At 31.7% G+C, this 72,089-nt stretch overlaps 1 protein-coding gene across 1 annotated transcript; it reads right to left on the bottom strand.

The window, feature by feature from the left end:
* Window positions 1-39,026: 39,026 nt before the first annotated feature.
* On the bottom strand, window positions 39,027-66,169 carry LOC123696776 (spondin-2). The gene is made up of 8 exons (XM_045643141.1): window positions 65,961-66,169; window positions 53,785-54,029; window positions 44,539-44,738; window positions 43,011-43,115; window positions 42,577-42,756; window positions 42,117-42,334; window positions 41,520-41,701; window positions 39,027-40,992 (listed from the first exon to the last, which is right to left on the bottom strand). Exons 2-8 carry the CDS (start codon window positions 53,969-53,971, stop codon window positions 40,781-40,783), a joined length of 1,284 nt encoding a protein of 427 aa, XP_045499097.1. The 5' UTR covers window positions 53,972-54,029; window positions 65,961-66,169; the 3' UTR covers window positions 39,027-40,780.
* Between the last annotated feature and the right edge of the window lie 5,920 nt (window positions 66,170-72,089).

Here is a 72,089-nt window from a genome sequence, read left to right as displayed (position 1 = left end):
ACAGGTCTATAAGTTATCAGCAAAACCAATCCATTTGTACGATGCCTACAAGCGTTTTCAAATTCCATTTCACGGATTCGTAAAGAAAAATAAACACTTTCGTATTTGTTTTATCCTCCCTCCCAAATCCCACTAAAAGATAAAACCCTATTTTGATAAAGCCGGAGACACGGCTTGCTTCTAAACTGAATTATAATAAAAATATTTTACTTTAGCGATATTGTGTTCTCTTCGCCAAATGTGTATTAGATTCTTTATGGAAAATTAGAATTCCACAAACCGTGAACAACAAAAGGGCTTTCCACAAAGGTATTTTCGAATACGCTGTATTATTATGAAATGAACCCACTGTAATATTAATGGAAATATATTTCTAGAAAGGTATAACGCTATATGAAATCTTTGTAAAGGTAAATAGGGATTGTGCGAGGGGTACGCTGTAGCGGTTTATTAGAACTCGGTAAGATATTTTAACGTTCTTTTCCATTTATTGAGAAAAATCATCCTGAATAAGTATTCGTAAAAATATACGAATCTTTATGCGCTTTAACCATTGTACTAATCCGAGTCTATTTAGGCTTTTTGTCTTATCATTGAGAGGATAAACACACAAAGCGTTACTTAAACAATATATATATACATATAAAAATAACCAACCAGCTACATTTCTAAGAAAGACAGAGCTGTTGTACCTTAGAATTTAATTTAAGGACAAAGCGTTACTTACTGTTGGGAAACGCTGCCTTAATCTAATACATTTAAATTAAAAATTATTTTACTAGGGTCTTGAGACACGCTGTTATTACTTGCAGTATTTAGCAAGAACAATATTATTCCCCATAGAACCTCCTTAAAAAGAAAATCAATAAAAGAAAACTTCGTAACTTACTGAAGTTTTTATAAACTTTGACTGTATCTTAAGTCGGCCGTTTTAGTTCACAACTCAAATATCCTGTGTAACGTCTGTTTCTCTTGAACTTACCTTGCTTCAGATTTTATGGCCTTACTAGCTGTGCCCCGCGTTTTTACCTGCATTGCTCCGCTCCTGTTGGTCTTAGCGTGATGTTATATACTATATAGCCTATAGCCTTCCTCGATAAATGGGCTATCTAACACCGAAATAATTTTTCAAATTGGATCACTAGTTCCTGAGATGAGCGCGTTCAAACAAACAAACTCATCAGCTTTATAATATTAGTATAGATTAAATAAACTCTACAATTTTAAAGACTCAAAGGTATATTTTAAAGGTAAAGGTAAAGGTAAGTATATTTTAATTATAAAGGCTTTAGTATATTATATGCTTAGAGTTTTATAGTGGTTAGGGTTGCGATTTTAGGGGTAGGATTAACGGCTTTCATTTTGTAGTACTGTAAACCGCATGTGTACTTAATTTCACGGTATGTTCACAGCACCGCTAGCTTATACTATATGCACTATGCTGAGCAAAATTAGACATTTTTGTGGTATACTTTCAATTCAAACATAATAAAGCTAACACTTTATAAAAATAAGAAAACGTTTTGTGATTCTCAGTCATTATCTTTACTAATAATATAAAACTTCCTTCATAATTTAAGCTAACTGAATGATGTAGACGTTTTATTTGCCCTTAAACTTTATATTAATAAAAGTTTTAACGTTAATGTTTACGGAAACGTAAAAATTTTCAGTAACAAGAAGTAAATAAAGTCCAGATGCTTGATATTTATAAAGGTCCAAGAGTTTCAAAAAGTGCTGGTTTGTACGCTTGTAAAGAAACATTGGGAGTCGTAAAGAGCTGGTAAATGTTACAAAATTTGTTACATAATTGTATAATATATTATTTTCGCAAAACTGTATACTATATTAGAATTTAAAGGGCTACTTATAAAGTATTAGTAAAATATAAGACAAACCTAAGCTCAGTAATAAATATCAGGCAAATAAAATGCCATTTGTGTACCTAATTCTTTATTTATGTTTATGTACCTCTTTATTTGCTTAGAAACATGTTCTTAAAACTCTAGTATAAAATGAATTTGCCAAAAATAAAATGATTAAATTCATTGAAGTATCGCTTAGAAAACTATGATATAATAAAAATAGTTTCCAAACCAGTTCACTGCTAAAATTCAACGATACATTCACTCTCCATCGACAATAAATAATATATTCCAGAACGGTAAAGTTCATAAAGTGCAGAAAGCATTTTTCTATGTTGCTGTTGCAGACCTTTGTGTCATAATGCAGTCTACTTTACAATAAATTGGAAAGGAAACAAACATTAAGTGTGTTGTTAGGAAACTTGTGTCTAATAATAACGTATAAGTTTACTTTTACAAATTTGTTTATTGACTAAATATGGATATTATAGGATTAGTCTGGAATATTAGGATATAAAAGCTATAAGGGATATAAAAGGGATATAAAACTTGAACTAGAAAAGCTCATTTGAGCTTTTATTTCTGCAGATTTTTAATATAACTAAGTTTTCTATGTACTTTTCAGTTTTTTCTCAAAAAAATTCAGTAATTTTTGTTGGTTTTTTAATATATTTCGGTCGCTTAATCGAATGAATGATAAACCTTTTGCTCAGGCGAGAAGCAGAAAGACATGACTATATAGAGCTAAAAGACTAAGATACAAGCGAATATAATATATTTATTTTTAAAGGGTAATAGCAAGGAATATCCACCCCCGTGTAACTCGATGCGATATCTCGGCGAATAATTGCGTTTCCCCTCATCAAGGTAGGCGATAAGGTTGCAGGCGTCATGCGATATAGCCTTAATCTTGTGCGGTTGGTGTTTCTTACTTCATTACTGCGTCTTTGTTGTGCTTCCTCCCTTTAAAAATAATGCTTTTTCCTTATAATTGACCATTTATAATGCTGTCATGAGTTTCCAAATTGGTTGTCTTTTTTACTTGCAAGCGTGTGTTTGTCTGATTTGGCATCGTAGCTCCAAAACGGAGAGCAGTTTTTACTATCGCAACTCTTTTCTGTATGTCCAGATAGTTCTGTATTTGGTGGAGATGATATATGTTGTCATATATTTATTGCGTTGGTGCAGCAAGTTTTCAGACATTCTTGTAAGTCTCGTAAATTATAAAGATTTATATTTTAAGGTGTTCATGAGACGCTAGCGTAATTAAATATAAAAAACTCCTCACCCACTTATCTTCATTTAAGCATTCCACTTGAATTGTTGGGACCGATAAATTCAATTTGAACCAAATATTTGTGCTTAAAAGTATCTCTATTATTTATACTTATTTATTTTCACAATTATTTTCTCGTAAAGGAGTCACCCTCAATTGGTGTGTTAATTCATAGAAAAATATTTTAATGAAAATGAGATAGGTTAATTAACTTGAATATCCTGGATCCATGATATAGATGATCCAAATACTATATGCGAATAAATTTTAATGAGTTAAGGATGTAAAAATACAATTTTAATTTTTATAAGCGATCACTGTAAAATTTTTACTGCTTCTACTCATAAAATCAACAAACGAAACTCAATATTTTTATCTAAATAAATTTACGAGATTATCAGGAAGCAATCTCAACAAAAGGTCGCCAAAGTTAAAAAGCAATGAGCAAAAAGTCAATAAATCTTCCCATCGCGTTTGCTTTACCCATAATATAACATTATGGTAGCGTCTACGGATTCCTGTGACCGCATCGGAAGACCCAATATAAATTCCGGGCCACGTGAGGTGCTTTCTAAGGAATTACAATCATATTACAAGGACAACATACAATGGGGGGATGGAAACTACTTAAAGTCAGATGAAAGTGTGAGGTAAAATATTAGATGAGGTTCAACCTACTTATAAAATTATACGTTTGGAATGTGTGTGTGCAATGCGCAATGTTTTTAAGTACAAAACTATTTTTATTTTTGTCGCGTTATAGTGCAATGAAATTATAAAATTTGTGTATACTATAGATTTCAACAACCGTAATGATAATATAGCTAAATATCGTACGCTTCATACATTAGGTAAAATGCATTAAGTACTAGTTTTCCGCCGTGGCTTTATTTGTATATTACTGAGCGACTGCCGTGCACAATCTTTACACAAGGTTTTATTCTGAAATTCATCGAAATACGACTGATTCATTCGTTAAAAATCACCAAATACAAATATTATTATTACTTATAGTATTTAGTATACGTTTAAAAATTTAATTATGAAACAGAATAATTCAAACTTAGTAACATTATAATTGTTGTACTTTTTTGTTTATTTATTTATTAATTAATTTGCCTCTACCTTCGTCAAAATTAGGTGAAAGGGCACATGGGTTATAATAACCAAATGTTACCTAATAGTTTTTCTTTTCATTAAAGTCCTATCCTGTCTAATTAAACAAATCTCACTAGAACATAATTTTATATCTAGTGAACTTGCAAATATGTCTCTACCAGTCTACCTATATATTTTACAACTGTGTTGGTTTTATATATTATGTTATCCAATTTAATATAAAATTGTCCCCTTAAATTCTCGCTTACGATTTTGTGCAATCCACATAAAAAGGACGATTTCCTTTACATAATTCGTTTATACAACAAATTCAGAGTTGTCATTGACCTCGAATTGTAACCACGCCATTAGTAATAAATCAGAAGTAACAAGATATGCTTAGTCATACGGAATCTTCTGCCGTCTGCGTTTCATAGCCTGATGAAAGGAATATTGCCGACAAATGCCAAACAGGGCTCGCATGTACCCTATTCTTGACTTCACTCGTCTTTTTAGCGAAATTTCAAATGATATGTGTCACGCGTTCCAATTGAATACGTTTTGATGTGCAGAGATATTGAAATGAAACATGTATGTGGGATTATGAACATTTCAAAATGTTACTTTTGTGACGGTAAGCTGATAAAAGCATGGAAAATGAATACCTTATATTAATGGTGGTTTCTTAATAAAAATATAATTTTATGGTGTGAACTTAGCTGGTGTATTTGACGGCTATTTTAATGTACATAGATAAATTTTGTTTTAATTTTCTCACACTTAACAAAATAAAAATAGTTTGGTTTATCGAGCGCTTTGTGAATATGTCCCTTTCTCAAAGATTAAGATGGAATCCGGTGCGTTTTACTCTTGTACGTTAAAATTACATCCGCGATTATCACGGGAACCCGCCATTAAAACTTTTATAGCGCCCATTACGTGAAAAATATTTAGAATTAGTCAAAGTTTTTGCTCACCGCGCAATGATACAATTTAAAACGGGGCACACATTCTAACTTAAGTGATGCTGTCAAGTGATGTTGTTTATTCATTTTTTGTATTAAATTTATTGCCTCTATTTTATCAAATTGTGTGTAACACAACGTACTAACATACGAATTTGGCAACGTTAATGTCATTAGGGACTGAAAAAAATAATAAAAATTGACTATAGATTTACTTAAAAAACACATACAAGTTTTAAATTACATCGTTTCAATAAACGTTCAGTATATCCAAGTATAACATTACTTATAACCTAAATAAAAATGGTTGGTATAACTTTTGATAAATGTCCGTTAAAATCCAAGGTTCCACTTATTCCACATAAAGTTTTTTGAACTCTCGATATTTATATGACCTTATTCTTCTTGTATGATAGTGATCGAAATGAGAATCCAGGGAGATGACGTAAAAATGGAGTAATTTCCTATTGATCACCTTACACGTAGACACTTTAGATTGCCTTTAGCTACGTGCAAACTAGATAAAACTTTGATGTAACGATTACCTTAAAGAGGATTTATATATATGAAAGATTTGAAATGAAATGAAATGAAATGAAATACGTTTACTATGGATACATAAAGATACAAAATAAAAAAAAACAAAAAAAAAAAAACTTAAATCTAACTTAAATATATGTATGCCATAAAAGGCCTGCCACTCAGTGCAAAACACTGATTTTCAGTGGTTGCCTTATAGGATGCCTTGCTGACAGTGGATGTATTTTTTGCTCAAAACTGCATAAGGTTATTAAAAATAAAATCGAAATATATATCTATTTTAATATTATAATGTAATTATACTTGAAAATAATTATACTTAGGGAATAAATAATATATTTTACGACATTGTTGGATAAATACTTAGATAATAAATAAACAAATAGGAACATTATTGGGGATGCTAAATTTTTTCTTGTAGGCGTTTTTGAAAATCGAGAAGATATGACTTTAATTTTTTTTTAAAAGAAGATAGGCTTTGTAGTGAACGAATAGGCGGCGGTAAGTCGTTCCAACATTTTGAGGCTCGATACCTAAAACTCCCTCTAAATGTAGTTGTTCTATGTAGGGGAATTTCCAACAAAGAACATGCGTGTCTAGTCTGGTAGGTTGTATTATTTTCCGCCAACCATTTCAATTTATTGTACAAATATACAGGTACTCTATATTTTATAACATTAAATAGAAGCGTAGCCAGGTGTAAGTGGGTACGATATTCCATTTTAAGTGTGTTGTGTTTGATCAAGTACGGTGTAACATGATCACGATAGGGAATATTGTAGCAATAGCGGGCACACGCATTTTGCACTCGTTGCACTATTTTTTTCGTTGATGCCAGCAACCTAGGACCCACAACCACATCCGCGTAATTAAACTTCGACAAGATAAGCGACTCACAAAGTAATTTCCTGACATTAACACTCAAGGACTGTCTAATCCGATAAAGCAGTTTCAGTCGGTAAAAACAGTTTTTTGAAATATTTAAGATGTGCTTGTGAAATCGCAAGCCTTCATCAAACACTACACCAAGATTACGCGCTTCAGTCACTCTTTCTATTGGTTCTCCGTTTAAAAATATGGTAGGTTGTTGGGTCAATATTGTATTGATTTGATGAGTTGAGCCTATGATCATATATTTGGTTTTGCTAGAATTGAGAGAAAGACAATTAGATTCCGACCAAGCTGATATACGTCTCAAATCATCATGTAGCCTTTCCAGAGCGATATCCATCTCACTCGCCTTGAACGAGAGGTATAATTGGATGTCGTCCGCATACATATGATATTTGCAATGCCTTATGCATTGCGTTACGTCGGCTGTATACAAAATAAACAAAAGAGGACCAAGAATAGAACCTTGCGGTACTCCTCTGGAAACTTCCGCCCATGCAGACGAACATGCACTTTGACTACTTTGCGCTTTTAACTCGACCATTTGTGAGCGGTGGGAAAGATAACTTTTAAACCACTGTAAAGAGTCATCATCAAAACCGTAGTATGAAAGCTTGCAGAGAAGCAAGTCTATATTGATACAATCGAAAGCTCTGGAGTAGTCTAAGAGGATTAACAGACTCCCCTCCCCTCGATCCTGTGCCTCAAGCATATTATCAACCACATCCAACAGAGCTGTTATGGTACTGTTTTGTTTCCTAAAGCCCGATTGCCTAGTTGGTAATAAATCATTTAAATCTAAGTAGCGCCTGACTTGCTCACATACAACTTTCTCAAGAATCTTTGATAGACATGGCAAAATACTAATTGGTCTTAGATCTTTAAGACAATTTGGATTGTTAGTTTTGGGCAATGGTTTAATGAGCGCTTTACGCCAGGTGGAAGGGAAGGTGCCAGTCTTAAGTGAAGTGTTTATGATATTCGTAATTGTTTCCAGAGTAAAGGGCAACGATAATAATTTTAACATGTCTAGTGAGATTCCGTCGTAACCAATAGCATTAGAATGCAATGATCTAAAATGCTTAAACACGTCGTCTTTAGAGACAGCCGCAAAAGAAAACTGTGAAGTCCCTTTTTTATTGTTTAAAAAGAAATCTAAGTCCTCTTGAGACGCGCATGATCTACCAGGAATATCTAAAAAATGACGATTTATATCATCCGGCTTTCTAAGATGCTCCGGCAACGCATTGTCAGTACTTCTACTGATATTAACATTTTTTTTTATATTATTCCAGAGCATACGCGGGTTATTTAGATTCGTGTTTACAAACATTTCAAAATAACATTTTTTTTCGCGCTCAATCGCATTCACAACCTCTTTCTTTAACTCCAAATAATATAATTTATGACTATCCTTTTTAGAATACTTTGCTCTAGTATATGCATCATTCCTACGTCTCATCAGTAACCTGATATTGTATGTGACCCAAGGGTAGTTCTGATTTTTTACAAGAAAGTGCTTAATGGGAGCTAGACAGTCAAAAATTGATAAAATGATTGAATTAAAATTCGAAACAAAATTATTAATATCCTGGTGGTCTATTATAGCATCCCAGTTAATGCTTGACATAGAGGTTTCGAATAGTTTCATGTTAATATCTTTAATTGGTCTGTATTGTATTTTTAGAGGGATACACTTATCTTTAGCTATGTAAAGTTCGCACGAAACAAACGCATGGTGACTTAAATCATTTATATGGTTCACTGATATCCGTTGCACATTTATGTCCGTACATATAAGGTCAATAATAGTTTCGCTAAGGTCTGTGAAATGTGTGGGTTCATTTATAATTTGCGTTAAGCTCGTCATTGTTAAAAATTCTAGCAATTTGCGATAACCGATGGTACTCTTGTCTGCAAAATTAATATTAAAATCTCCCATGACTATGGTGTTATCAGCCCATGAAAAACTAGCGACCGACTCATAAATTGCGTTAACGAAAGTATCGACATTCAACCATGGCGGGCGGTAAGCTGTGCCGATTACTATTTTTTATTTAGGGTCGGAAAATGTATGAAGAACACGTAGAAATCGATACGGATATAAAAAAGCTTGGGCTTTTGTTAGTTTTAATTCCTAATCCTTTTACTTTTTGTATATATCAAAAAATTAAGGTATATTTTATATTTATCGCTTCTGTAATATCTGGAAAAGTAAATTTTGAAGTGTTAACATATTTAAAAAATAATTTATTATTATTTAAATATTAATTTTTTACATAAGCTCTTTTATACTTAACCAGAATCATAATATACCAGAAAAGCGTTTCAAATTGTCTATTTACATACAGTTAAACTCTACATCCCATGTTAAACAAGCCAAACAAAGCGTTAAAGGTCTATACATTACTAGTTAAATATTCTCACTTCACATGCAAACAAGCAATCTTATCTGAACAGCACTCAGAGCACAATGTTATCAGCATTGTGAGATTTGTAAGTTAGGGCTGACTTCCCCTTCACTCTAATCCCTTGGTCCCTGTCCTAGAGGTATTATAAACAAAGTTTCAGCTTTCAAGAGTTCAGCAGATAGCAAGGTTATCGAATTTGTTTGTTAACTCGTAATAATTATTATTGTTCGGTGCAATGACCACCGAACACCCTAGTCAGCAATACTAGGTATCGCGGGCGGCGTTTAACATAAATTTAAGTCAGTCCACAATCAACAGTCCACAAAATAACATATAACCGTCGCGACGCGTAACATTAACATTAACAGTAACATTAAACATATAATAATTAACATATAATATAACAATTAACAATAACAGTAACAATTAAGTAACAAGTGAAAGTGTAATAGCAGAGATTTTAGCAATAAATCAATTAGTGTACTTTTTAGTTTGATTTTATAATAAATCCCTCCAACACTAGCCACGCAGCCCACCACTGGGTCTATCGCCCTACAATTATTATTGCTATAAATAATACTTGCCAAAAAAGTTTTTATCAAAGGATTACAATCGATTTACAATATTCACGATTTTTTTAATTCGAAGAAGAAACTTTGTAAAAGCACTTAATATTCTATATGCCTCTTAGAAAGGCTATGTAAATTATACAAAAATAATTTATATAAATCGAGTGAAATAAGGTGATGAAAAACTTTGCTATATTTGTATTATACGTATTTACGAATTTAACAAATTGCATTCATAACTTCAGTAATCGTTAAATTTACATATTTCCGAGAGATATCCGTGCTAAAAATATAAGCGTGTCAAACTCCTTCACACTTGAGGTAATCTCCGGAGCATTTCCGAGTTAAATGAGAACATCGTCTAATACCTGTACTTTGTATTAGGGAAAAATCGCGTCTTGAGAGTAATGACGCGAAATATCAAGACTTCACGCACCGTCTCTTCTCTGCTGTGATTTATTTGCCATGAATGTATATAGCGTTATCAAAGGGACTATATGGGAAGCGATTCTACCATTCTTGCTTTAAGCTTATACGAATATGGGTAATTTTAATCATTGTTAATTCAGACGTAGTGCTAAGTGTTATTTGGTTATTTTAAGATGTCTTGTTTGTTTAGTTTCTTCAATTAATGTATTTAAAAGCTTCTTTAGAGCGGATATCGCCTTGATATCCTGAAATATCATTGAAACACATATTATCCAAGCAACATAAATTTCAAATAGTTACATAATCATATAAAACTGCTATTGAAGTACACTAAACACAACTTCATTAATTTACGTTACTTCAAAATAACTCAAGAACACTTTATTAATGTCAATATATATTTTATTACATTTCAGATTAATGGAACTGCCTAGAAGCACATACAAGCAAAGTAAATAAACATTTCCATACCCTACACAAGTGATATATCGAAGATAACTTTTCCGAAGAGGGTAAATATGGACATTGAATGAAGAGCTATTAGCGTGAGTACAAAGACTTCTTCGATCACTGCAGCTCTATACAATCTTGTTACGAGTCAATATTTTACGTGGGTGCAATGGACCATTCATAGATTGACTCCACTTGATACTTTCATTACTTTCTTTGTGATTTACTTGTTAAATTTCTACTTATTAGCAATTGCACAATGACTTTATGATTATGTGTAGTAAATTGTTGAAAAGAGTACTCTATAGTACGATAACTTAAATACTATTTGTGTTCTCATAAATATAAATTAAAGAAAAAAGAAATCAAATAGTTATTATCATTACTATTCACACTGTAAGGACCGTTTCTATAAGAGTCGTAAGTTTTTATAGATACGTTTTATTTTTACTGTATACAACATATTTGGCATGCCGTTCTTATTCAGTTCATTCAAGTAAGCAATCTCATTCTGTTCGTAATTAAAAGATTATCATTTACTTTCAGCATGGTTATATTATTATCCTGAATGTCATAAATGTAATTTTATTTCGTTCCTAATATTTCTATCTGTCAAAAAGAAATTAAATTTAACAAATCGTTATTTATTTTTAAGACAGACTTGAGGAGCAAAGTGGCACATATCAACTCAAGGTAGGTAACAGACTTGGTGACAAGTTTCATATTATTTCACAAAGACTCTATTTTTTCTGCTTTCGATATTGTACCAAACATTTTAGATAGGGATATCATATGAATACGATATTCATAAATTCTTCTATCAATATCTTTTTTCGCTGAGTTTTTCTTATAATTGAAAATATCACTTTATTATTTATTCATACATAATGCAGAAGATTTTTATTTATACCTATAAACATTTATACTTAAACATAAGCGACGTATGCATTTTTCTTTCTCCATGTTTTACATTTTATGGCGGGAAACGTTATAAAAATGGCCGTAATAAAAAGCATAACAGAGCTGATCATGCAAATAGAGGGAAGGATTTGTTGATGCAAAAAGCTAGCTATAGGTGCTTTTGGTTTGCATATAAATTATGCGTAATTTATACAAGACTTGGTATTGTTTCATGTTTATAGAGTAATGCAGATATTATAAGATAAGTATACATAATGTTAATTATAAAAGGTAGTAATTATATGACGCGGAAAAGCTGATCTGCTAGTACTAGATACTAAAATCTCCTCAAGACCTCAAGAGTCAAGACCAAACCATCCGAATTAACACCAATAAATTCATAAATATCGTTCGAAAATCCCTTCGGTCCAGTGATTATAGACCCTATGACACAACATTTATACAATAGAGTAGGTAATAGACGTACCTACATACTGAATTGTAAATTTGGGCAGTAAATATTATGTCGCAAAGCAATATTAAGTAAAAACACTAAATTGGAGCAACACAAAGAGCTTGAAGGGGAATTTTATTATTTATATGGCTGTGAAATTTGGAAGCCTGGTCTTAAAGAAACGGGTGCTTTCATATTGAGACTGTTTTATTATATTATTTTAAGGTTTTATGGAGAGCAGTAATTTTCAGTTTTGGGCAACAAAAACAAAACATAAAAAAGTAATTAGTAGTAGTAGTAGTAGTACATATTAACTGAAAACTATTTATAGTAGTTTTCTTTATATTCAGTCTTGGCAAAAATATCTATTTAGTTGATAATAAACTAGCAAACAAAGATCAACAAATTGTTCCGAATATTAATAAACCAATTGTGAATCCCAGAAATGTACATTCTGATGATATCAGTAGATACTCTCTATTTATATATTTTACGGGTAATTATTGTGGTCATTTAAATATTTACGTTCAGGGTGAACGTATCCCTGTAGCAACATCTTAGTGATCCATACTAAAAGAGCTCTTAAAGTTATGGCTGCGTAAAGAAATTGGCTCAATTTCCACAATTGATCAGTTTGTTATGACTTCTCAACTGCTCTGGAGACATCTACATTTTAATTGGAAGGAATTTAACAACTGCTTTCGGCGAATTGTAGATGCTCCGTAACTGAGACGTATTAAGTAAATAATTTGATTTCTTTCTTAACAATTTCGTAGCTAAGTTTGTTAGGAAAATCTTTTAGGAGGAAAATTGTTATTTGTTGTTGTTTTTTTGTATTTTATGATCATAGAAATTAACAGACAATTCATTTTAAAGTTGAGAGACATTAGGTAGGGTTGGTACTTACGAATAATATATACATAATGTGGTTAGTTGAATATTGTTTTTTTTTTCAATTAATTAAAATTGCGTCAACATATTTTGTTTAAAAAATGTTAACAATGCTTACCTATCGGTCAATATAAGAGTCTACATAAAATACAAGAAAGTAATATAATCATGCTTTATGAATGGTTTAAATTGTCTAAAATGCCACTCGTAATGGTAAAATTGAAGCCCTGTATCGCTCGCTAAATTCGCAGACGCGGGCCAATTTCCGCAGATCGTTGCTTTAGTTCCGGATCGTTGTGTATGCCGCAAACTGAACTTAGCTAATTTTTGAATTTAAGTTTCTGATATAAATCATTAAATATTGATAGAAGTCAAGCATATCTTTCTAATACTTTGATGATTGAAGTAAAACTATTTCAGCAATGTGAAAAAGGTTTACGTACATAAATTGCATGTGTTAATGAATAACTGATCATACTGTAAGCGTTAAGTTTTCTGTGGTAAATTTATTGCTAAAAGCTATTCTTAAGCTTTATATAGGATTGAAGATTAGCTTGTATGTCAGTTCGTTTTGCGCTTACAAATACCCGCTGCTACGTTTAAGACTACAATAAATTTGAATGTATTTCATATATACAGCACTCCTTCAATTATAAACTCGATAATTTCCACACGGGACGCCACTTACACAAGGACAAAAAACACCTAAAAAAACTTTGATAAACACCTAAAAAAACTTTGATAAACACCCAAAATTCCTTCAGCTTCTAACTTAATCCACAGCATCATACCCGCAAGAAATTGGAGCCGACTTCCATCCGTTCCCGACCTCTTTCTAACGGACACGCTGACTGCTCTTTTTGACGTCACGAATATTCACCGTTCATATCATTAGCTAGCGGGGTTCAGCTTCAAAAGACTCAGTGCTTGAGACGTCCCGGTTTAAAGCTACTTCGTCCTATTAAAACCTTTCATGGTTATTCGCGTATTTTTCTTGGTTTAAACTTAGATTAGCGTATAGGAAGTATATGAATATTTTATGTATTTTTTTAAACCTATAAAATTGAAGGAAACTTTGTAGAATTAGCTTAGACTTTAATTTAAGCTAAAATTATAATGATACCTACATAGATAATATTAAGAAAATGTTAATAATATTCTATGTTATATTGGGATGGCTCTGTATTTATTATGCCCTAATACTTGCTATAAATTATTTACAACTAGCTTACCGCCCGCGGCTTCGCCCGCTTTGTCTAAAACCTAATAAATTGTATACTAAAACCTTCCTCTTGAATCACTCTATCTATTAAGAAAAACGAACGCATCAATTTACGCATACAAAGGGACATAGGGACATAGGGACAGAGAAAGCAACTTTGTTTTATACTATGTAGTGAAGTGTACTACTATTATTTGGCTTTAATGGAAAATTCCAAAACGCGAACGTACGCAAACGTTTCTGTTTGTTTGTTGTCTGTGTATATTGGAAAAATCTTATAGTTATATGTGCTTTATCAAATATAAACAGCTTTTAAAATGTGAAAGAGTTTGTAAGACAACAATAAACACAATTATAGTTTAATGGCCAGATTGTCAATTATATTTTATAGTCTAACCTAGCCTATTCACTCACATTATATCTTTATTATACAGACTGGCATAAATAGTACCTTGAATAACTGACGACGATCGTTTTAATGCATTCATTTAAACGATGAAACGATTGTTTTTATAATAACCAACATTTGGTTATTATAAAAACAATTTAAAATTACTTTCATAAATATCCGTATTCAGTTAGTCTTCTTTAACTTTTCTTGTTCTAAATATAGGTACCACATAATACTAAACATAATACCCACGAACAAATCACAAAGATACAATTTAACTAAGCCGTGTATCTCTTTTAACGAAGACAAAACAAGAGCTTAGAGCTTTACTTTACAGCAGTTTACCAACTGTTTATAAAAGCAAACAAATGGTGTTTGCAGTCGTTGAATGTGTAAGGCAATGGTCACTGCTAGTTGAAAGAAACTAGGTCAACCCTCTTACCATCGAAGGGACTATTTCTATGTAAGTTTATGTCAGTACAACGAACCTTAAAAAACATCCACCCGTATTACCTTTGGATGCAAACAGAATGGTCACGTGCTGAAAATTCTATGTTAAGCTGCGTTCGTGCTCTGTTTATTCATAGCTGTGGACACAGGTACGCGCCCTTTTGATACCCTTGCTATGAATTTTGAAAGTTTCTTTAGGAAACACAACTCATATAGTGACAATTTCAACTGTACTCCATTTGTTCGTGATAAGGAAGGATTTGAAATTCAAAAAAGTTCGATTGTCGCTATATTATAGACTTTTTAGCTTTCTTTTCAAGAAATATCGTCTAAAAACCTTAATTTTCATAATATAAAATTATTATCTTATATGAATTCGATAAAGAGCTCTTTTTCTATAAGAAATACCTCAGTCTGTTAAACAGCTATTAAGGTTCGCAAACAATAAAGCAAGATGGTAGAGACAGGTGGTCTCATTGTGAGTAAAACAATTTTATGTATTCAGTGCAGTCAGTTGCAATGTGCAGGCTTTAGGAGTCTTGAGGTTCTTAGAGAGAAGTGAGTAATGTAGCTTTATGAATTATTTATGTATTTATGTCTGAGTTTTAACGTCGTAAATGCTTGAACAAATTTTCGAGTCAATTTTGTTACACGGACAGGACAGATTTATTCAAAGAAAAGTATGTGTATTTCATGAGCGAAAGTTATAAGCACAATAATACTTATTATGTATTTATAAACTTCATCTACATGTATAAAACGAATACCTACAAATTTATAAATAGCGTCAGTTTTTCAGACACTAAAAGTAGAGAACGAATTGTTGAAATTTTCCTTAATTTTTGGTAAACTTGTCTTAAAATACACACAACTTTTTGAAGTACTGTTAAGAATAAATAATTTAATTTACTAAATATAACTTGTTACGGTCAAATAATTCAGTTGGAAATGGAGCGAAATATTATTAAAAGCTCAACACACCCTTCCTAATCAAACATGCTCTGGCGATCGCAAATAAAACGGTATAATTTTGGCGAAGGCCACTTCCATTACACCCTTTTTGGGTGCTACATATTTAACTAAATAAATGGCGAAGACCTATATAAAACTATATCGTATCGTATTTGTGCGAATTTAGCATGGCCACAACACTTGTATTGCTGTGAATTTAAAATCCAATAAGAATCAGCTGTACCTTGAAGATATGTCTTCTTTCGTTTTTGGTATTTTATATTATAATCTTAGTTATTACTTACTTTATAAGCATGGTAAATTGACAAACACATTAAAATACATAGGTGATAGTTGTAGGATGATCGATCGTCCTGAAACTATTTGTACTGTGTAACTGTATTTGAGAGAGCTTTGAAGGTATCACCGCAGAAACAAGTAAACGAAGGCGAGTTTTGATAGTATTTTACCGATTATTCGTTGTAGTTATCGATTTATTAAAGTGTGTAGTAGGTAGATACATAACATAGCTCCAAAATTATGATATTCATAAAACATTTTTGCTGAAACTCATACAGAAATCTTACATTACAAAATATTATAAGAACCGTACAAATATTTTACGATTCCCAACCACTTTACAGCCGTAAAACGTCAGGAAAGATGACAGAAGCTAAAACAAGTAACATGACGCGCTTATTAAACACGATAAGACGAGTCAAGTTCGCAACAAACGACCTTCGGGGAAGAAAACAAAGGCACAAATCGCGCTAAACGGGCTCAAAAAAGACAATCCAAGTTTGGAGAGGGTAAAGTTTTTTAATATTCCTACCGCTCGTAATCCGAGGCTCTTCGAATTTTTATCTCACGCGCTGTAACCTTTGGCGCTTTTTAGTAAACATTTTTTAATTAAAACTAAAATGTAAAGGAAATTAAAAGCGAAGAAATTATGGATTAGTTTGATGAGTAGATTTATTAAAACTAAATGATTATTTTAAGAAGTATGCTCATTTAAATACAACATATAAAACATATTAACAGCGTTTCGTTTATTCATCTTAAAATTTTGCAACAAAGTAAAATATTTTTTTAGTTTCGTCGAGTGGCAAATGCCAATAAAATTGTAAATTGTAAAGTTTTAAAATTCCAGTGAATTTTACTGTTATCGATTTCTGATTCCCGCATTTGTATAAAATTGTTGACGACTTGCGTTGAAAAGTTTTTAAACGCGATTATGCAGAGAAACAAAGTTTTTCTGTAAATTTAACTTGGCTTTACTGCATTTTAATGAGGTCGCATCTCATCAATAAACGTCTAAAAAACAAAAGCTGATATTATTAAAGTATTTCAAACTCCATTAAGTGTTTAGAAAACTTGGGAATGTATTAAAAATAACACAGATTTAAATCAATAATAAACCAGCTCAGCAATTAAACGCAGCCAAAAAGACTACATACAAAATTATATTACTTTTAAAGGCCTTTAAAACGACACGGAGGTAAACTTAATGTGAAGTGTCACCGCGGGAATGAAACCGATAAAATTAAAAAGAAACCATAAAGCGTCGACATTTGCGAGCACCTAGACGTACACATTACTATATTTTAAAACTTAGTGCTCAAAAAGGCTTTTCGAATGGCTCTTTTGACGAGGGTGCTCGGGACGCGCGACTCGAGCGCTTTCCGCAAAAAACCTCATAATTCCTCTCATTACGATGGGTGCAGGTTATACGGGAATAATCTCTGGAGAGGATTACTTGTTACTTTTCACGGTTGTATGAATGCGTCTGACGAGTTATATACTAGAGCTAGGTGTGCTTTACTTTCCTGACTTCGTCGAGTTGAGAAAGCCGGTTGGAACGTTTCAAGGGTAGCGAAACATGGAGTAGAATTTAGAATAGAGGAATAATTTTGAAATTAACAAAAAATTTACAATATTTGTTGTTGTCTTGATGGTATACCTAGTCAATAAAAACCCAGGTGCACGTTTTATAAGAAAACTTTATTAAGATGAAAACTATACGTGTTACACGAGCAATGTCCGCAGAGAAGAGGAAGTACAAAACAAAATGTTGCCATTACATAAAAAGTGACCACAGATTATTGAAGGCGCAAATTAATTATTACAACAATATTAAATCCTTCCAATCGTTTCTTTTTCACGCAGTAATCATCGTTGGCATGAAATAATTTAGCTTTGATCTCATTCAGTTTATAATGAGTTATAAACAGATTAATCAATTAACACAAACTTGTTTACAAGAGTTTCAGCAGAATGAAAACTTCCACACATATTACACATTAGCCAAAATATTCCCTCTAATTAATCGCTCGTCTAGTCATTAATCACTTATCTAGCAAGTAATGAATAGCCAATGATCAAAGTTATCGAGTAAGCAAACAAAGGGTTGCGGTGGGGAGATGTAGCCAGGAATATAAATAAAACCTCCTGAGTACAGATCATATTATAAACTAGATGGAGCAAAGGAGCCTAATGGAATCTATAACATGTAGGTCATAATGTAATGAAAGAAAGAAATGAACATTTATCAAGAAATAAATAAATATTTGTCAGAACAAAAAAAATATAATTAAAACATGTGACAGTTAAAACAAAAGAATCTAACGAAGACAAAAAAACGATATAAAATGAAGACAATACTTTAATAATATTATATTCAGCAGATTCACTTAACAAATATATTCAGATAATTATTGATTTCCGTAGTAAAAGACTCTATATTCATCGCATATTAGCTTATTCAGATATAAATTAGTCTCACCATGTAGTGAGAGCTTTGCACTTATTATGAGACACTAGGCCTATTTGCCACATCTAGTTCACCAATCATCTATGATTCTGGTAAACGTTTACGCGTGAGTACTCTCCCTTCAATGTTGACGCTCTTAAATATATTTCGTGGAAAATTTTAAGACAGACGGCACTGAAACTATTGACTTTGTTAATGGAATTATAAGATTGAATGCATTTTCCCAAATTGAGTCTTTATTGAGTTTGGATTTTGTCTATAATATTGTGTAATGTGTAGAACAGTAAGGGAAAGGAAAAAAGTTAATTTAATATGTAAAGTCCCTTTTTGTAAGATAATGTTACAAAGCAAGTCATAAATAACATTTATATCGGAAATGGCTTTCACAATAAATAATAACTTTAATATATTCGGAAGAATCAATATTTCATACGCTAGATTAACTGCATAACTACTTACTACGACAATTTTTGTTTGATAAATTAATATTGTTTTATTAACCGGTTCATAAAAATCATTTTCATTTTAGTCAAAGGCGTGACCTTAAAGAGCATTCAAACTGGCAAGTGGCACTGCCTTCGCTCACAATAAAAAGCCTCCCCGGGCGGTTGTCCGATTTTCCGATGAAAAATGACTGAGCACTGATTGAGGACCGGGAAAAACATTTGTTCATTAACCGCTTCACTTAACTCGAACATCTAAGGCTATATTTACAGAATACAAATTGATTTACTTGATTTTTGTTTTGTTTAGTGAGGCGCGTAATAGTGCCGTCAAAATATCTTTTACGCTTCGCTGCGCAAGGTTATCAAAAATTATCAGATATACCTTAGCCTTAACCTTACTTAGAGAATTATTTTATACTAGGTTTCCGCCCGCGGCTACGCCCGCGCAGTCAAATAAAAACCAGCATAGTTCCCATTCCCGTGGGATTTCCGGGATTGCGTCATTTTCCCGGGATAAAAAGTAGCCTATGTCCTTTCTCGGGTACCAAAATATGTAAATAGGTTCAGTAGTGTAGGCGTAATTGAGTAACAGACAGACAGACAGAGTTACTTTCGCATTTATAATATTAGTATGGATTATACAATCTGTTGCCCGCAGCTTCGTCCACTTGGTCAATAAACATTCATGCTACAAACATTCATCCTCTATTTTTTCCCTGGATAGAATTTATTAAAATCCTTTTTAGTGGCTGTCTACACAATAGTGTCTATGAGTATCATCCTCATATGCCTCATACTTATCGGTCCAGTAGAGTAGGTAATTTGAGCTGTGTCTTAATAGATAAGTTGTCAAGATTAAAAAGTTGTATTGCAAAGAATCGATGCCATCGTATTACAAACGTGAGCTGTATAACAATGCTAACTGCATATGATTCTCGAGTTATTTGTTTTCCATAATATCTTAATCCAACTAAACGATGTTCTCTGTATACACTCCCTATACGATGATCTACAAACGATCCGAAATGGGATATAGATGGAATTGTATTAGTTTAGGAATAAGACGAGTAGGGGATATGGTTTGTGTATCCAAAAGACGATAACATGTTGTACTGACTGCTAACGAATATGTACGTAGAATAATTTTAGATATTTTAAAGTCATTATATTATTTTATAATCTATACATAGTAAATGCGACACATTTGAACAGAACATTGAGAAACAATTTTACATAAAACTGTTCAAATGTAGTTACATAACTTAATATGTTTATAAAGTAATGCCTACAATTAGGTTAAACCAATAGGGGCGATTTAGATACATGCAATGCGGTAATTTACAACCGTAAATTATTTATTTCTTCCAATTTATACAAATCAATGGGAAAGAAAATGAGAAGAATCTCAGTATAAACGATATCCTCCCCCTATAATCGTTTAACAATTACAAAGTGAATAAGCAAAAGTTGCTTACAAACGCGTGCCTACCAAATTGCATACGTCATCAACAAAGGGAAGGAATCACTCACGTCAACCGATTCAATCAACTTACTCATCGAGGGGCTCTTGACTAAAAGTAATTACATTTGCTTACACATTTGAGTACACTTCACAAAATGCAGACGGCTCATCTAATTTTCTACCCTCTCAAAACTCCGCTGTAGCCAGCATTCTAACGGGACAGATTTGTTTATTTAAACATGCAAAGTACATTTTATTTTCATACTTTTGTAGCAACGAAAAGGTATTTATTTTAAAAACATTCACATATGTTCACCTGTTCGTAATAAACAAATAATATATTCAGTTTTTCTATATTTCTAGTGCTCTTGTGCCGTTTTGTTGTATTTACATGGGTTTTATCCTGCCAATTAACTAAAATTTCAGAATTGCTGATCATTATTGAAATCTTGTTGAATCTAATAAACTAATTTATAGACTTTTAAGTGAGTAAAGTGTGTTGAATATGCATTATAACGAGGCAGAACAAGATGTTTAATCATGGTCATAACTTATAAATAGGAAAGGCAAAAAATACATTTTCATATTTACAATATTTCCACTCTATTATAAATAACAATGTTTTATATTTCATGGATGCAGAAATGTTAATTGCTCTTATTACGATTCTTTTATTTGACCCGGCAGAAAAGATTCCGCAAATGGTAATAAAAATAATAAATATATTTATATACGAGTGAAAGATAAGAATAATAAATAGCCTGAAATACAATGTGTTCTGAATATTAAACGACCCACCGAGCATTCTTTAATATGAATTAGCTTCTCAATTCTTTTGCTGACATTATTAAACGAATACTAATGACCATTTTTGTAACCCAACTTATATTAATTTCTATATTAATAAACATCATACTAATTGTATAGACTATTTATTATGAAAATTAGTGTAGAAATGGGTTTATTGTTTTTTTTTATTTACTTAAAAAAAGGAACATGCCTACAGAATAATATGAATTAATCGATATTATCATTCTAGGATTTCCAGATGTCTCAAATACATTACAATAATACTCTGGCTATAAAGTTTACGGCACTTTATTCAAAGATATTTTATAATTAGATTACATTGAAAGCGGCGACACTCATAAATTATTCTGGTTGGGTAAGACTTATCAGCCATCTTATTCATATGCAGAGCGAATAAAGGCGGCGCAGTAAACAAATTAAATTACACATTTCAGCGCCGTTTATTATCTTTTCGCGTCTCATGTGACATTTGCTTAATCTTAATCAAAATCTATTCGTGACTCATTCAGACTCGTAAAATAATGGGTGCGGTGTTATTTCTCACGCACTTTATTTGCGACGTTAATGTTTATTAAACGTTTATTGGGGTAGCCTTTTTATCTGAAGCGATACCTAAGTTTTGTTAGTTCTGTGAATGAATGTATGTAATAATGTTGTATTATTGTTTGTCAATATTATCGTATCTTTATTTTGTATGTCGACGGCGCTGGCACGCGGTAAATCTCTAAAGAGATTATGTTTGCGCCAGTTAAATTTAATTTATAATGAATTGTATTATTTTATTGTATAAATAAATAAAATAAATAGTTAACAATTGATATATTGTGGAATACTCAATCCATATTTTCAATTGAATATATTTAAAATTCTAGTCACAGTGTAAAATTTGGTAAACTTTTCAAAATATCGTTTATTCAAAAATCGCCTACGTAACATACATTTTCACTTTCATAGACGAAACGATTATTATTAATTATACCTATCATATAACAACAATCGAGCGTTTTATTTTAGTTGAGATATAGAAATAATTATGTCGGATACAGTTAAAAATAATTATTGTATGGATGGGTTTTTGCAATTATTTATGGTTTTATCCAACCATGTTTATAAAACATTGCTTTTCATCCTTTTTATCTTAATCATTTGAAGATGGAGCCACAGCTCGCGAAACAGCGAAAGCTAGTGTTGATTAAGGAAACGGGAAAATTGTTTTAGGGTAAAATAATATTTAGTCAGGAGGTAGTTAATTATGTTCAGTTACTGTGAAAATGATATAACGCGCATCTTACAACACTTGTGCCGGATTATTATTCAAAATAAGAGAGATGAGCTAACTAATTAAGTTTTAGAGTATCATTATATGTAAGGATAGACATGAATAAATAACTATAACAGTTTAATAGTACTGCTCTTTCCTGTAACAGTTTAATAGTTAAAATAGCGTTGTGTTTATATTCAAGTATAGAGTAATAAACAGTTAGCTTTTGTTTAGCTCCTTACTTAAATCATCTCAAACTATATAAATCTTTGTTAATATACAATGCATATTGAAGTCTGCTATGTATCGTATCTGAGCGATTACACGTAGAGGTTGTAATATAATATCATGTCAGACTTTTTGCCTTAATTAGGTACTATGGACCAATTGTTCAATACCGATGAATTTATAAGAATATTCCGCAAGGGTCAACAAATTTAACATCGAAATGGTAAATCGACTGCATAAATAGACATGCACTTAGCTGATTGCGGTCTCCAGTGTCAGCTTCTAACTATATTTACAAAAACAAGTTAATTTTGTAAAAGCATACACTAGGGACTGGCAATACAGCTGGCCGAGGGTAAGAAATTGTTCGTATGTTAAGGTTGCATTGTATTTTTACTTAATTAATTAAGTATCAGCAAATATAAATTATTACTAGCTGGCTGGTAAAAAAAATATTGAAACTAAAAGTGAGTGTGGAAAAGTTGAGTTATCTGTTACTACGAACCATATTTACTTTTTTTACAATACAATTTAATTGTAAATATCGCTTAAAATAATACTTTAGGATATAACAAAATACAGCTTATAAATGTACGGAACAACAGTAATTCGTAATTCCGAAGTTGTTTATCGTCTGTTTAGAATTTGAATTTCCTCAAAATATCTTATTACCAGAAGTTTGGTATTGTTCACGAATGTTTTGGATAGATATTTGAGACTTTATCAAGTTAAGTATTTTATTCGTGATTTTGATAAGTTTTTAGATAAGGGAATTAAATAATTTTTCATTATAATTTATTTATCACTTTAAAATGTTGTGAATTTATTCATAAAATTATTCAAATAACTTCGTAATTGCTTCAAATAGGTATCTTTTATCACAACCATAAACTTTTAATCGTATCTCGACAAAATTTATTTGCTATTTATAAAAAAAAAATACGCTGCGTAATGAGAACGTTGCGTCGTTTCTTGAAGCTACATATTTTCAAAAGCATGTAAATATGCTTGTGACTAATTAGGGAATATCATTCTACAGTTTTGTCTGCATACTATCAGGGCATGATCGTATGTGATTGGCTCAATTAAACCGATTCAGGCTCTTCCATGACCTTTCATGCCTTCATCAATGCCTTCATTGATTGGACATAGACGGCAAATTGCAAGGAACTTCTAGTTAACACTAATAAACACGCGGTTTGATTGTAGTCTCCCTGTTAAGTGAATTTATTAAGATTAATTGAATAGCTTCATAGCGTTGAGTCTATATTATATTGACCTAAATCCTTTCTACTTCTTTTTAAAAATCAAACAAGCTACATAAGAAACTCTTACAAAATAGACGTACCATATAAATATCTATACTAATAATGTAAAGCTGAAGTTTTATATGATTGTTTGAACACAATCATTGGAAATACTGGAGCGAGTTTTAGTAAATTATTTTATAATATTTCAATATTAGATAATATTATGAACGTGATCGCTGAGTACCTACTTGAAGGCGATATGTATATTGTATTATATCTATTGTATCACGTGCGAGCTTAGGGCCGACGCCAGTTGAAAATAAAGACCAAAGATTATGTTATAATCTATTTAATTTTGACTCAATCTCAGGCACAAACTCTCTCTCTAACTACATACCATTATATTCTAAATTTTATGTAAGTTTGAATATAATTGACCCTTTTCCTTTCAAGGAAAAACGAAGAACTTTTATAAAACGCGTTATACCTAAAAGGATGTTTGTCAAAGCAGAAATATTTATTTGAAAGGAAAAATTATAAAGAGCTCCTGGTACAAGTTTATTCGAAATCCACTTTTAGGTATTTCTTTGAAATATTCGAATCGAGTAAGTTTTAGTTGTTTCTAACAAAAGTAGACTTATTTTGTAGCTGAAATTGAAAAATTTTAAAGATTCTTGTAGGGTGTACAAGATCTGATTTGGTTTATTTGAAACTTTATCCACGGATTATTTTCAAAACTAAAGATAATTTTATATTTTTATCACATTTGGCTTAAAAAGTTATATCTGAATTTAACAATACCTCCAACATGTTCGTCCTACGATGTAATTAAGTCAATTAACGCCAAATCCTCACAATAAATACAATTTAAACGACTTCGTACCCACAAAAGCCGAATTAAATAAGCCCACACCTTTCAAATGTACATAAAAATCCCAAGACGTGTCACGTGTCTCCGACTGTATGGGGCTAATTAGATCCTCTGAGGGGAGGCTTATTTGTTCCGTACGAAAGCTCCTCTAATGAGGTATGTGTATAGTTGAGCAATGTTTCAAACGAGTCTTTCGAGATGTTATTCGTAGTGATACAGCACGATTATTCTTATTTATTTTGTGTAGGTGTGTTGAAGTTTTGTTTGGTAAGGGGATTCAAGTACTTGGGGTTTGATTTTAAGGTTATGAACTGCTTTTTAGGGAACAAATTTGCGGATGTTTCATAGAAAATAATAATTCATCAGAGGAATTTTAAAATAATAAACACTTTATGTTTTAATTAACTGCTCGCCTCACTTTGAATAGGTGAAATTAGCCAGAAAGTTAATTAAGACGAAAATATTATTTTCTAATTCTGTATGATTGTTTAAAATCCACCGAGAAGCAAGAAGAAGCAAAGAGAAAGTCTTGTAGGTAGACTTTTTCTTATACACGTATACACAATAACCACGTTTTAATTGAGTTAACCATTCGTTAAATATAAAGTAATTCGGGGTTTACCAGCAAGTATTACGAAGCTAAAGAAAATCACAGGTACACTTGGAACTGTCAAAGACGACTTACCGCAATCGAGCATGAAGGACTTGGCAACTCTGCTAAGGGTTCTTACGTTTCTAACGTGCAAATTATGGGCACATGTTTAGACTATAAGGGCCCTTGAGCGGGGTCAGGTTTTTGAAAGGGTCTCAGTAATTAGATTCAAAGCTGGAGCATCTTAATTAAGTTCTGGATCTTCGGCTTGGGACATTTGATATTGAAGTGCTTTGGAATTGTTTTGTTGACTTTGATGTGTTTAACAGCAATGTTTGTACGAAGGATGAGGATTAATGTGTTGTACGAAATGTAAATGTTGGAATTAAATTAAGATTTGTGATAATCCCTTTTTTTCACATTGAGTAATATATTTTCATTTTCCAAATAAGAGTTTAATCCAAAAGTTTGAAGTATCAAAATATTTCATAGTACCTGTTATAAAAGAAGATAAGAAATAAATAATTGATTTAGCATAAAACAGTAAAACATAAAACAGTAGTTTGAGGAAAATTACTATATTTGTTATTTACCATTACTTCAATATTTACTGATTTCTATGTATGCTTAAACTAAAATTCCTTGTATCGCTTTAATTTGAAATTTAATAACTGTATATAAACAGAGACTTGGAATGTTCAACCTGTCGGGGGGCTCTCACAATTTGATAAGAAACAATTAATTAAAGACGGTCCAGGGACCCCAATATACGGACAGACACAAAGGATTTTAATTAAAATCAACAGAAATTTAAATTTGTTTAGAACGCCAGCAAAATAATATTTTGCGATGAAATTTATGTTCGTAATTACATATTAAATTGAATTCATGTGGAGTTGATTGTTTTATAAATTGTTTGTGCTTTGATAGGTGTTCTAAAACGTACGGATTAAAAGTATTTACGATCAGTTATTCAGTCAAAACGATGAATTTTAATACCCCTGTTAAAAAGAATAGCAATTTTCTTTGCATTCTATTCATATATAATAAACGATCCTTTGTGTTCGATGTACAATGTAAAATGTTTCGCATTTTTAAACTGCACAATATATGGTAAATTTTATATGATGTCGCATTGTATGGGAGAAAATGCAATATTCAAGACCAAATTTAGTTGAATTATAAAAGCGTTGATTAAATCTGAATTTTTTATTTTAAGGAGATATCCAGCCACATGTTTTACCAAAATTAATGTTATAGGAGCGTTAACCTACAATTATTTAAATCCCTAACAAGGTAGCTAGTTTCATTAGCCTTTTAAGTAAACGAGTCAACAGAACTCGCGCACGAAACGAAAGTGTTGCTAATGAGACAAATTACCTGGAATTTTATTTCGTACTAGTTTCCTTCGCTTTGAAGCATTTTATTCGGTTAACTTGAAAACCAATTTTAACATTTTACACGGTTAGCTAAATAATATATTGAAATCATTTTGAATATGAAATAATTTGGAATCATGGTTTATAAGCATAACGATAACTGAAATAATATTAGACTTTTTCTCGATATTTTAAAGCACGAATTAATATTTTTGGAATACTAAGTATGTATAATCTAATTCGTTTGATTACTGTTTTTCTAGTCTTCTGGTTAAGCAAGTTATGTTTGACACCGATTTATGTGCAGTTTGTGATAATCCTAATGGGAGGATTCTAATCGATAAATGTAACGATCATACCACCTTCAAATTGCGGCACAGCACTGTTCACGGTGACAGTTATTAAGCAATTCTGTATGGTGTTTAGTGTTGTGCTTCTGTTTATCGATTTATTGGAATATTTAATATTTGTTATATTTTTTTTACTAAACGTTCAGGATTTTACAGATGGAAGAAATATGTCCTACATATAGTAATTTCGGACACAAATATAGAATTTCGATAACTCTTTATGTTACGATCATTCCTTATGTTAATCCTGACTAGTATATTCTACTTAAAAAGAAAACCGCATCTCATGTAGTTCAACATTTGCGTTGGTCTACATTATTTAGTTCCAATTTATTAGATAAGTACATGTCAAAAACTAGTTCAGAAGATAAAGCAATATTGTGAAGTATGGTGTATCCTAAATTACAAATCGTTATGCTTTGTAAAGCAAAGCATTGTTGTTTTGAAACGTTAACATTAAAGTAGTTCACCTGCTAAATATTATAACAATTTAATCGATATAATGATATAAAGCACATCACTACGACATTTGTCGTTAACAACTGCGCTCATTAAAGGCTGGCTACAGCGACACGAGCATTCCTTGTTGGAGCCATTATAGCCATTACGGCTTGTCATGCCGCGTGATAAACTCTTTTATGAATTATCCTTGCAAAGTTTATCGACTATACTAAGCACATCCTTATCGTGTAGTACAATAATTTTCATAGTTATGTGTTTAAAATTTATTTATGTTAAGCAGAAACTGATTTATGAATATATATGAATTAATAGAATGTGCGAACAAGATAATATTATCTATGAGCACAATATTTATATGCATTGAGATAAATTACATACATACTTTTATAATTTATTAACATGAGACACGTGTTTCATATTATAACTATAAGCGAATTACGAGATTATATAACAATAAAAAATTAAAAAAATTCAGTGAATTTTTTTTGATAAAAAAATACAAGATAGATATTTACTTCTCTTTTTTTCAATTTACGTAGTAATGGTTGCGGTAAAAATTAAATTTATATTTGGAGAGGCTGTTTGCGCGTGCATTGATGCACACGGCTGCAACAAAAATAAAAACATTTCCTCTGCATTCGTAAAAGCTCTACTTTGATCCGGAAAGATACAGCCATCAAAACGTGTCGAATTGGAGCATCGCTATTTACTGCGGGCGATATTTAACTGTGTTCCAGAGGATTTACGGTCTAGTTTTGTGTGAAACGTTTGTCTCAGGTGTATAAAGGGAATGATAATGAAGTCGCTTCTTTCAGCTCTCCGCTCACCGGTGACACGTTCTGAATTGTGTACAGAAAGCTCGCTAAATGTTGATTTGTGATTGTGCTCCTTTTATTTGTCATTAGTTAGGAAATGATTTTACACGTAGTTGTTTTCAGGTCAAGCGAGATGAACCCGAAATCTTTTTATTTTTCCTTAGTCAATACTGTTTCTATGGTTCAAACACAATCATACTGATCTTTATTTTTAAACATCCGCTTAGTGCTGTGTTTTGTTTAGTGAAAACTTTTTTCTTTCTTTAATCTCAAGTTTTTTTTTTTTTTTCAAAACAAAGTCCTTGCAGTTGTTATGAGAAAATATAAATTAAAAATATTATTATTAACTCTATTTTACCTTGAAAGGACACCTGCAACTACCACTATCCTATCCACTATACGTTATCTTAGTGCGTACCTACAGGTTGGCAGATGACACAGGTTGAATGTTACAGATTGTAAGGTAGGTCATGTAAATAAATTTGGAAAACAAGTTTAATTGTTTTCCTGCTGATCTATTTTAAATGCAAATGTAAAAATAACAATGTAAAAATTCTTATTCTCTTAAAATCTTCTATCAATAGATGGTAACAAAAATTTTTGAAGTATTTTAATCGGAATCTTCTTAAATGGATGTTTACGATTGTACAATGTACGTGTTTTCACAATAAAATTGAAATGTTCCATACATATTTGTATTTTCATAAAGTAATAATAATTACTGTATCGTAAATTATTCTTAATCTCATAACGCGTTAACCAAAATCAAAATAAACATACTCTGTTCATGATTAATTATAATTAATAAATGTTATATTATCAAAATTTAGCGCGCGTAATAACGACGCGATGTCATATCGTCCTACATTCTTCGACGCTTCGCCTGTCTCAATGAGATAACAGGATTCCATTAAATTCGCATTAAAATCCCAAGAACGCGGGTACATTACCATACAAAAGCGGGTTTTGTTCACTTTTACACGAACAACATAAATCTTGCTTGCTGACAGTACTCCAGGTGCAGATCTCTTTCAGCTCTGAATACAAATGATAATGAACGTACAACAGCTAGTGCTTACGGACTGTGCGTTTGGACGCGGCGATTTATGAATTATGTCTAGTACTACTTAATACCACAGATCACAGAAACTTTTATGACTAATACAGTTATCGCCGCTCTACTTCTAAGTTTCTGTGCTGGAAGAAATGGATAACTTTCTTTGTTAAATCTAGTTATGCATTTATATATATTAAACATGAAACATGTAATAGAACAACCAATTCACGCTTTGTTTAAAGTCTTGTTTTGTTCAAATTAAAACTTCAAAGTGGTATGAATAAAGTAGATACCTATGATGTTAGATAATACATACTTAATTTTTAAATGATTTATTTAATACATTAAATTCGGTTTTATTGCACTGGATCCACAAAGTTAGTACCTATATAATATTTTCGTTCATGTATTTGTCAATAAAGATGATAATGAAATTAAACGCGTCCAGCACAGTTGGTAAAGGTATTTGTATTTATATTAATGTCTTTGGAGAGACGAAAATATAACCTAATGAAGTGTCTTGCAATGCATGCTGATGAGGTAAGACTGAAGAAAAATTTTATATACTTAATTAAACATGATGCAGTCTGTCTCCTGAGACGTCTCAAGTATATTGTTTGTTTTATTTACTGGCTAATGAAAGATGCAATTGTCGGAATTTGATTTATTTTGACGAGCAGTTTTATATTCAAGTATTTGTGAAGTTATAATCTTATCATATAGTTATAATAATATCTGCTGTGGAAGTGACTTATTTTTTTATTTTTATCGAAATTTATTCACATCAACTTGTCCATTGGCCTTTTTGTTCATAATGCTGCGGTCCTGGCGGAAAATCGGTGCATACCTGCATTAAAATTCTTCTAGCAAACTATAAAATAATTGGCAGATGAATATTTTTAGAGCAGTAATTAAAAGGAAACTGGATCAATTCTCAAAAGTTGTATTCGATAATGCGTGCTTTTGTCATGATTCTTTAAGAACCGCTTTTTATTTAAGTTGTACGATGAAGATATTATAAACAGTACGAGTCATTAATCATTAATGGTTTAAATGATACATTCAACCCAGTAATAAAATACTACACAGTACACATGCCACCCGCATGCACTTGTTCATGATAAAAATTATGCATGAATAATATCTGTCTTTATTTTTTATTGCTTTAAACCAAAATGTAAGTTTACTGTCCCCTTTTTATTTATTTGAATGTATATCAATTATGAGTGTCCAGTAATCCCGGTCACCCGAAATAAAACAGTATTAAACTATGGACAATGAACATACAAAACTCAGTATTGTAGTTTTTTCAGATGAAAGAATTTTCATAATTGATTGAAAGCATTTGGATCTTATTGAGTATATACTCTTTATAATATGAGTAAAGACAATACAGTTACGCGAGTACTAGGTATGTGCCAGTCTTAGATTAAGTTCTTCTTGAACCATTAATTTCCTATCTTACTAATGATCTAGTACAATAAACGGACAATAATAATACATAAATATAGCAGTAAAAGCATTCCAGATATTGTTAATTACCGTACTATCTCCCCGATCCTAAAGCTAGCAATTAATGATAGCGAGCGATAAGCCGGACAGACGGACACTTTAATTAGTTGTATTGGGTTCAATCCGAAGGACCGCAGAGGTTAGGACGTGTCGTTAGCGTCGATTTATATTTAGTGCGGTGTTCTTTGCGACAATGAAGAATTCTTTTGCGAACGTTGATTCCCCTTGTGATTTCTAAAATATGTCGGTAATAAGGGAAAATAATCATCCACCTTGGGAAGCCCTTTATATTATTTTCTTTATTGTACGAATTAGTTACCAAGCGGTTTTAGATATATAACTCGTATAGTGATTCAGATACGTTATTACGAAGGAAGCTAGAGAATCGTACAAATGAGATTCGGATGTGAGTGGCTTGCTAAGTTTCTATAGATTTATCGGTGGAATTTACAGAAATTTCTCGAAAATGCTGAAGGCATAACCTAAGACTATTTTATAAAACGAGGGTAATAAAAAGAAATCATAAATACAAAATAATGTTTTTTAACGACAAAGTTTGATAACCCTTAACGAGAATAGAGATTAACTTAGCTTCTTCAAATTTATTATAGTTAATTAATCCTTAATGACGGTATTTCGAAGAAATTGAAGGACGTTTCTCGGGTTTTTTCTAAACACAATAGATATATATTTTAACGTAGTAAAAGGTTGGTAATATTTCATATTATTTAGTTACATGATATTCTTTGATGAACTTTTTATTGAATCATATTAAATGATGTTTAGTTTTAATATAGGTACTGTCATGGTTAACTAAACCGTAGTTGGAGCCTGGAGGTAAGAAAATAAAATTCATATTATACGCTTTGTCTCATTAATTAAAAAACACTAGTCCTGCATACAACTTGATAAGCTTAAATTATTACAACATACAATCAAAATAACATGAAATTTAGGTATGCACTAAATCTATAGAGTTGACGTTAAAACAAATAAGAATAAAATTCAAAGTACAGTACCTAAACTGTGAACATATGGTACGGGAGCTAGCAACGTTTAAAAAAAAGTCATTTTAGTATAGTTGGGTTTTTGATATACTGTTTCTCTTGCTATTTCGGTTAGAGTCCGGGCTGTCTGGCTGGCCGCAGTGGTTGCGTTTATTAGTGCGCATCTTATCTGCACAGGAAAATATCCTTAATTTAAAGTCATTTTTTAACGCGTAATTTTTAATCTTTTGCCTTTAGATAGATCCATCAGACATAATTTTTTTATTGCAAGACGTTTTTTTCGTTGTAAAATAGGTGCCATACGCAATTTTTATTTCAAAATAACTAAAATGTCATCGAAATAAGTGAAATTACATCAACATGAGTCCGCTTAAAAGGTAAGTAATAACTTTATTATTTATATTATATTATCCTTTTTAATACATAGATTGAATAATTAGTAAACTAAAATTTTTAAAAGATGTTTTCATATTTATTACTACACTTTTGGGTATAAATATGAATTTGATGATATTTGTATATTCTAGTGTTTGATTTTACGCGAGTATTATACATTTTGAAATTAAAGACTCGGGAAAATAATACAATGAATAAATCGCATTTAAAATCCGTTAAAAAGTCTTTAATTTCTTGATGATATTTGGTTTTTATCAAGTTTACATTAACGTCCTATTTGAGGTTCGTTGGGAAAAGAAGGCACCATGGTAGATTGTTGCAAAAAAATTGTAAATAGTAAAATGAATATTATATATAGTATAAGTAACACAGTGATTACTTATCCTTCACGGGGACTCATCTTGATAGAATTTCACTTATTTCGATGACATTTTAATTATTTTAAATAAAAAATTGCGTCTGGCACCTATTTAACAACGAATAAAACGTCTTGCAATAAAAAAATTATGTCTGTTGGATCTATCTAAAGGCAAAAGATTAAAAATTACGCGTTAAAAAATGACTTTAAATTAAGGATATTTTCCTGTGCAGATAAGATGCGCACTATTAAACGCAACCACTGCGGCCAGCCAGACAGCCCGGACTCTAACCGAAATAGCAAGAGGAACAGTATATCAAAGAACCAACTATACTAAAATGCTCACTTGTCAACGTTGCTACCTCCTATACGAATAGAATCGATAAAAATCTGAAACTAGTTCCCACGGAATATGCAACGCTGGACCATAGCCGACGTATTTCCATGCCTCAATTATAACTTAATTTAAAGTGCTCTATGTCTGATCCCCTTCAACTAAAATATCATAACAAAACTAGTTCGTACAATAGTCGCCATACTCTACACTAGCATAAGTTCCAATATCGCTTGTATGTGTTTTAGAGGAAATGGATAACTCCATTCAGGATATGCCTCAAATTATTTTGTAATATACATAGCTGTCAATTTCCCCTTGCAATAATATTTGTAAGCGGATTTGCATTGCTTGACTGCGGGGATGATTGATGATATGCTAAATCTTGTACATTCTGATACAGAAACGGGATTTGACAAACTTATTGTTAAGTCTTATTGTTTTTACTGATGAACTTTCTTCTGTGAGTTGATATCTACAGTTTTTCAATCCAACCTATATGTTTATGAGAAATATTTTAATATCAGATATGAAATACCTACACAAATTAAAACTTCTCGATATTTAAAATTTTGAAAAAACATGCTACTCATACGGCTACTTTTGTTATTAGCCGACGTTCCTAAATCAATAACTTCACAATTCCTAGCATAATATTACATAAAATATTTTATTTTTATTTTAATATCATTTAATTTGCTCAAAACAGTGGCGTAAAATTTTTCAAATTATTTAAATCCCTAGTAACTTTACTAAGCGGGTTAAAATAAGCAATTTATACCGTCTTAGTGCGCTCTGAGAGGTAATCCTGAAAACAGAAGCTTCTAAAAAAAGAACGTAGGGGAAAATTCTTAATACCATCATCCCATGAAATATTTATGTCATTTTGCAGGGAAAATCAGAGCAAAACGGATAAAAAAATTTCAGCATACATTTTCTTATACATTAAGCTTCGCGTTTAATACATTGATAAAGTTTTTTAATTTATTTGAACATAAATTGATGAAATGCGTAGGTATTACAAAAAATGTAAAAAGTGGAATCAAGTAGGTACAAGTAGGTGAAGTTTATTTGCTATTTTTTTTTCAACCATTTACTTCAAACTCTTACGTATTTTACAATAACAACTGTGTCTGCTGTTGCTCGGGGCTCTTTGACACTTTTTTTAACATGTACAAATTTGGTCATACGAACCGCAGTACTACAATTTCTAAATATTGTAATACTGTGCCCGAACTTTATAAGAAATAGACCATGTCCAGTAGTTATGAAAATGGCAAAAGTTTTCTATTAAAATTTAAAGAATTTGTGACAAATATGACATGTAATCTTTACAAATATTTATGGGTGGCAAGTTGCCCACTTTCGTCTGACAGACGTTTGTGACATAAACAAGTGATATTTATTTGAGTGAAAAAAAGGAAATTAGAAACGGTTTTATTAGCGCTTTCTATTATTATTCCTTAGCTTTAAATTAGAAACTACTCTAACAAAGCCGACTTTTAGATTTGAATTTTATTTTACGAGCGGAGATTATACAGTGAACTTAAAATACGCTCCCATTCTTTTCCATAGTTGATTTATTTCGAATAACTGACGCCTTATCTAAATCCGCGTCACTATTCGTAAACAGATTTCTCTGAAGTTTATTGTATCTCGACGGAAGTTTTCATTGCTGCGGCCAGACTATGAATAATGTGTCGTAGAACGGAAGTAGCTTCCGGCCTGCACCGCCCTTATCTCCCAAACTTTGATCGCAAAATTTAAAACTCAAATGCCATTCAAATTGGATTTCCCGCGAATTTGGGACAAATTCTATCCTCGTATGCGATGTTTTATCATTGCACTGTATAATGATGAGCCTATGTAGAATTTGGCACGACATTTTTGTGAATTTTGGGGCGAAGAAAAGAATTTATTGAAATTGTATTTCACGTCTTACAGATTGTAATTTAATACATTTCTAGAGAAAATGGGAACTCTTGGATTTTCTCTCGTATGCATGAATTTTGCACACGACGGCGTTAACTCAACAAAATAATCCATCTCTACTTTTTTTTTCAACGAAGCTATTTGATTGAATGTTACAAACATTTTAACTAGCTATTTTCCATACTCTGCCACGTATCTTACCCATAAGCCTTTTACCACTAGACGGGCCCTTAAATTTATAGTGCCTTTTATAATTACCATTTTAATGGAACGAATAAAACAGTTACAGTAATTATAAATTAAGCTTTATTAACCCGCTCGTGGCTGAACTCGTTCGCTCCGCTAGTTTTCGCAAAAATTCTCGCCGAAATATAAAATAGTAATTATTTATTTAATTAGGTTTTTAACAATATAATGAAGCCTCTTGTGGCAAATGAATGCGATTAAAGAGTGTTTATCGTTATTATTTAATATTAAATTAAAAATTATCTATGTATATTAATACATTTTCATGTGTATTTTAAAGTTGTAACAACATAACGCACCAATTTATTATCACAATCACTTTTTACATATTATTATAAATAGTATTAAATAAATATTTTTGATAGATAATATTATATAACTCCTTTTAATTACCTATATAAGTCTTCAGACACTGATCCAGACAATCTTTTTTATTTGAGCAGATTACAATGGCAGATGCAATTCTTTCTAATAAGATCCCTCTTGAACTCTTGCATCTTAATAACATTGAAAATAAACTGCACCTCAGTCTATTTACAACTGAATCCAGGTATTAATAACAATCGGCATGTTCTAGAATACCAATCCAGCCTTGCCAATATCCTATTTACCCGCTATTCAAGCTAAATTCAGTACAAGCTCGAGGTCTTTATAAAAGTGACACTGACGCGAACATAGGAAATTAAAGATTCTATCATTGTAACGAACGAGTCTTAATAATAGTCGATTTGTGATGAGAGACTTTTAGCGTTGTTTATTAAGGAATAAGGGCTATTTCTCTATGCAGCTTTTTAACATTGTAATTTAGATTGGATAGTTGGGAGACTATTTGATTAAGAACAATTAACATTGACAGTCAATACTTCAGTTTACTAAACTTTATTAACAGTTTATTGTTGTTATAAAGAATATTAGGAGCGCTGAGGATGGAAACAGTAGTAATTAAAGATATTCTATCTAAATAGCTTAATTTTAGGTAAAGTTTGGAAACAAATTCTTCTCTTTTGTATGTAAATCGGAAGAATTTTATAACGTTTACCTACAATGTACCGACGTACGAAAATATTTGCCTGTAGCTTTTGCATAAACAAAAGAAAAATTAATATCATTCGCGCTCTGTCAACATTCCAACTAGTTCAAACTTCATTGGAAGTTGTTTAAAATTTAAAGGCCGCCACAAACCCTTTCTAATTTTCATAATAAAAAGTCAGTGTCATCCGGTAACGTCATTACCGGCACAATTTACGAACTCTGGGTCAGGGTGTTAAAAAAGTAGGCCCCGGGAGACAGTAAAATGAAATTGTGTCACATTTTGAACCGGGAAATACAAGAGTTTGCTAATTTCTAGCGGTTTATTAATGCATGAATGGGAGGCTCAACATTAGGCTTGATTGAGTATACTGGTTCAATAATGTTTAAAACTGTATTAATAATTTAATAAATCACCACGACATTACTGGTAGGTATCTACTAAATTAATACGGTAATTATATACTGCTTTGTTACCTCTTTTCAATTTCATATTGTTACATTTACACTACCTGTCCCTCTTCTTTCGTTAGATTCTGCTACCTATTTTCTGTTATGGTCTTATAATTTCTAAGAAGCATTATTCCATAAGCATGCATTACATTCTTCATTCTTATTTATTTATAACAAAGCAAAGAGCCTGTTTCTGTGACACAAGCAATGTATCTCACTGCTCATTGCAATGAATTTTCGCAATTATGCAAAACAATTCAAAGTTTATAATGGTGTGGCATAATAGCTCTAAAGAAAAAGTGCCATTCCCCTCAAGTGCGTATTTAAGTTTGGAGTTAGATGTTGTTTAGAATGTTTTATGTTAAGGATTTGTTTAATGCTGCCAAAATTTTTAAATAATGAATATTTTTACTTACCTACTTCATGCGAAATCCGATGGTAATTAACTATCTATATGCTACTAAATTTTTGTAATTTTTGAAAATTCGTCTGATAATAATTTAAGGGTATCATTTAAACTATCAGCAATTTAATTAGTTTTGTGTTTCTTAAATAATAGGGTTTGTCCTCAAAATAGTAGATCTGTCACCAAAATGTAGTCACCAAACAATGCAAAATCAGTTCCACAATAAATCACCTAAAATCCTGAGATATAAGGTCTAGTACCAAATAAATGTTTTTGTATGTATTAAAATAGGTGTGTCCTAATAAGTATTTAAGCAAACTAATTTAAAGAGATCACCAATAAATCATATTATGTTACTAAAAGTTAAAATAATCAATATTTATTCTTAAAAATAATAACCACTGAATAATCAGCTCTGGTTTAATAGCTGGCTAATGGCTAGCATAATTTTAGATAAAACACTTAATTAAAGTTAAAATAATCAATATTTATTGTTAAAAAACAATAATCACTGAATAATCGGCGCTGGTTTGGATTTCGAAGGGCGCCCCCTTTTTCTTTTCTGGCCGATAAGCGCATTTTTTTGCTTCTGGTGGGGGGTTGGCCAGCTTTAAGCGTATGGCTAATCCGATAATATGTTTGCACATGTCAATTTTTAAAGTGCGCCAATTTGTCTCCGCCCCTTTGATCATTTTTTCATTAAAATTATAAATTGATGTATTAAATTGATAACGAATACTATTAATTTATTATCTGAACGAAATAAAATGTTACTACTGTATAGGTGACAAAATATCAAATAAAAAGGAGTCGCAGTCAGGGATCGATAATCGATTTATTTGGTGACAGATCTACCATTCTGAGCACAGAGCTTACATTACATATAAGTAACAAAACTGTTATTATAATAACGAAGTTTATATTCATGTAATGCAATATAATTTTATTGGTTATCGATCTCTTATTTTACACATAATATATTAACATTAATTTGATAATTCATACCTGGGAACAATTTTTGTTTATCTGAGAACGAAAATATTTCGTGGTGATAGATCTATTTATTAGGTGATACAACTTGATGACAAATATAAATTTTGGTGATAGAAAATATAGTTCCCATAATTTAAACAGTATGACATGAAAAAGTAATCTAAAACATAACTGGATCATATTCAAAGGTTTTACGGACGGAAAATCGCTGCAATGCTTATTTTTTTGTACAGGGGTCGCGTATTTTTATATCAACAACCAGGACCCTAAACGTTTTTGCATGCCAAAGAATTTTTTGCTCTAATCTGTGCCATAAAGCAAAATATATTACTTGCTTCCATCCGTGTTTTATACATATACAGAGGTTAAAGAGATAATGCCCCAGTTAATGCTCGAGACAGATTTTTGCTTTTTTAAACAGGTGTGTAATACATGTAATGATGATAAAAATTTCCCTAATTAAATAAAATGGTTATAAACAATTTGATAATAATAATTTTTAGCATTATATTCAAGACGAAAATTGAAGGTTAAAAGCTTTAAAAATCATAACTTTTTGAACGAAACTTAGCAAAACAATTTATAGTGGTAGAGCCGGTGGCACGAAATCCATAAAACCAATAAATTTCATAATTGTATATACCTCTGGTGGATTATTGTATATTTGTAGGTAGATAATTAATAAAATAGATAATAAATATTTTTTTTTAATATTTCGGAAAATAAGTTAACAATTTAAAAGTATACCTTGTTTAATTTAAATAATTAATAGTCGTTTAGTGCATAAATAGATCGTTTGCCGATCGTTATTTAGGTTATAAGGGTACGTCAAAGCGGATTAAAATAAAACTCTATTGACTTTACGACATTTTATTATCGAAATCAGAATAATTTACATTGTAAAAAATACACATACTCGGTAATTGTTACACTAATTTTAACAATTTTTGGCTCCAGAATGGTTTCCACGTTTTAACTGCTGCAATAAATCCGACTAAATTAACACAATTATAATGCATTAATATTAAATGATAGCATATTTCAATATTCGTATTTTGTATGAATAATTTCAATAACATTGTTTTACATTCCATAGGCCATTCAAGGCCTTAAAGTGAGTAAATAAAACTTCAAATTCAATATCAGAATCAAAGTGGCATTTTGATACAATATTTAGTAAGACAGGTAAAATTATATCCTAGTATCTTTGGCTTAACTTAAAAAAAATCATCAGTACATAATAAAATATATTTATTCCCAAATCCCTTATACGTTTTATCTTGAAGAAAATAAAGATTATTTATAGTAATCGAGAAAGATCTACGTAACATTTTATATTTAGCATAATATAACCTCAATTACGTTATAGATAGAGTTCAAATCTAAGTTTATCTCACAGAAGGCTTTGATTGTAACTTACGCTAGATATAAACTTATCTACTTAACATTTATATGTATTAAAAATAAAAGCTGCATCTTTGGAGTATTTACGATTATGTGGGATATGACATGAAAGAAAATTCGCATGCAGTAAATTTAAAATACATACACTCTATATTACATATTTTAGATATAGTAAAATGTTTGGTGTTTTAAATTTAGTATAATTACTCAAATCATTTTTAAATACTACAGCAACTAATAGATGTACACATAACATTGTGAAAACGACAGATATGGAAATTCGTATTATTTGTTTTATTTTTAGTAAGTAATTTATTTGAACTGCCACACGATTTTGTTTTCAATTATATCCCACATTACACAAGTCTACATGCTTATTATTGAAATACTGTCACAAAGTTGAAGAATAAGCGATATGTATTTTTATTTTAGAGATAAACGCCCTATAGTACTAATTGACTAACCACTTGCGGACTATTGATATAACTATGAATTCTAGCTATTTCTAACTATTACGAAGGCAAACGAGGTTGTATATTTTTTATTTATTTATAGCATCACTTACCTAATTGTCTATGGTATTCATGGAAAAGTATGCAGCGCGTTGTTCGTATGGATAGTCGAAATTTTAGTATATACTTAGTGCATTTTTACAATTGATACAAATTAAAGTTAAATTACTCTTTATTTGTATATGATAATAATTATTTTGTACTGAAGCGAAGAAGGATTAATTATATAAAATACCATAATATTACTTTATATAGAGTTATTTCTTGTAAAAAATAATTATGAAAGACTGTGGTGGGTAACATGAGGATATCTTATATGATAATCATGATAATGTTTGAACTTAATTGTATTCTTAGTACTAACATTAATTGACAAACAAAAATAATAAGAAAAAGCTCTTATAGGTACAGCGGCAAACAATCGAAGTCTACCTATACCGAACATCGACAGTCATCTCTTATTAAATTATTTTATACAGCAATTTTTAACATATTTTTACACACCACGAACTCACATTGAAACGAGAACTCATAAAGAGATTGGAATCGAAATAAAAATATCTTTGGACGGACAGTACAGATGCCAACGCAAAAAGGTTGTGATAAAAAAAATATGTGCGTGAAAAGAAACTACTGGCCACTTACAAAAGGAACGCTTAAAATAATTCGTTTAAAAAAAGAATTGTCCGAAATTACGTGAGGTTATTTCGCCAGTCTTCCTGCGGTTGTGCCGCAGTGCAGTTGGTGGCACACCACCGAGATTGTGTTGTAGGCGGACAAGGATTTCCGCCGGGTCGTTGTCGTCGGATTATTCTTCTTGTTCGTAGCGCAGAGCCGACACAGCCGCCTTCACTTCGACAAGGGCTCCACTGCCCCCAGTCTGACACTCGACAGTCAAGTAGCTCTATCAAAAATACAATGACTTTTATAACAAGAATAACTTCACATCTCGAACTGTTTCAAAATTTCTAGCCGTTATGAAATTTGATTTGTAAAATTCCGACCTTTTCAATCCATGAATTGCCTTCAGATAGTAATTCGAAACTACGTATAACAGGTTTGGTTGCTAACGTATATACGTAAAATTCTCGTAAACTCTCAAATGAACCCCAAATCAGAATGACAGTGTTCTATTCAAAATACGACCTGAATATTATTTGTTTCTAGTACCTAATGCGTTATAATTTGCTGAAATCTATGAGCTTTTGTAAAATATACACTATGTATATTCGGACCGTATATCCATTTAAACGTGGCAAAAACATCTATGTATTAATCACTATTGTATTAATCAAACTGAAAATCAACTCTAGAAAATAATTAAACTACAGATATAGATTAGGGCCATTCATAAAACTATTAAGTATGAATATTTCTACATTCTCTTTCATTACGGGATCGCTATTTAAAAATGACCAGTTTCATACGTACTTGTCCTTTTTCTCTTCCGTCTCTCCGCCGGGTCGGTGTTATCAGCTCGCAGCTTGCGGCGGCGCCTCGCCCTGTACCGGCGGGCCAGGCTGCGGAGCGCGGACCGCTCGCTCGCTGTGGGCCCGGAGGTTGGCAGCTCGTTGGCCGACCTCGGCTCTTCTGTTGTGCTTGCGTTGTTTGTTCTACAGATGTTGGCAAAGGATATTGTGTAAGTAATCTTTAATGATAAGGTAAGGTAATTTTCGATATGAACCAATTTGAAGAGCTTTTATTTTGAAAATTAAATAACAAGTAATGTAGAAGATAAAAGTTTAACATAACTACTTTTACTCTTACTTGTTAGAAAGAAAAACAAATTTACAGTTGATATATAGAGATAAATAAAATAAATATTTTATTTTATTTTATTTTTAGATATAATATATATTTTCTATAGACATAATATAAGTGATTTGTACCCACAAAATTAACGTTTATTCGATTTTAAGATGGAATTAGAAATGATAATGAACTAGATCTTATGTGTTTTAAATCTAATTTGTTGTTTAATACTAATAACGTGCAAGTAATTAATTTTATTAATTTAAGAGCACTTACATTGCATAATACGAATAAGCACCATCCGGCGTTGTTAAAGAGCCTTCTGCATAAATTCTTGGTGCTTCAGCTCTCTCTACCTCTTCAGCAATAGAAAGAGCTCGATTGCCATCAAGCACATCGATACTATTATGGTTTAATTTATCCAACTGGAGCACATCGTATTTTCGGTCGTCGCTGTCACGGTGAAATACTTCGGAGAGCTCGTATTCGCGTAGCTACAATGGAGTTATTATTTAATCTAACCGAATAGCTTGCGATAACATTAAATACTTATGTGGTTTGAGGACAAATAAATTTAAGAATTTTATTTCATTTTGTAATTGTGAGTAGTAAGCTCTGCACACAGCACACCCTAGTAAGTATAAATAAGTAATACAACAAAATGTATTGAATAATTTCACCTACAACGATTTTTATGTAATACATTTCTGCAGCAAAAATGATATTGTTCACTCACTTTAATAAATTGAAACGTAGCAATCGGAGGTAATCTTCTTAAGTGCGGGTAGAAGAAGGAACCGGCGGGGTGAGAGGGGTATCGTGACGTTATGCGATACGCCACTCCTTGCGGAGCCGTCGGCCAGTTCGGAGCTGTGAATGTGAAACCGTTGTCTGTTCCTGCGTCGAGTGGATCCACCTAATAAAATATAAAAAAAATGTGTGTCATCCTGTTTTTTTATTTAGTACACATTGAAATAGTAATAAATGAAAGGCCAATTTATTTATTATATTGAAATTTATTCATTAAAATATTATACGTAAATCATATCCCAACACATATTATTCCGAAATCACTGTTCCCAATGAACTATAAATTTATTCATAAAAAAAGCGATAAAGTAAATCTGGCACGAAGTTTATTTTGTAAAGTTATGCAGTAATCAATCTTACCTCAATCGTTATACTATCCAGCCAGTTGCCATCGACGCACAAATCAAAACTGTCCACTCCGATGAACCAATCCGGTGATGGAATCATTCTAGCCATGACTGATACCTTGGGAGGAAATGGTTATTTGAATAGTACATTTCTATGAAGACATCACGTAATATACAACCTCAATAAAACGAAATTGTCTGTATTTGTAAATTTATGACTATCCAATAAAAGGCGACGATACATTTTAATGGTAATCGTCTGAATAACTTTCGTTCCGATCTAAAATCATAAATCTTTAAACGTATTCCTAAATCATTTTGACCATTATGCTTCAGGAAGGCGAGGAATATTTTGTTTTTATTACAGCTTATGTTCTTGACAGCGGTGACATCCCTTTGAAGTGACATTCTACCATTTCTACAGACGGGCTTATTCTTCATAGCTTTAAGAAAGATAAATTTGTATTCGAGTTTCATCTTTTTACAGATAAAAATTGTTTTATAAATATTTTTTGTTTAATAAACTGTAGGCGGACTGTATATAATCGTATCAGAATGAAAAAAAAAGATTTAGCTTTACGAACGAGATAATCCTAACAAATCCCACTGACAATAATAGAAGCTTAATTAAGCACCGAGTTAGATCATTTATCATCCAAACTTTTCCAATCGAATTGACAAATGGACGCAAATAAAAAGTACGCAATGAAACAGTAAACAACAAAAATTAGTCTTAACTGGCAATAAAATGGCTGCGATCGCGATAAATTTCCCCTTTTATTACCGCTCCATTTTCAATGGACTCCTGCTTTTTTACTGACGTGTAATTATTGTTTGCATTCCGGGGCATTAATTAGTGCTGAAAAACGATATTTTCGGTAGCTTTATGTAACGGCAATTTAATTGCAAAGTATCAGTTGTTCATTGTTATCCGTTTATCGTTATCAGTTTCATGGAAATGATACGATTTCATTCACATTTTAATTATCTTTGCATTATATTTACGAGCTCGCGGTTTATTAATGCTGGTTGTAAATAATGATGTTGATAATTCGATGAGGATAAGTGGCTTATATGCAAAATGCTTCCCATTTTGGGTAATTGTTAATTTATAATAAGCTTATTAAAACATTGTATGTTCATTTACTTAAAATATTAAGACCAATGGTGTAGAGCTTAACTGAAGATTATCAACCATTTCACGCGTCATTAAATATTTTCAGTACAGAAGCTTTGCCATATTTAACGAGGGTTTATTCTCTAATCCGCAATAAAGACCCTCTAAATTATGTTAATTAGTTCATAATAAATCTTGAGTGTACGGAAAATAAAAAGTTCTTTGAAAAAGCACTCTATTATTAGATAAGTAAATTGAAAAAATATAAAAATTCGAAATATAAATAAAAGTTTTTTCTTTTGCTGGGAAACTGTAATGACTGCGAAAAAGCCGATAACCTCAAGACTCGATACATTGGCTATTATATTATTATCATCTGTTCAGAACCCATGAACATGAAAAATAATGACTACAGTATACTCACTCTAGAATGATTGCCATCAACAAAGAACTCAGCTTCAGTACGCCCAGTGCCCTGTCCTATCGCGGGTGCTCCAAACACGTCAAGGGTTCCCGGACTGGAGCCAAGAGAGTCTAGTCTACCAGTTTCTGCGAACTGCTTGACTGGTAGCGATACCCTGCGACCGAGCCGGAATAGCGTGTAGGAACGGCTGTGGGATACACCTGTGGAATAAAGAGGAATTTTAGCGAAGGGTATATAAATGGGCGTTAGAGGGTATGGTGGTAATAAATTTAATCATCACATCATTATAAAGCAATAATTCGTAGTCGTTTTGGTATAGAGGAGAGAATGTATTGTTGGAAAAAGTTGCTTTACAAAATCAAATGTGTTCAAAGAAGAATACCTACACTTGACTATATTCATTGGGCACGTTTATAATTTAAAACAATATTTCGATACGAATACGTACTAGGTGTATTCAATATTGCCGAAATATTATTGTACGATTATTTATGAATTATATTTTAAATTTTATCTATTAATTACAGAAATTTGAATGAATGAATGAATGAATTCATTCATAATTACAAAAATTTGTTTTCTTATTGAAGTTAACTTGTAAGCTGAAAGGTGTCAAGGGCTTACTTTTGATTTTAAACTAAAACTTTCTAATTGTGAATCTGTTGTGTCTGACTGTTACAATTATATAACCCTTTGGGCGCGTATTAACCTTCTACTGTATCGATTAGAAAGTTCTAGACCGCCAAGCTGTCTGGGAAGTGTTGTGAGAAATATTCGAACCTACACAAGTATATTGAGATATATTTACATAATATTATATAAGAATAAATTTTCTGTAGTTTTATGTAAAAACATATATATAGAATGAAATAACGTTGTATAGGTTCAACAACAGAGAATAAATCATTTACATTCCATGGATAACTCTGAACTAGATTCCGAGGCACGTCCGTACGAAACAAAAAACAACTAAATTCCCCAACAAATTATGAAATATCTTCGAAGTTAGGGAAAAATAACCCGATAGTGTAAAAAGTTTGGAGATCAACACCCGGGCAAAAAGAGCAGGGGCCGGAACGGATTAAAAGTTTTCCCTGATCTCAACAAACGCCGTTAATATTTTTTTTTCCTGTCTTTTATGTTTAGGAAGCAATTTGCTACCCGTTCACAGTCCATCTAATATTTCATTTCGAATTTATTAAAGTGTGAAAGTAAAGATTTCAGCAACAATTTATTTTGAAATTATTTGAGAAAACGCTACACTGAACCTTCACGTAGCGTACCTAACGTTTTTAAAAATACTCACGATATTCCACTACCGATTAAATCAGAATACATTATGTCAATATAAATACAAGCAATAAATATTTACTCTGTGTAAACTAATAACATTAAATTATACATATGAGTATACACATCCATTTTCCTTAAGTATGATTATTTTAAAAGTAATCTCCAACAAGATTACTCACGTCTACGTCGAAACGTAAATCCAATTTAGTAAACAAGACATGCAAAATGTTCTCGTAGAAATATAATTCGATTGTTTTTAGCGTTGTTTATTAGTCATTATTTCTTAAAATAAATTTGTCCGTTTCAATCTGACCTAGAAACTATTTCGCGGAACAAGCCGCGCATCGAATAATTTAGTCGTAAAAATGGACGACTCATTTAGAAGGCTTACTAGGTTAAGCGCTTTTACATTTCCACCGGATTGGTGAACATCGAGGGAATGAGATAAACCTAATATGAAATTAAATTTAAAAATTATTTGCTCTATTCTGCTACGTAGAATTGCGTTATTAGTTGAGATTAAAACAAAAGCGTTAATTAAAATAGAGTAGATACAGAAGAATAATTGAATAAAGATAGAATAAGCTCTTCATTAATAATTAAAATTTGTTTTTCTGTGTATGCAAAGTTTATAAGCAATTCATTAATCGTAATACGCATTTTAACAAGTTTTAAAACTTTGTCTCAAAATGTAATTTATCTCTACATTCACATTATAATTGTTTTTCTTCAAATAAAACAATACAAATCAAATAAAATGTTATTAAAAGGTCGTACAATCGAATGAATAGCATTAATTGTAATCATTGTTTACATAAGAGTGAGTCAGGAGTTGATGAACCCGTACGCTGCCAGTTGGCCGTGTTACAAAACTCAGAATAAATGCATTCATATAAAAACTAATAATCTTAAAATACTTTATCTCTTCTCATTTATAATCTAGATTAGTTGGGTGATTCATTAATGTTCTTTTCATGAATATAGATTGGTCTCATTACACTCTTTATATCGTACATAAAAAAGTCTTCAGAAGTTTTTGATTATTAATTTATCTACATACCCACTATGCACATGGTGAAATATAAATTTTGATAAGTGACGTCAAATATTATTCTAAACTGGACGAAGTTATACAAAATAAATACAAATTGAGGGATAAAACAAAAGTAATATTTAAACGTATACGTTATAATAATAGTTGATTAACTACAAGCATCATAATTGATTGGTCGGCACCAAGCTGATATTTAATCATCCTGTCCATGTCATATTGCATTTAAACTGACTCTCTATCATAAATGTACGGGCATTATGATATTGATGTGTCATCACAATATATATAAATTCGGATTAGAACCGATCATTACCACTCTAACTGCAATTATACACAAATAAGCGGATTAATATCTATACCCAATTGGAAAGCTTATTTCCAATAACGTTAGAATTATCTCTGAGTTTAATTACACTACTATAACTAATGCTTGATACACTAATTAATTACCTTTGGATGTAATACCATATTATAAAATATAGAAAATGTATATTACTTTTAAAATATAATATTAGTATTTACTTATTATTACTTAGTAGCAGTATACTCAAACTCAAACATTTATTTATTCAATTAGACTTCTTTTAGAAGCACTTTTGAAACGTCATTACATATTTTAACATTTACCACCGATTCGGAAAGCAGTATCTACGGAGAAGAATCGGCAAGAAACTCCATAGTTGCTCCTTTTAATCATGTCAGTTTTACAATTTAATTTTACAAAGTACATTATATTATGTACATTATAATCATAATATGCCAAAGAAATATATATAATTACCTTTTGTTTGTGATATTTGCGAAACTTAAGACTTCTTGTGTAATTACATTAAATAATTATAATTTCCTTCAGTTAAGTTCCGTATAAAATGAGTATACAGAACTCTACCCACTTGAAAAAAGCCTCTACGTACAACTAAAGCAATTAAGAATGCGTACCTTAAACTAATGGGCTTGTTTTGCCAAGCCAAAGCTCTTTTCCTAATTTCTTTTCCAGAGAAAAATAGCTGAATCTATTTAACGATAGCATTAATTTGTACAGCTTGTAGTTTTTGCCGTCGTACTTGGGCTCTTATTTACTATCTTATTTTTAAAAGGTTTTGCATATTTATTGGTAAATAAAAACGTGAATTCCCTTTATATTGGCTTTTAATTTAATCAAGCTCTAGTATTAACGAGAATATTATAATGATCAACACATAATATTATATTTTAGTTTATATGGAGTTTTGTTGAATAATATTAATCGTAAACATTGAAAATGGATAGGTACGAGTATAATTAGAAATGAAATAGAAACTAAATATTATTTATCTCAAAGGAAATGCACTAGAAATCAAAGTGCAACGAAACTAAAATGAAAACTCCCAAGTCGAATAATATTAGTCGTGCCATTAGTTTAAATAAAGCCGTGCTAAGTGTGTTTCCACGTATTCGTTCAGGTATCGAATGAAACGCGATAATCTAGTCACAATTGAATCGTTGCCAACCGAGTGAATAATCGATAAAGTACCTCGTATGACACATTTTGTGATGTAATTCCCGCGCTTTGGTGGCGCTTGGCTAATTACGGTCTACTAAATGTCTATTTTCATATTTTTAGGAAGAAGTCTTATTATACATGTGAGCTTTTACCCGTATAAACGGCGGTGAAGCTTTTTTCTTACAATATTTTCTTACAATATTAAACTAAAACCGTAAATCATTAATATAACATAAAACATTTACTACATTTATGAAACTTCTAGAAAATATCTTGAACAAGCTAAATACAAAAAATATAAGAGATCTTAAAGGTGATTTTTATCTTAAGCTTCGTTAAAGTACTTTTACTGCAAAGCTTTTCTAGGAGCGTAGTTCTTAATAATGGTTTTATGCATATTACAGCTAATGCTATATTCAAATTGCAAGAGATAAATCTCGCACATTTTGGCATCATTACGCTAAGATGAATGTGCCACACGCCTCATCAAAATATCGTGTGGCGCCGAAATTGCCTCCTCAATAATGCCTCCAATTTACAGCTCCCTTGAAAGTGGATCGAATGACGAAACAAGACCAATTTCCTGGGCCATGTAGGCGTCGACAAACAATGGGTAATCTCTTAAGATGTACAATTTATATCCAAATAAAGCGGGATTATTTTGCACTGTTCGCTTTTATATGAGTACGAAAAGCGAGCTTGAAAAATTGTGAGTTCGTGAAGACATTGGGCGTGTTAACCTCCAGTAATGTCATAATAACTCAATGTAGAATATTGAGTTCCACCATAACTTTATTGTTACTTGATATTTCTAATAGTATCGTATAATATTATGATGATATCATATTAATAATGGATATTACTAAAAACGATGGCTATTTATCAATTTTAATGTCTGGCTCGTGTTTGTTTCGTTGAAAGATTTACGGTTTAATAGATGCGGAAATCAAATACTAGATAGAAATATATCTACATTCTTCATTTTATATCAACACACTATATTATGATGATAATAATATGATAATTTTATTGTTGTGAAACTTATGTGCAAAACATATTAAAAAATTGCAGGCAGGCTGATTTAATATTGGAAAAGAACTTCGCCGAAAATTTCTTAGAATTTAGTACTTTCTTAATTAAGTCTTTGCTATTACATAATTTTGGATAAATTCAGTAACCTGACCTACGAGCTAAGTTCGCGACGGAAAGTTATTTTAAGAGCTACAGGCAAAAACTTTTGGGACGTTTTAAGTCACAAGATAAGGGCAGCTCTTAACATCTGTAGGAGTTAGCTTATGAGTATATTATAGAGCATAAAGGAAAACTTTATGTGGGTATACCGAAGAAGCTATATTAAAATTATGAAGTTTGGTTATCTCTTCTATTTTTGTATATATTGAGATTTTCTGTATTTATGTTAAATGTTATGTTACAGACAGTTATAGTTATAAGTATTATGTCTTTTCAAAAAATTCAAATGAACTAGTTATCATATTAAAGACTAGACACTATTCAACTATAAATTCCTTTTCAAATCATATCAAATTTCCAGAATAATCCCTTCCAAGACCGGATCTTCCGCGTGTTTTCTTCACAAAATGATGACTGCTTCTCTTTCGAGGATTTGCTGGATCTGTGCTCGGCTATGAGCTCTCAGTGTCCTTGCGAGGTCAAAGCGGCTTGGGCGTTTAGAATATATGGTATCTTGTTTTTAATTTATTGTCATACTAGCTTTCCACCCGCGGCATCACCCGCGCAGGCAAATAAAAACCCTCATAGTTCCCGTTCCCGTGTGATTTCCGGAATAAAACCTATCCTATGTCTCGGGGTAAAAAGTAGCCTATGTCCTTTCACGGGTATCAAAATATTTCTATACCAAATTTCATACAATTTGGTTCAGTAGTTAAGGCGTGATTGAGTAACAGACAGACAGACAGAGTTACTTTCGCATTTATGATATTAGTATTTGGTAAGAATAAAAATATTTATTTCATGAAATAATAAATTTATTTTACCATTGCATGTCATTAAAAACATGAAACGTTTTGTATATTATAAAACTGTTTCAGCTCCACATACAATATACCTATATATATGTACCTATACAGGTATAGTAGATATAGGTTTTAGTCATATAGTGGACAAATGAGTAAACGGGTCGCATAATGGGAAGTAATAACCCTGTCTGTTGTGAGGACCCACAACATTTGGTTACGGACGTGTATTCCACTAAGAGTTAGAGACCTCAGGAAGTGAAGGGTCGGTAATGGCCAAAACCAAAGCCTTTAAACTAAACAAACACTTATAGTTGTGTTTTCTATTAGTTTTAGTACTTTAATAAAGTTGTTTGATAGGACGATGTTTTATTTTTATAGCCTTTTTATCTCAAACCATTGAAATGAGTGAATCCGTGATCTAACCACTTAAAGTTCTTATATTCCTAACATCCAGATGTTCATATAATGTTTAATATGATCTTTATTCTTATTGATTTTGTATATTTAAATATCATGTTATTATACTATTTGCTCATTTTAGGAAGGCTTGGTTGTATGTTATTTTTTTGGTTGGGGCAGTTTCGAGGCAAAAATAAATTTAACATTAACCTCCATCGTTTTACATAGAAAATTATTAATACACATGTAGTTAATTAGGTAAATGTGTTCATCAGGAAAATGGCGATAACCGTTGTTTTTATTTGAAAGTTTGGAAAAACAGTTTTGATAACTCATCGTTTCAGTGAGTCAATAATTGATCCATATCATTAAACATTGTTTGTTTTCGGTATGATTATTCTTTCTCAATTTATTTTCTTCCTTAAGACAAACACACAATCAACGTTTGCCGTCGTATTAGTGTTGTCCCCAACTTCCCGAAACACAATAGTGTTGCGTAGTGATCTTGTTTCCTGTCACTATCGATAAGTGTCTATTTTAGTGGTCAGTTTTGGCTCTTGGCCAATCGTGTAGGGCGGATGCAATATGGTTCAACATTACTATTTAGTTCGAGTTTCAAAGGTTGAAAATTCCGATGTAATGGACATTCTTGATGGGCATAATTGATTGGTTACCTTATTTTTTGTAATATATAAATGTTTTATTTTGTGAATTGTTTCTTATATATTTGTTTTTCATCCACTGTAAGTAATATGTGGTACCTAATTATCTATTTTTCATCTAATTGAATAAGTTGCAATTTTAAGCTTTGTAAGCCTTAGTATTATTTATGAATTTGAATAATCTTGAACTTAATATCGGCTCGTTTACCCAAGTCTAGACAGTTTAGTGTTATTGAATAAATTACATGTAAATAAATAACATTACGTTTTTTAATGATACAATTTTTTAACACGAAATATCGTAAGTATATCATCATGTAACAAGTATTATTGTTACTAAAAATCGATTACTGAAACGATAATAATTATTAAAAGGTAAAGTAAGCAAAAAGAAGAGCAATTATCGTATGAGGTAATTATTAGAACCAGGTGGTCAATTCATTTATCACTATTACCTTTCAGTATCCCATTCTTCACCCTTTAAGGGTCGGTTAATCGATCTTTTGCGAATTTCGTAATTGCCATTGTTACACGTGCTCCCATAGGTACTCCGCCAAGTGTAACTGTAGCCATTTGCGTATGAATAGATACAAGGAAATTGTCTTGAAGCACTTTTTCCAAATTCACATGTACATTCAGGATTTCAGTGAAAAGACTTACTTTTCTTTATTTAATGTTAAACTACTTCTCACGTAAGCACAATTTAAAACAAAAACGTTGCCGCTTCAATAACTGCCCGATAAATAATCCAGTTTATTTTGAGAACTGCTATAAAATTGTGCGAAATAAAGTTAGTTTTAACACAATTTAAATGTCTTTTATACGAAAAGATTTCGTTTGAAATGTTGTTATTGAACTCTCTTCCCAGTGTCCACAATAATGAAATTTTATTCAAACTAAAAGTTCGAAATAGTTTCGTTTCGAAGTGCACAACCAATTTCGTAATCATCACAGAGACAAATATTTCATTTTCACACTTTCACAACTGTTGGTTCTGACACAAAAATAAGTTTATTTGATTGGTATCTTAAAATTTATTAGGTTTTATGGGAGTGGTGACGACGTATTGTAAACTAGAAGATGTTTATTTGCGTTAATGGGATAACAAACGCTACAGAATCACTAGATAATATTAATAGCCATTCACGTCATTGGTAATTTATAAAAAGGATTTCATCATCATCATCATCATCATCAGCCCATATACGTTCCCACTGCTGGGACACGGGCCTCCTATGAGGGTACAGGCCATAATCCACCACGCTGGCCAAGTGCGTGTTGGCGGATGACACATGTCGTCGAACTTTTTTAATTCTTCGACATGTCGGTTTCCTCACGATGTTTTCCTTCACCGTTCGAGCAGTGGTGATGTTACAACATGCGCAGATAAATTGAAAAATCAGTTTATTTCCTGCGCGCTCGCCTGGTCTCGAACCCTGGACTTATCGAAAAAGGATTTGGATTCTTGATAATAAATATAATTTTGATGGTCTCTAGTTTAGATTTTTTTTATCACCTACGGATTGTGTTCGATGTAATAACAGGTTTAAAGCCTGTCCCAGACAGACGCGGCCTGCGGTGGCGATCTGCTGTTGCCTTCTTGCTTGACCGTGATAACAATATACTGCCGCGGCCGCGGTGGCGGTCATTCTAACCTACAGCGGCACATTAGCTCTCGAGTCTCACCTGCAAGTAGACGTTAGTAATGGCCAATCGTACGAAGTTTTATTGCTTTTATTGCCCATATTTTGTTTTTAATTCTGTTGTTTTTTTAGTATTTATTTATTTATTTATTTGGTCAACCAACATTTGTTTACAATGATTCTTTAATATAATTATTATATAACATATAGTTCTTGCGATAAAGTAACAAATAATTAGAGGTTAACACAGCATGCGCCAATTATACAGAGCTATTTCTTAAGAGTACGTAAGAGTAGTAAGTCTTTATGTGATGTATCCTACAAAACTGGGTACTTTTGCACTGTTTGAATAAACAACTCAGTGTTTATAGGCATAATTTCACGCGGTACACGCGGCCTGTTGCAAAAATTTACAACTGATCGCGTAATGACCGCCTCATGTCCGCGCGCTCATTCACACAGAAGCGGTGGCGGAGAGGGCGGGGCTTGCGGCCGCGGTAAGCCGCGATGTCACCGCGTCCAGGCCGCGTCTGTCTATGTCGTTCCTAGAACTTTCAAGTCATCCAACTGACCGCCACCGCCACCGCCACCGCAGGCCGCGTTTGTCTGGGACACGCTTTAATCTTACCAATATTTTCTACCCAACATATCCTCTTCTATTCAATATTTAGGTACTTCACATTCATCATTACTCTAATAATAAAACGCAACTTACCATAGATTCGTGACCACTGCGCAGGCGGTCGCCAGTCCGGGTAATGTTTCGGGAACTTCTCCCGGGTCCAATACGTATGTAGTACCATTTTATACACCGTCATCTTATCCGGGTTACAAGTATCTACGTCACTGGGTGACGGCGCCGCCGCGGCCAGCGCGGGCAGCAGGAATATCAGCCACATCATTGTATCGGCTATCGATGTTTTGGTACAACACTAGGCCATTGTTTTGGCCTCCCCGCAACTGCAACAAAATAATTTATTGCTAAGTGTATCTAAACATTGATTTTCAAATCCTTGCGAATATTTTAGATAAATATTTGACTGAAATATTCTGAACATTAAAAACACCAAACGAATAAAAAGAGTAGGTATTAAAAAGGAAAGTAATATTTAATTATCTGAAGTTGGATATTTTTAGGACTTTTTTTATTTGTAAAAAGTTCCAAGATTGATATCTTCATCAGAAATAAGATAAAATTTAAGAGGGAACTGTCAGGCTCAATAATATTAATTTAATTGCAAAAACTCTCAAGATACTTTCAGCACTTTGATGAAAATATTTTCTATTAATTTCATTGAGATGATCTCAAAACGCCTACGCAGAGCTATTCTCGTAAGGGCGTATAAAATCAAATGAATGGACAGTTCAATTATAACCCCGTTGTTTTCATTAAAATTAAGATCGATCCATTTCTGAAACATCCAAACAAATATTTACTCTATCTGGGCCAGAGATTTCCCGTGACGTTAAGGTTAACGACCTTTCTATTTTGGTCTCTTTGAGGTGATAGCGTCTGAATCAACATCGGGATTGTTAGTAAATCCAGCCAAATGTCAGACGTTAGCCATACATCTGTCAGGTGCCTATTTGCTAATGAAAGCTCGGCCTGTACTAAATATTAGAGACAGAGATCTTTATTGCGAACATCAGCTAATCTATATGTTTAATGTGTGTTTATGATTCGTGTGTTTTACTTTCTATGTTATGTTTGCTTTCATTCATTTTTTTATAATATTAGATTCCTGACTATAAGGTACATCATAAGTATGCTACCGCAGAGTAGTTCTAAATCCATTAAAGCTTTTTTAATGTGGGACAATTTTTTATAATCAAACTAAATGATCTATTTACGTGCATTGGCAGAAGACATGTTTGTTACACAAAAGTTTGTTATAACAATCATTAATAAGCTCCTTATCAACATAAGTCACTTATCAAAATTGAACCATAACTGAAGTTACAAGTTAAACTGTACCACAAAATTCGAAGAAGTTTCATCGATAAATTGAACGGTTTTACTCAATACATTTTACAAGGAACAATTCAATTACGGTGTAGAGTATCGTGACGTGAATGAAACTTCATGATATATTAAAAGTGCGGTTGGATAGGAGGGTAAAGACCCTTGCAACCAATCGATGAATTGTTTATGTAGTATTGACGTATTTGAGGTAAGTACATAATACAAATTGTAGGTAAATAGAGGATAGTGATTAATATTTCTATGTTTATTGGCAGATTTGATTCAGTTTTGTTGAAGACTTTTGGAAGATACGTCGCTATAATTGTATGAAATTTAAATAACATGTACAATGTTATTTCTATAAATTTAGAAGTTACTAATGGACGAAAACTCTTTCAATTCCACTGGGTAGATTAACTATTTATGTAGTACGAAATCTTTATTGAAATCAGGTCACAGTCACTCTTAACTTTAATATTCAAAAATTATCAATCAAATATAATTCCAAATTCCCTTTAACTCATCTACATTTTTCCATATTTAAATAAAATTCACTCGAGATCATACAAAACTTCGCACGTCCCAATTTCAAAACAGCACGCCATTAATTTTCCCTACGCACAAGCGGGGCAAGCCATAGAAATTCACCTTCAGGTATCATTCCATTGTTCTCCCCGTTTTACCCACGCGGGTCACGTGCCACCCAATCAGGGATATGACAGGCTCTTTCAAATAGATATGAACTGTGAATGGACCTTTACACGGAATAGAAAAATGTTAAATCAATAGAAGATTAGTTTGTAGTTTTATATAGGTACATACATAACCCAAAATACAGATTTTCAAAAAATATTTATGCGTAAAAAATTACATAGATACATACCTAAAGCTGTAAAACTGATGAATTCCGATTAAGTTTTACTAAAATAAGTGTGAACTAAAGCATTCAAGCATACCTAAACATAATATTAAAGTGATGTTTTAACAATATTCTAACTTAATATTAAAATAATTATAATTACACCAATTTTTAATCTTTCATGCAATTCATTATCTTGATTAAACATGACTCGTATTAAAATTTATTTCCAAGAACTTTCTAGTTCTTTCCGTTAATTTACCTTGGTTTTCCGTATTCAGCGGAATCAACCCCTTTGTTTTAGTCCCCTGGGGTTCTTTCGATTACTCCGGTATTTCATGGAAATATACATCACTAAAATATAGGTTTATAGGTAGAATTATCGCTTCCCTATTAGTTATATTTTCTGTATTGCATTAAGTAGGAATATATTCTTGACAAAATGATAACGTAAAATTACATTTAAACTTATAAAATTAGACTTTCTGGTTAAAGGAACTAAATATTCAATACACGGCTTATTCTATGATCCTCATTAAAAATGAATAGGTTAGTTTGTCTGTCAATTAATCTCACCATGATTTTCAATCATTGTGAATAAACAATTTAATACAAGTTTATATTTATTTATTAACAAACAAGACACAACTCTTAAATATAGAGTTAAATATTTCTTAATTCCAAGCCACGAACTATTAAACAATTCAATTAATAAAATTGAACTTCTCAGTAAGTTTCATGAGGATCTGTGTAATGAAGATTTAACAATTCACGATATTACTCAAGCGGTGCGCTTTAAAATTTAAGTTAAACTTGTGAGCTGTTGGCGTTTTCATTATTTATCATGTATTATTTTTTAAGAGATTTAACCTTTGCGTGGCGTCAAAACAACTTAACGATATTAGAAGTAATCCAACATTAAATGAAATATGATATGAATTTTATTGTCCAGTATTATCTAAATAAAAAATAGTGCAGCATTATTTTTACAGTATTTAATTAAATATTCGTATCTCTTTCATTAAAGTAGAATGTTGGTGGTATTATTAAGCTTTGGACACTAGGGGATGAATTCATTACTTGCGAATATACGTATAATATGATAATATTAATCACAATATCAGCTGGGACATCAAAAATTCATGGTACCATATCGTTATTATACATATAAGCTTTTTTACATTCTACTTTCTTTCGAACGTATTATCACGTGCATACATCTAAAAGTTCAAATAAAAAACAGACAAGATCTTTTCGAATATTTTATGAAGTTTAAAGAAAGAATATTCGTATCTTTATCCGCAAAAAGTCAAACCTGGTTTCTCATATTGAAATAAATCAGAGAGCTCATTAAAATGTAAAGTGTCCCTGATAATATATTTTAAATAAATTAAATGTCAAACCATTGGTAGAAATTGCCTTTGCCTGATTGAAACTGTCCATCAGTTGTTTATAGTAAAAGCATTGTCATGTTGTTTGTGGATCATTTAACTATCTATTTGATTGCCGTCGGTTTTGTTACCGAAATACATTTTATAGTATCGCTCTCTTGGGATTTGTTTAACAGAAAATGTTAGACCTGAATTAGTTTTCAGGTCATGTGGTAGACCTCTTAAAGGTTATTCATTATTCATCAGGTTATTCATTCAATTATACTTTAAGGCATAATATAACAGTATGCTAATGTTCTGATAATTAATTCGTATCGTTTTAAAGTTTTTGTTCTGACTCAGTATTGTTCAAAATAAACAAATGAAAACTTAATCAACGTTTATCAATATTTTTTGGCTACTTGCTACATGCTATGAAGCAAGAAAAATTAACAAAATATCCTCTTCATAGATGTAACTAGTTAATTTTTTAACACGCTGTTCAATAGGAAGGTAATTTTTTTACATAAAATTAGGCACTATGCTATTTCATTGAAACAATCATATTTTATTTTCTAGTTTATATTATTTTATTATGAATTATTTATAGTTATTTGAATAAAAATAAAGATAACTTTTTTTTTATTCAAATGTACCTGGTCATAAATCTTTTTTCTTAAAAATATACGTTCATTCATTATGGCGTCGCATCAAAGCGGATCTACACGTCTAGATAAACGCTAACCCGAGAATAGATTCGAAATGGGTCATAGTAACGGCTGAGCGGTGCTTTACGCAATACACTTTGTAATAAGTGTGTTTGTCTACATCTTTACTAACCATGAATATAATATTTGTATGCAGAAAATAACTTTGGATTACTGAAGACTATCTATCAAATTTAAGTATCTTATATAGCTAAACGTTTGAAAAATGGAGCGGTCTTTTATCGTCTACATGTTTCAGATTATAATAATTTATACTAGACTAGCTGCGCTCCGCGGTTTCACCAGCGTGTCTCCGCTCCTGTTGGTCTTAGCGTGATTGTGTGTGTATTATAGCCTATAGCCTTCCTCGGTGAATTGGCTATCTGCTTTAATACAAATATTATCCAAATATAATATTACGCACTAGCTTTTTGCTTGATCCTTATAAAGTGTAACCACCGAAAGAATTTTTCAAATCGGACCAGTAGTTCCTGAGATTAGCGCGTTCAAATGAACTAACTCTTCAGCTTTATAATATTCGTATACCTCTAGAGGAGAGTAATATTTCAAGTTTATTATCCGATTTAAAAGATTTACAATAGTACATATAACAGGGAGGTCTTACCATGGAGCATACTATATTAAGAATTTAGGTTAATGTAGAGAACGTAAAACGAAGAGGACTAGCGGCTATTTATTATTACAACAAAATATTTCTCTGTTCATTACTGTAAACATTCATCATATTTCCGGATCTACAGTCTGCGTATTTTTGGCAAGTCCAATATTATATTATAATAATAATTAGTTCTAGTAACGCTAGTTTCTATTATTATATATATTAGCGCTAGTTTCTATAGTAACGCTTTCTAAAGATAACAACCCGTAAGGTAGAGTCTCTAGAAATACAGAGGATTCATGGACAGCTTCTTCATCTCAATGCTGTGGGTTTTATTCGACACATAATTAATGTTTTGTTTTAATGCAAATATTATCCAAATATAATATTACGCACTAGATTTTGCTTGATCCTTATTTGACTCGACATTATAATGTGATGTTCAAACTTTCGACCGACTAACTTAGCCTGTGTCCTTCTCTAAGGGCATATAAGGGCCTAGCCTATGTGTTTTCATACACAGATTATTTAATACAATTATTTTCTGAGATTTCGCTAATCTGTTTTTTTCAATAGTGGAATTATTTAATTCGTGAGAAATACAAAAACAAAACCTTTTTTTAGAGATATAGAGGTTTCATAGACAGCTTCTTCATCTCAACGCTGTTATTCGACACATAAATCATGTTTTGTTTTAATGCAAATATTATCCAAATATAATATTAAGCACTAGCTTTAAGCTTGATCCTTGTTTGACTCGACATTATAATGTGATATTGTAAACTTTCGACCGACTAACTTAGCCTGTGTCGTTCTCTAAGGGCATATGTCTTTTCATACACAGATTCTTTAATACAATTCTGTTCTGAGATTTCGTTAATCTGTTCTTTTCGATAGTGGAATTATTTAATTCGTGAGAAATGCAATAAAAATAATCAGGTTTGGAAACAGATTATCTTACTTAAACTGACGTCATTTCAGCCAACTTCTTAACTCAGTCAAATGAGGAATAATCTCAATCAAAAAGTACCTATTATGGGCTAATACATAATCTTGAACGGTGAATTTATACAAAAATAACAATCTAATGGGATGATATTTTTTATAATGTAAATATAAATGTTTTGCAATTCGTCCAAATAAAATATTCATGAAAATATCCACTAATCGAATAATGTAAATCGCAGAAACTATTTTAATATTTTCAACATCTGTCAACGCTAACACTCGAAGGATCCGAATAAATTGATATTTCAGCGCTTCAGTCGTTACACTTTACAGGCAAAGTCACTTTCAATTTCTGCAAAGCGCTTTACGGCGCTTGAGCGTGACAAGCATATACGAGGAAGCCTTTATTTACGTATGCCGAACGTGAGATTTGCTGAATCACTAAAGATAAAAATATTTCGGAAATTTATTGCTGTATTGACGGTTTCAGCGTGGATGCGTAAATTGACACGTATAAACCATCAATAGTCATTTGTATAAAGCAAGATAAGTGCAAATATATTATATTATTTAAGTTTAAACAAGAATTAAGGCCGTGTACGCGGTCCGTGCGCTGTTTGGCTCAAATATGTGATTTTTCAAACCAGATTGTCCATCAACCACTTATCTTACAAACATATGAATTACTAATAATTTTAGGAAATTTTATTGTCTATATAGTTAGTTAAGAGTTTTTTTCAATTAATACAGTATTTGTGAATACCATCAAGATAACTGAGCCGATGATTACTTGATTTCGCTTTTAGTGTCAATTTCGAAGCTAAAAATATCTGAAATCGCTGACAGATCTAACACACAATTTTTTTTAACTAACTGCAAAAATCCTTATTAAAATAGTTAGTTAAAAGATTTTTTTATTTTGGACTCCTAACTTACGAAATTAAAATCCGAACAATGTGAATTTTTTTAGAAATTATAGTCGACAAAATGATTATTTTCACCAAGATATTTGACTTAGTTTAATATAATTTTTACATATTGCAATAAAAGAACGTCTTACTTATAAGATAAAATTTAAAAAATCAACTAAGGTACCTCTATTATTTTTCTACAATTTTTTTTAAAGTACTAGAAAACACTGCGCGCGACCCGATTAAAATCAGTCGGCATCGAGCCTTTCCAGAGAGAGGACATGTTGCTCGGCGCTCTCCTGTGGACTTATGCTGTTCATAGTAAAAGGATAGCGCAAGCCGCGATCTATCGTAATAGATCGCGGAGATTTTGACTTGCGTTAAATTGAATAAGCCCTCTTAACGATTGACCGAAATTCATCAATCAAATTTCATTCATTTTGATGAATTCTGATCTAAGTGTTTTTTTTATATATGTAAAAAAATATCAGTAATAAAGAAAAGCTTTTAGGACCAATCAGGACTTCTACAATCCATACTAATATTATAAATGCGAAAGTAACTCTGTCTGTCTGTCGTTACTCAATCACGCCTAAACTACTGAACCAATTTGCATGAAATTTGGTATGGAGATATTTTGATACCCGAGAAAGGACATAGGCTACCTTTTATTGCGAAATATGTACCACGGGCGAAGCCGGGGTGGACCACTAGTATGAATATATTTGACAAATTTACGTTATAATCATAAATCATTTATAACCTTTGTTAAAATAAAACCAGCGTAAAAATGTCTTTTACCAGATTCACGTCGTTTCGTTCCAGGCAACATGTGCTACATAAACGTAAAAAAAGTTTCAAAGCAATAACAATAAAGTTAAAAGTTGACTGTGCAAAAATTATGATCATAATAATTCTCTTGGGCGTACTAAATCATTGTGTGTGTCAGGTCCTAATGGAGGCAGAGCGCTAACATTTTTTGCACAATTGAAAAAATTCTTGCAGGAAAAATTTTAATTTTTCAGCTTCGTATATAAATTTGTATGGCGTTCAAATATGATACGCACTTTGCTTACAATTTTGAGATTGTTTTTCATTAGCAAATGTTTGCAATTTCATCGTGCTTGTACTAGAATTTTATACATGGTCTATTTGTATTAAGGTGGAACGTATTTTATAATGCAAAATGTATAGTTATGCCATTAATATTCAAAATTCTAACTACGTATTGATTTAATGTTACGATGCATTATCGACCATATTTGTTTTTAAACCTTCCTTCCTTCTTATAACTTATGAATATCTATTGTTTTAGCAATTTTAACAGAATAATGGAGCTATTAATTTTCATTCACAAAACGCCTTTTTTATTTCTAAAGAGTTCTTAAAAGTTAAAACAAACATCAAACAATCAAAAGGCAAATTCTTATGAAAGTAGTTCAATAAGTACATTAAATAAGAGTAATATAATTTCGAGAACTTTCCAATAAAAGCTGTTTTGTTGCCTCAAATAAACTTTAAGCCACAATACAGGTTATTAATAAATTATCGAAGCAATATTCGCCAGAAATCATATCGTAAAATGGAAGCTTATCTTTAATTTGAAAGCCAAATTAATAATTCAAGTCGAACCCTTGCAGGCTTCACTTAATATTGATATTCTAATGGTAGCTTTGAAAATTTACTATTATTGGTTTGCCCTGGAGAAACTTTGCCAGCCATACTTTAATAAGTTTATTACATTTGTATTTCTATCGATAAAAATATGTGAATAATGAGAAAGAACACAGTATATGATTAGTTATTGGTTTTGTTGATTTTAAAGTATAGATAGCTACATATAATTTCGAGAACTTTCCAATAAAAGCTGTTTTGTTGCCTCAAATAAACTTTAAGCCACAATACAGGTTATTAATAAATTATCGAAGCAATATTCGCCAGAAATCGTATCGTAAAATGGACGCTTATCTTTAATTTGAAAGCCAAATTAATAATTCAAGTCAAACCCAATGACCTATTATACTAGTAGACGCGGCATACGCCAACATCATTGCACTAAAAAACAGCGTAATTAATACATACCTACTTACTAACGCATTATCACCAATACAGTTGTTCTCTCTTTCACTCTCACGCACGAGACATAATACATGTCTCACTCATGTACTTCGTAATAACAACTGCCGATTAAAATACAAAAAGAACGTCCAGCCACGACGCTGAATGGTGCGTGACTAAGTGAAACTCGGGCACTTACCTGAGTTTTTTCTTGCCAAAATAGAGAGCGGGTAACGTATCTAGCTCTTTTATATATCATAGGTCAAACCCTTGCAGGCTTCACTTAATATTGATATTCTAATGGTAGCTTTGAAAATTTACTATTATTGGTTTGCCCTGGAGAAGCTTTGCCAACCATACTACTTTAATAAGTTTATTACATTTGTATTTATATTTTATAGCGATAAAAATATGTGAATAATGAGAAAGAACACAGTATATGATTAGTTATTGGTTTTGTTGATTTTAAAGTATAGGTAGCTACATTATATAATTGTATTTTATTTCATAAGAAAAGCTGAAGCTGTTTATATTTGTTTGTATAGTTGAACACGTTGATCCCAAGAATTAGCAGTTCTAATTGATAAGTTTTTGTGTCGGGTAGTCCTTTTATCGAGAAAGGTTAAAAGCCATACCTTATTACCTATACATAACTTATAACGTTACGGTCAATAGGAGCGCAGCACTGAAAACTGTTGCGAAAATGAGAAAATAATAGTCAGCGTGTAGGTGAATATTTAAAACATTATAATAGTAGAAATTCTAGTAACGAAATTAAATTAAAACTAAAACTTGTAAATGTGTGTCAATGTGAATGACGTGAAAGTAATCTTATATATAAAAATGAATCCCAAAATGTGTTGGTAAGCGCATAACTTGAGAATGGCTGAACCGATATCGATAATTCTTTTTTTATTATATTTCTTGAAGTACGAGGATGGTCCTTATGTAGAGAAAACGTAAATATGTACCACGGGCGAAGCCGCTAGTTAAGAATATAAATAAATTGCAGCAATTTATCTTGACATCAAATATATTATGTTTCTCTATCCAACAAATAAAAAAAACTGTGTAATTTTCTGCTCTGATTAGTTATTCTGAGTCAGTATAGAATGTTTTTAAAAATAAAGTAATGCCTGGTATTGATATATTAAGAAGAGCTGGAACGTCAACACATTTACACATTGCACATGTTAGGCCGGGAGATACTGACACAAAAATTCGGGTCATTTGTAACAGGATGGCGGTCTAGAAGGGTCTTAGTACGCAATGACAAAAAGAAAAATGATGGTCAGAACGCTGGTACCGGCGGACTACATCTTTTTTATGGGCTATCGGTAAATTCTAAAATTTTTGTGTTACAAATCGTTTGACTTTCGCTATTTATATGACGAGTTCGACTAACGCCCACGCGACTAGTCCGCCGGTACCAGCGTTCTGACCATCATTTTTCTTTTAGTCATTGCGTAATAAGACCTCTGTAGAACCGCCATTCTGTTACAAATGACCCGAAATTTTGTGTCAGTATCTCCCGGCCTATGTATGTGTCATATTTTGCAATTGTTTATAAATACAGGGTGATGTAATTGGTGTAGTACGAATATCTAAAAATCTATGAAGAATTTTGTGATACAGTAAATGGAAGAATAATTATAGACTATTTTACAGTATTTAATAAAATCATTTAATTTTTTGTTCATTTTCATTAGAAATGTCAATTTTTCTCACCAAGGTGGAAATTTGGATGATAAGGATCTTGTTAGAAAAATATAAATTTTGACTAAAATCGGCATTTTTTTTTTCAAAAATCAAATTACTAATTAATAATCAGAGTTATCACATTATTAAAAAAATTAAGCCAAACTATACCTACACAATTTTTACTTGATGCAATCCTCAAAGATCATGGACATAGTGTATTGCGCCTTCCACCATACCATCCAGAACTCAACCCAATAGAGTTACTATGGGGCATAATTAAAGGGAAAGTAGCATCACAAAATGTGAACTTTAACTTGAAAACTGTGGAAGAATTATTTAGAAAGGAAGCAAATGCCATATTAGTCTGGATATGTTTAGTGACGTTTGGAGAAAGACGCGAGAACATGAGGAAAAATATATTCAATTAGAACCAAAAGTAGATAATTACACTGACTCATTTACTGACGGCGAGTTCTTCGAGCGATGAAAGTTTCAGTGAAGTAGAAGATTACGAATAGGTATGATTAAATAGATCCTTCTTCTTCTCTATAGATACTGCTCTCTGAATTGGTGGTAAATGTGAAAACTGTTAAACTGCTAAGACGATTCAAAAGTGCTTCTAGAAGAAGTCTAATTGTATAAATGTTTGAGTTTGAGTTTAAAACCAATAGTGTGAAAATTATACAATAAACATGTAACACATATTTGTTAGCGCGTATTGGTAGGTATTACCTACGTACTTACTACAAATATAATATTTCTTAGATATCTTTACTCGACTAAAGTCAGGACAAGACTGCTCCGTAACTGCAGAAGACGTCCGTTATTTAAATCATTATCAAAACAACCATCCGTGTGTTGGTAGTGAGCGCACGTGTTATTTGTATTGTTTTTATGACCTGAAATTTAATTATTATTTGATAATTGAATGATTATTGATTATTAATACTTTTATCGAATTGATTATTATTAGAATAAATAATTAACTTCATCAATTGATTTACTTTTAAAGTATAATTTTACAGGTAAATTATGAGAGCTTTCATAATTATAATATTTGCATAATATATTTATCTACAACGCACCCATTTTACAATTCAAGTCTAAAATGAAACTAGAGTCGCATTTATTTTTGAACATACTGTAAGTGAAATTGCATAAGTGTGAGTACTGTGAACATGCCAGCTTTCCTTAATTGACCGATAAAGCATGATGTCTATAATTTAAATAATTTTAATCAATTTATTTTGAAGCTTAAAAAACAAACGATTGATTATCAAAACAAAACAAAGTTTGTTATCATTTTTGTTTTTTGTTCTGCTCAATAATTAATTGTACGTAGCATGAAAAATATTTTTCACTGTCGCAATTCTCATCACAACAGAAAATATATTTATGTATTAGAATTAAATTAAAATTGTGCCGTGTTGCAAAACCATATGTACTAGTTGTATGTACTAATAAAAAATTGAGTAGAGTAAATATAAATCTTTGGGCGTTGCAACTATAGGTATGTGGTGAACTCTACAAGATATTAATATAAAGCTCCATTGCTACAAGAGTTGTATTAATTATGTACGTATTCCTGAATGAAACTTATCAAACAAATCAATTTATTTAAACATATAACAGTGAAAGGAAATAATCAAGCACAATTCAGTGCGAGATAGCCCCTAGTATCGAGCTTATTAAAAATGAATGCAATATTATCACAATTTCCAGTATATATCTAATGCACTGAAACATAACACTTACCAATTATTTATTAAAAACCATCGCTCCTATATCCTTAAGCACACAAGTGTAATTATCGCATAGTCTAAACGAGCCTGTGTAACAACGGTCGTTATGTTGTTTTCAACGATATTTCAGTAATAGACCCGGCAAAGCAAATTGCGATCGGACATTCAAGCGAAAACCACGTCCTCATACCACGAGCTCGCGGACGTAACTAGGGAGCTAAAAGTGCTCCGACCCGAACTTGGTTAGAACGGGACGGGCTTATCAGAAGGAAAGGGATGAAGGAGGGTGCAGAGGTGCGCAGGAAAGAATTAGATGTTTATTGTGGTCTACGTGTACGTGTAATAGGATAACAGAAGCTCTGTGCGTGAGCTTTTTCGTAGTTTCGAGTGACAGCGGCAGTTAGCGTTTTCTTGGGCAGAACTCCGTCACTTTATGTTATCTTGATATTGTCTGATCGTTATTTTATTCGAAACTTTGCTGAAAATGCTAATAATTGGGAAAGTTCATGATAGAATAAAGCTTTTGAAATGAGTTTAAGATTTTTTTATGGTTGTTTCTTATTAAAATTCAAGTTATCAAACATTTTATTCAAGAATATACACTATTTAATATGTATTAATATAATTCCCATAAATAAGAGACAGTCTCTTGTAATTTTAACACACAATCCACAACTTAAGAAAAACCCTAACATTAAAGCGATTCATCGTACCATAATTTTAATAGCACAAAAATATTTTACTGACAAAAATTTTTAAAGGACATCTTTACATCATTTCTATTAAGGACAAACATTGGAAGAACAAAAAAATCGTTCAAAGGCTCGTTCGTTTGAGCGTCAAAGTTATTTCACGGCAAAGAATTTATACAATGAGAAAAGGTGCGAATCTTCGCAGCTTCAACAAAAAGTCGATCGTGGAATTAAAACGATTCAAGTTGTACAAATTTAATAAAAGAAATGCGATTTTAATACAAAGGAATCGATGTGAATCGCATCGAGCTACATTGGAATAATTTTTATTGTCTTTTTATCATCCACTGTGTTTATGATATTTAGGTGATTATAGCTGTTTTTAATGCTTTTATCTTTTTGTTTGTATTAGCTAAACGACGTTCAATTATGGCATTCCTAAACGACCAATTTGACGAGTGTTTGTTAAACTATACCTTTTTTTTATTCCCACGTTAACGACTAGGTATGGAGTAATGTTGTCAGTATAAACTCACATCAACATTAAAAAGACCGAAAGCAAAAATATTTATTTAGTTTTTATCAAAAGTGTTTCATGTTATACAGAGAAATAATATTAGAGCATGTGCATTTTGTTTATAGGATTAGCTTTCGAAAGGACGATTATTTTTTTTTGTTTATCATAAAAAGGGTACTACTAACTTTTATTATGATGAAAACGCTAATATTTCGATTTTTTTCTTTTTTCTTGTAACTAACTCTTACATAGAGTTAGAGGATAATTATTTATTAGTTTGGCAGATTCGTAACATAACTATATTACGGAGTATTCCTACAGTTAAATATTATTTCAACATTTATCGTAAGTGCGTGCTTTCTTCAGTTAATATTCGACTTCACACATCAAATACTTCACGTAATTATTCCGAGAACATTCTTATTAAAGCGCATTCAATACCTACTACAATTGCTAAATTAATAAACACGCAAAAATACAAAACTAGTAGAACAGAATAGAGCGTTGTTTTTATCCTGTTAGCTGCTGAATCGTCGATAATCGTACGCATAAAATTTTATGCGGCTCTGTTTCTACTGATCTGTTTATATTTCCAGCCAATTGTGAAATTGTTCTCTGCAACTGGATAATATCTATTATTGCCTATCTCTGAAGTTTCCGCTTAGTAGTTTTTGTTTGCCTTTACTGCAAACGAAAGCAAAGACATTAGGCATTGTAATTGTAATGGTTAAATTATGAAAACACAAGCTAAAATATTGACAGAAAATGCCAATTTCTAGCAGAATATAAAAACACGTAATATAAGTACAAAAAATGCCTGTTTTTTAAGTGGAAAATGCATTTACCCAAGACCCTTCGGGAAAGGGGCCTGGTTATGTCAGATTTTCACTGAAAACAGTAGACTATACCGACTAAACTCCACTGTGGTCCGTCGTGCCGCTTGCAATGACGGGTCACGCCTCGCGGGTATTATGTAAAATTCATCCAACCTAGCATTGCCTATTGAACTGACTAACAGACTAAACATAACAAATCCAGGAATTGTGGAACTAGCCATTGAAGTCTCACGTGTAGATTAATTTAACATGGTGATGCTGATATTCAAATTAAGCCGTTAAAATGGAATAGTACTTTAGGCCGGTTTGGCAGATACATCTATATATTGAAAAAGTTGTTCTTAGTTGTAGCTCTTACGATCTAGCTCTGCAGCTGATAATGTTCATTATACATCTATAATCATATTTTCATTGAACTCGCATATTATTTTAAATACAAACCAACCACAAAGATTATATTGAACGGTTAATGACTCAGTTTAAAATGTCAATAGTCACTTAATGTAACCAGAATTACAAACTTGAGAGTATTATACGTTAATTACTCAGAATTAACAAACAAACAAGCTCGTTACAATCCACATATTATTGGTTTCAAGATAGTGTCATTCCGGGATGTTAATTTTGTTTATAAAAGGATATAAATGGATTTTTAAAACATTATATTATATTATATATATATGAACCGTAAAAACCAACGAATGTCTTTTATTTTAGCACTAGCTGCGCTCCGTGGTTTCACCCGCGTAGGCCTTCCTCGATGAGTGGGCTATCTAACACCGAAAGAAATTTTTCAAATCGGATCTCAGAATTTTTCAAATAAACAAGCAAACTCTTCAGCTTTATAATATTAGTATAGATATAAAGTAGCAGTTAATACCAATTTAATTACTTTAGTAGGCTTAAGACATTGTTATCTTGAGAAACCAGTACCTAAGCGTTCACATAAACCGTTGATTATGTAAACATTGACATAAACCATAAATTGACCAAGGAACATGACTCCCCTGGGCGCCATAAATCGATTGATTCATACCGCATGCCCAATTCAATACGAATTTCATAATATAAAAACCGAACTACGATGAAACAAAATATATCAGATTATATTTTGTTCAACTCGTTTAAATATCAAGTTGCGAATGGAATGCTATATTTTTTGCATTGTTTTTCTGCATACAATTTAATTTGTTGTATTTATTATCTATACGTACGGTAAGTTTTTCGGACATGAAGTATTTTTTGCTTTAGTAAAAATACCATAATAGTATTTAAACGACCGATGTCCGTCTTTTAACATTTTAATATCATACGATGAATGGTCGTTAATATAAGGGTAGGTATAATTAAGATCTGCAATTAATTAATTAAAAAGACTTAACTGTCGTAGTGCCCTTAGGAACTCAATTTGTTTTTCAATGCCGAACAAAAATATGTCTGAAATTCATACATATTAATAGAAGTCGTACGTGACACGCGTTTTTATTGCACATAAAACAGCTAGCCACAATGAAAATGAAATGGCCCGTGTAATGTTCAATCTTTACGATGTCATTTACTTTTTTTCCACACAATAATACTTATATTTCGAGAGTCGAAGAGATCTTGAGATTAAAAGAAGAAAATTGAAACTTTAAAGTCCCAAAATAAAGTCGAAGTATGATGTTCACCATGAATTTTTATATATAATTGAATAACATATAGTACCTATTAATAACCACGTGTAAGAGTGTACACACGTGAAAAAAGTATAGGGCTTTTTGGGTAAGTAGAGAGAGATATTAGAAAAACGTAGTCTAGCGTAGCTCTACGCTAGAGAATGCTACGTTTTGATAAAAATATGTAGAGTGCAAATGATTAGATATCCACGTGAATAAATATATAATTTTTAGCTTTCGGTTTGATATAAATTCAATAATGTGAGAGCGAGGTAGATTTCTCCTATCGGTTGATCTAATTGAAATACTACTATGTACAACCATCACATATTTTCTCTTAAGAATTAGTTGTTTATTTTTTTTTTGTTTGTCTTTCATTCATGTTTTCCTTAGTGAATATTTCTAACTGTGATTTTTAAGGATCTATTTTCAGCGGTCATCATATTCCCGTGAGAATTTTCTTTGCCCTCGCGAGCGAAGCCGCGGGCGGAAAGCGAGTATGTTATATTATGTATGGCAACTATAAAAATATATCAGACAAAAAGAACATGCATTTACAACATTAAATGAGCTACACATTAAACTGTCAGTTACAGCTTGCTATAACTCTTTTGGAAGGGTATTAAAATTTAAAAGAATATCAAGTATAAAATATACGATCTTAAAATGAAACTTTGAAGATATAACGAAATTATCTAAACTTTTTCCCAATCTTGGAACTTGTTGAAATTTGAAGATTCTTGAAAATGAAGAGTACTTATTGTACATAATATATATATTCTTCTTTAAACTCTTTGAAAGCTTTTCATTTTACAACGATAGAACTATAATCAAGTTCTCAGGTCCTGTTGGTTTGTATTAAGTGGCTTGATTGGCAACTTTCTTTGATATAAGCCATCATTCATATATATATATATCTTAATATATATAAATCTCGTGTCACAATGTTTGTCCTCAATGGACTCCTAAACCACTTTACCGATTATAATAAAATTCGCACACCATGTGCAGTTCAATCCAACTTGATAGATAGGATAGTTTAAATCTCAAACCGTTTTAGAGAAAGCGGGCGAAGCCGCGGGCGGTAAGCTAGTATATATATATATATATATATATAAATACCAACTTGGGCACTAAGTTGATCCAGCCCGACTGCCGTGCATTGCCGACTCCACCTTTTCCCCCATATTACTCGACTCCGGTTGCATAGATCTTGTCCGGAGTGGCAACGGCGCAAAGTTTTGGGCGACGTTGCCAAACGTATTCATGGAGAAAATGATATACTCAACATTTTTATTGCTAAGATCTCGAACTGAATCGACTCCGTAACGGCCAAAATTCAGAAACCCATAAACACTTGTTGGCTCCGTTTTATATACCAAATCCAAAGTCGTATGTTGATCAGATCCATTTATATTATCAAAATTACAGCTTTATTTGATCCGACAAAACGAAACTGTATATTAAGTAACATAGATTATTTTTCGTAAACCCTACAGTATTTGTTGGCTCCGTACACAAACATATTATAGTTAGGTAATGTTCCATACATTGCTAAATCCGCCTAGACTAGACGAACTCGACTCCGTAACGGTTCAAATTTTGAAATGCTCAAACACTTCTTGACTCCTTTTTATATACCAAATCATAAATCGTATGTTGATCTGTTCCATTTATATGCACTTGCATGACATTGACATGGGGATATGAAATTAGGGCTAGCAAAAAATCTCCTGAGTTTTATGGAAGTTGAAGAAGTCGACCGTAATTCAATTGAAACTTCTAGAAAACGTTGTGAAACTAAAAATTCGGAACCCTAAAAAGATAGATATTTGGACGAACCTTTCGTCATACAGTGACGGTGATAATTCTCAAGTAGTATGAATCCTACAAATAACAACCTACCTCTTGAATCATCAGTAAATATCAAGATAATTATTATAATATTTTTTGACCTGTAGCGTTCGCCTATGCCCTGATTCTGATATCAATCTGATAAAATAATTAAAATGTTAGATTTAGGTCAAACAAATGACGACTCATATTCCTGCACAAATTATCCATTACGGAGTAAATATGAGTGTACGCAGATCGCCAACACGTTTAACCAGCAGTGGTGCAGTGGGTACTGCCGGTGGATCGCATCCCGATCTATCGAAGCTAAGTTCGTTTTCTACGAGTTCTACGCCAACTGATACTCAAATTACTTACGGAAAACGGAAACAACCGCTAGAACAAGATTGCAGATTTAGTGATGATATGAAGGATATTCGGTCGGAGTTGAGCCGTATTAGTACATTACTTGAAAAATATGTATGCTCAAATGAACAAATAGTAAACAAAATTCATGAAAACATTTCTGAGGTAAAAACACAAATTACCGAAATTAAATCGTCCAACGAACAATCATTGAATTTAATTCGCCAAAATACGAATCAA

Source organism: Colias croceus, chromosome 13, assembly GCF_905220415.1.
Source record: "Colias croceus chromosome 13, ilColCroc2.1".
NCBI lineage: Eukaryota > Metazoa > Arthropoda > Insecta > Lepidoptera > Pieridae > Colias > Colias croceus.
This window is presented reverse-complemented; position numbering and strand designations above follow the sequence as displayed.

Coding starts and splice junctions, on each gene's coding strand:
- LOC123696776 (XM_045643141.1), bottom strand. CDS start 53,971: ATGATGTGGCTGATATTCCTGCTGCCCGCGCTGGCCGCGGCGGCGCCG. Junction 42,757..43,010: donor TGGATAGTATAACGATTGAG/GTAAGATTGATT, acceptor ATATTTTATTAG/GTGGATCCACTCGACGCAGG. Junction 41,702..42,116: donor GCTTATTCGTATTATGCAAT/GTAAGTGCTCTT, acceptor CAACATCTGTAG/AACAAACAACGCAAGCACAA.